Here is a 71,894-nt window from a genome sequence, read left to right as displayed (position 1 = left end):
TATCGTCATGTTGGACTAAGTCCACCTGCAGGGTTTAACATGACAATCTTTATGAGCTCATCTTGGGGACATTATCAACCTAGATTACTAGGACACAGTTTCCTTCTATAATCAACAACACATACTATAAGTGATATCATTTCCCAACTTATCTGGCTTATTGATTTATAGAACTAAATCTCACCCATTGATAAATTAAAGAAATAAATATCAAATATATGTGTTTGTTATTATATTAGGATTAAGAGCACACACTTCCATAATAACTGAGGTCTTTGTTCCTTTATAAAGTCAGTATAAAAGAAACGACCTCGAATAATCCTACTCAATACACTCTAAGTGTACTAGTGTAATTATATAGTTAAGATAAACTAATTCCTAATTACACTACGACCTTCCAATGGTTTGTTCCTTTCCATTTTGGTCGTGAGCTACTGTTTATAATTTATAAGGTATTGATAACATCATCTTCTGTATGTGACACCACATACTATGTTATTTACAATATAAATTAATTGAACAACTACAACAAATGTAGACGATTTGACCAAATGTGATTCTTTATTCAAAATGAATGTTTACAAAAGCTTAGGCTTTCAGTATACACTCTAACAGGATGAGTACAATAAAAGTATAACTCAAATGCTTTACAATAATTATACGGACAACTCTTAGAATTCAGAGAGTCTTGCTTTCAATTATCAAAGTCACATCTCGGAGTCACAGGGTCGTCCTTGAAGCAGCGCGCAAGAGAAGCATCGTAAGAATGAGTTGTTCTCAAGCTCTTGCCCAAAGCCTTCTTTTATGGTTGTTGAAGGCGCCTTCAACCCCATTGAAGGCACCTCCAGCTCTGATCCTTATCCCCACAGCTTCGGAGATGATAACTTCTGCAATCTACGAAAGTTATCCCTTCGAAGGCACCTTCAAGCGCATGGAAGGTGTCTTCCATCCCTGCTCTAAGGTGCCTTCATGCGCCTAGAAGGCGCCTTGGATCCTCTTCATACGAAGCTTCAGTCAAAGCAGTTGAGGCGCCTCCAACAGCCCTGGAGGTACCTCAGACACTGTTCATTCAAAATTTTCTTTGTGCATCTAATTTTCTGCAAGACATATAAGTCCAAATACAATGTATACCCTACAAGACAAAGTTAGCACAATAAAATATAAATTATAAATTATTTGATAGTATCCGGACTGTCCGATTTTGACTTTCAAATATCTCAGAAATTCTAGGTTGAACTGACGCCTACTGTTCCTTCAATAGGGAATGCATCCTCACATACTCTTCTCAAGAGAAATTACCTTTTGCTAGATCGATCATCTAGACTGACTGAACTTTTGCTCAACGTCCGAGACGTCAAGATTTCATGCTAAACGTTTGATCCCCGACCCATCCAGTCTATTGGTGCAGGGAGCACCAGGCGATCAAACCTATGTTTTGATAATGACAAAGAATTCAAAAGTTAAGATGTCTTGTTGTTTAACAAATGTGATTGAGCTTGCAGGAAAGTCCTAGTGGATTCTAGACAGATGAAAAATCCTAGGGAGAGGTAACCCTAGGTCCTAGGGAGTGGTAACCCTAGGTTATAAAAAACCTTAGGAGAAGATAATCCTAGGTCCTAAGGGTGGTAACCCTAGGTGGAAAGTCTTGACGGGTCGAGCGCTTTAGGAGAAATCCTAGAGTCAGAAACTCTAGGTGAAAATCCTGGTAGTCACGGACTAGGTGAAAGACTGGACGGGTAATGGAGCAGACGTCCAACATGAAGATATGAAGTCTCGGGTGCTGAGCAAAAGTTCAGTCAATTTGGAGGACCAGACTGCAAAAGGTAATTTCTCCTAAGAGGAGTAGGTGAGGACGCGTTCCCCGAAGAGGGAACAGTAGGCGTCGATTCGACCCAGAGTTTCAACGAAACTCGAAGTCAAAATTGGACAGTCTAGAGTCTATCAAAATAATTTATTATTTTATATTTATTGTGATAACTCTATTTTTAGGATATGTGTGGTATTTTGGACTAACATATTTTGCAGGGAGAGAAAATGACTTAAAAGGCTCGGATGAACAGTGTTCGAGGTGCCTCCGGGGCTGTTGGAAGCGCCTCGGGTGCCTTAGTCGAAGTCTCCGTGCAGCAAGGCACGAAGACACCTTCAAGGAGCTTGAAGGCGCCTTGGATGCTGGATGGAAGGCGTTATCCATGGAGCTTGAAGGCGCCTTCGGATGGATAAACAGCGTAGGCCACGGAAGTTATCGTCTTCGACGCGGAAGGGATAAGAATCCCTGCTGGAGGCGCCTTCCATGGAGGCTGAAGGTGCCTTCAACAGGATATTTAAGGTGATCTCAAGAAGGTGCTGAATAACACTTGATATTTGCAATCTTTCTACTGTGCGCTGCTCAAAAGACGATCCGACGAAACCGTAACGTGACTCCAACAATCGGAAGCCCAAAATTCCTTGTTCTTAGTTGTCGGTATATTTTCAATTGTATTTTAATTATTGTATTTGTAATTTCCGAATTGATTAGTGGATTGTCCATCCAAAGCACTCTCACGTACGGGCCTTGGAGTAGGATCGCCACATGCTCCGAACTAAGTAAAAGAAAAGTGTTAGCACTTGTGTTGTTTTGCTTCCGCTCTATTTCTATCTTCGGCTTCATTACTCTGTGCTTTCTGAAAAATGTGAAAAAGCCACGAGTGCTATTCACCCCCTCTAGCGCATCTCGATCCTACAATTGGTATCAGAGTGGGGCTGCTGTGAATCCGTACAACTACCGTTCGAGCTTTTTTTCGTAGCTTTTTCATTTTTTCCCTCTAAATTTTTTTGAAAAAACCATTCTCAAAGTTTCACCATTAGTTAGAATTGGTAAAATATCGCATTTAACAAAATTTGTCACAATATTTTTTTTATTATTTTATTATTTATTATTATTATTTTATTATTTTTTTCTCAAAATTCGTGAAACATCCTTATTTTATCTTCTCCAGCACTACTAATCCAAGACTAAATCTTGGAACAAGTTTTATCATTTTTGTCTTTTCAAGAGACTTTTCCTAAATGACCCACCAAGAAGGTATAGCACTACACGCCCTCCCCTCTTCTCCGGTAAAGATGTCGGCTACTGGAAGGGTCGAATGGAGTACTATCTGAAGACCGAGGTAGAAATGTGGATAATCGTCCAAATCAGCCTCGCGCTTCCACTCGACGGCACTAGCAAACTAGTATCATGTGTAAACTGGGACACAAGTCTAATGAGGAAAATCGAGGTTGATGCCAAGGCGACTCGAGCCTTATAATGCGGCCTCACAAAAGAAGAGCTGAACTGAGTCAACCCATTTTCAAGCGCAAAGGAGTTGTGGGAGAAGCTAATTGAACTGCATGAAGGGACTTCCGATACCAAGGTAAGTAAGCATGATTTAATATTAAATAAATTATATAATATAAAAATATAGGAAGGTGAATTGGCAAGCCAACTTCACGCTCGCATCCAAGACCTCCTCAACGGTCTTCACACAATATGACAAAAGGTGAAAAATTGCGATGTCATCAGGTATGCACTTAATGTATTTCCAAGGAACACTTTGTGGGCATCCATGGTAGATGCTTACAAAGTATCCAAGGATCTTTCAATTATTAGATTAGATGAATTATTCTCAGAATTTGAATTACATGAATAGACTAATATACCTTCGGTCGAGAAAATATTGCCTTTGTCACAGGTATAAATAGAAGGAAGGAACCAAAAGTCAAGTGTTGGACAGAACCCGAGTCCGAAAATGAATTAGACTCAAAAGAAGATGATGATGAAATCACCACCGAACTAGTCAAACTAGTTTGGAAAGCACTTAAGAAGAAGAAAGTGACTCAATCAAACACAAAAGCCAAATCTGGAGTTGCTTGTTACGACTGCAATAAGAAGGGACACTACAAATCGGAGTGTCCAAACTAGACGCAAAGAGGAAGGAAGGCCTTGAAAGTAATGTCTGAATCCTCAGAAGATTCTGATGAAGAAGACGAGCAAACAAACTTTCTTGCCCTACCGGTACAAGCTTACGTTGCTGAAACCAAGTCCGAGTCTGGAACTAGAGCGGAATCAGAAATAGAGTCCGAAAGAAGTCATGGATCCTTATCCATTTCTGAAGAGCCTAATAACATTGTAAATTCCCTAATCTCTGGTACTCAGATAGATGACTTACAAAATTTAGTTTCATATTTATTAAGAAAGCTGGCCAAATCCAATGTCTGGGTCAAGTCACTCCAAAAGGAGGTGACAACCCTTAAGGAAACAACTAACTCAAGTTCTTTGACTGAGCAAGTTCAGGAAGAGAATTACAAATTAAAAACTCAAGTCAAAGAACTCAAGAACTCATTGGAATAGTTCACTTTGGGTTCCAAGAAGCTTGACCTAATTCTTGGAAAACAAAGGGTCGTATACAACCGATCTGGACTTGAATATAAGGCTAAACATAAATTCAGATCTTATTTGTCTCTGGTAAAACACTCAAATAGAAACTTACTCCAAGAATGGGTCCCCAAATCTAATTTAACTAATCAATTGTTGGGCTTAGTCAATATTGAGTCCCCAAGAATCAAATCTATTACCTTGATAGATCCTATCGAAGCTATGATCCATAGGGAGCTAATAGAAAGACCATATCTATTATTAAATAAATTTGTTTGATGCTTGCTTTACCGTTTTGTATTATCCATGCTTAGATTAGGATAGATAAGGACCTATGCTTGATTCACACTTGACTAGTTAAACCTACGATTTTCAGAAAGGAAATTAAATATTCAATTTCTTTAAAAGGCTTTGTCTAGAAGTGGTTGATGATCCAATACCAAAAAGGCCTAGTGCCCTCGCCATAGCCGGGAAGCCGATTATTGAAATAAATATTTAATTGATTAACTGTTAAACCTTAGTCTAACTCAAATGTAAATCAATCATTAGATTTAAATTTAAATTAAAAATTAAAATTAACCATCTCACAAAACCATTAAGGTTCTCTAATTGAAAATCTAGAAAAGGACCTTAAATATTTTTTTGATAAATATATTTTTTGAAAAGCAAGTTCAAATATTTTTATCTGAAAAATAAGTTTTTATATACTTAACTAAGTTTTCTTTTTTACTTAACTAGCTTTTGATAAAGTTAAGTGTTTGATAAAGTTTTGATAAAAATAAAAAGGCTAAAGTCTAGATTAAAAGAAAAAAAGGCTAAGGTAAAAGCTATAAATTTTTGAAAAACTAAGTTTCAAAAACTATGTTTTTATCCTTCTAAACTTAAGTATTTTTCAAAAGGTTTTCCACATCTTTTAGCTTTGTCAAACCCCTACTTGGAATTTGTTCTTTTTAGGGCAAAAGTATATTTTAAAGTACTTAAAAAAAACTAAACGTACCCTTCCTCCCTAAATTATTTTTGATATATGATAAAAGGGGAGAGAATGGTCAAAAGTTAAGAGGAGTGATACTTAGTTTTATTTAAATGTTTTTTCTATAAACTACTATATATCTACTTAACTTTTGAACATAGTTGCTATAATAAAATAGGGAAAGATTGTTGGTGCAGGAAATACCAGATGATCAAACTTGTGCTTTGATAATGACAAAGGATTCAAAAGTTAAGATGTTCTGTTGACTAACAAGTGTGATTGAGCTTATAGAAAAATCCTAGTGGATTCTAGGCAGGTGGAAAACCCTAGGGGGAGATAACCCTAGGTCCTAGGGGGTGGTAATCCTAAGTTATGGAAAACCCTAGGGAGAGGTAATCCTAAGTCCTAAGGGGTGGTAACCGTATGTGGAAAGTCTTGGCGGGTCGAGCGCTTTGGGTGAAATCCTAGAGTTAGAGACTCTAGATGAAAATCCTGATGGTCGCGGACCAGGTGAAAAACTGGGCGGGTCATGAAGTAGACGTCCAGCATGAAGACCTGAAGTCTCGAGCGCTGAGCAAAAGTCTAGTCGGTCTGAAGGACCAGATTGGTAAAAGGTAGTTGCTCCTGAAAGGAGTAGGTGAGGACGCGCTCCTCGAAGAGGGAACAGTAGGCGTTGGTTCGACCTAGAGTTTCAGCGAAACGTGAAGTTTGAACCGGACAGTCCGGATACTGTCAAAATAATTTATTGTTTCATATTTTATTGTGCTAACTCTATTTTACAGGGGATGTGTGGTATTTTGGACTAAAGTATCTTGTAGGGAGCGAAAAAGACTTAAAAAGCTCAGATGAACAGTGCCCGAGGTGCCTTTAGGGCTGTTGGAGGCGCCTAGTCAAAGTCTCCACACAGCAAGGCACGAAGGCACCTTCTAGGAGCTTGAAGACGCCTTGGATGATAGATGGAAGGTGCCTTCCATAGAGCTTAAAGGCGCCTTCGGATGGATAAACAGTGTAGGCCATGGAAGCTATCGTCTCTGACGCGAAAGGGATAAGAATCCCTGCTGGAGGCGCCTTCCATCGAGGCTGAAGGCGCCTTTAGCAAGCTATTTAAGGCGATTTCGACTAGGTGCTGAATAACACTTGATTTTTGCAATCTTTCTACTGCACGCTGCTCAAAAGACGATCCGACGAAGTCGTAACGTGACTCCGACAACTGGAAGCCCGAAATTCCTTGTTCTTAGTTGTCGGTATACTTTCAATTGTACTTTAATTATTATACTTGTAATTTTTGAATTGATTAGTGAATTGCCCATCGAAAGTACTCTCAAGTGTGGGCCTTAGAGTAGGAGTCACTACAAGCTCCGAACCAAGTAAAAGAAAAGTGTTAGCGCTTGTGTTGTTTTGCTTATGCTTTATTTCTATCTTTCACTTCGTTACTCTATGCTCCCCGAAAAGCATGAAAAAGTCACGAACACTATTCACCCCCTCTAGCGCATCTCGATCCTACACAGTCTTCCATCTGGTGTCTGTGACCCCTGAGATTTTCACCTAGAGTCTTTGACTCTAGGATTTCACCCAACGTACCAAGACTTCGCCCAGTCCCCCGGACCATGATTTTGTTGCCTAATCGCAGCTAGGACTTTCCTTAACCTAGGGTTACCACCCCTTAGGACCTATGGTTACCTCCCCCTAAGATTTTCCACCTGCCTAAAATTACTAAGACTTTTACCTAAGAACATATAGGACTTTCTTGTAAGTTTAGTCACACTTGTTAGATCACAAGACATCTTAACTTTTAAACACCTAGGTAGTTGTTAAAAGGCAAATGAAAGGACTAAAAAAGTCTCATTCGTTAAAGGCGGAGAAACCTCTTTTATTTTTAGTTGTTCAATTTCTTTTGTTATAATTATGATACTAATCTAAATTGGAAGATCAAGAAAAGTTAATTTTTGTTATATAGGCAATTCATCCCACTCTTGCTAGCGCCGCTGTGCTAGTTAGTGGTATCAGAGGAAAAATTTTTACAGAAAGATATTATGTAATTTAAGAGAAATGATTAATTTCTGTAATGCAACTAATTTTTGATAATAATTCTTTAAGAAATATTTTTCTACTATGAAAATTTTAATAATTTTCTAAGATGTGGAAAACACAGTTGAATGGCAGAAAAATAAAAATTTTCAAATTTCTATTTACTTTGAATTTTTAATTTAAAAATATAATTTTCACAAAGTAATTTGTAATAATTTAGATAATATTTAAAAAAAATTTAAAAAAAATTATAAGGATAGAGAATATCATGTTTCATCACATAAGAATAAATTTTTTTAAATTTTAAATCTAGAAAATAATTTTAATTTCAAAGTATGCTTGTCGTTAATAAAAAAAATTACTCAACAGTCAAAAAAAATTTGAAAAAAAAATTCTGTTTATAGATTAATCATCAGATAGTATAGAAAAAAAATTTAATTCAAAATATGAACAGAAAAAAATATTTTTCTAATTGAGATAGTTTCTATTAAAAAATTAAAATTTATTCTAAAAAAAAATTTGGAACCCAATACAGGTTCCTATCTACTGGATTTATTAAAAATTTTAGAGATACACAATTTCTAGGGGTTTTCTTGATTTATCCCTGATGATTTTTAATGTACTAATTGATTCTACCATAATTTTTAAATTTTGATTTTCGACATCTATTTGAATTCAAACATACATAGTCATTTTCTAGTTTTTCTATTTGTATTTATCATTTTCTATTCTTAAATTATCATACATTATTATGGGGCATGAATTAACTAAGGTTAGTTTTATTTTGACATTTTTTCTTTCTAGTTTTACTAAATCTTTGGAGAGTACCTTAATAAATTGAAATGACTTCTCAGGAAGTAAGGTACATACCTTACTTACCTTATGTTCTGATGCTCCCCTTCATCGCAGCTTTCTTATGATGATCCTCCCACTTCATCAATGCTCATTTATGAACTGCTTTCATCTGTTGGTGCAGGGGAGCATCAGACAATCGAACCTGAGTTTTGATTATGTTAAAAGATCCAAAGTTAAGCTGTCTTGTGATCTAACAAGGTTGATTGAGTTTGCAAGAAAAGTCTTAAGTGTTTTTAGATAAAAGTCCTAGTGGATTTTAGGCAAGTGGAAAACTCTAGAGGATGGTAACCCTAGGTCCTAGGGAGTGGTAACCTTAGGTGATGAAAAATCTTAGCTGCGGTTAGGTAGGTGGAAAACCCTAGGGAGCAGTAACCCTAGGTCCTAGGGGGAGGTAACCTTAAGTGGAAAGTCTTGGCGAGTAGAGCACTTTGGGCAAAATCCTAGAGTCGAGGATTTTAGGTTGAAATCCTGGTGGTCGCAGACCGGGTGGAAGTCTGGACGGGTCGTGGAGCGAACATCCAGTATGAAGACCGGAAGCCTCGGGGGCTGAGCAAAAGTCCAGTTGGTTTGGAAGACCGATCTGACTACAGGTAACTTCTCCTGAGAGGAGTAGGTGAGGACGCGTTCCACGTAGAGGGAACAGTAGGCGTCGGTTCGACCTAGAGTTTCTACGAAACTCAAAGTTAGAACCGGATAGTTAGAGGCTATCAAATCTCATACTATATATATTGGTTTATGTCTGAACTAACTTTATTTTACATAAAATAAGGGGTAGGAAAAAGTTGGTCTGGACACCTGGAATCGGTTTGGGCGCCTGGAGTCGGTCCAGGCGTCTGGAACCAAAAAACTATCTACAAACTGATGTGGAGGCGTCGATTGGCCGAGCCACGTGGTCCAGCGTCCGGAGGGGTTCCATGCAACCGGAACAACCTATAAAAGCTGACGTAAGCAGTCTTCTACCGTTATATTTCTCTTCTATTGAATAAACTGTATGTTTATTCTGGAATTGCTTGAAAATTATTTTGTTACATCAGGTTAATGAAGAGCTGAGTATTGGACAAGATGGATTTGTGTGGTTTTCCTCCCTAATCCCTCTGGCTGCTGATGTTGTTAATGCACAATTCACTTTTGAAACTCTTACTGCACCTACTGCTAATGATAGATTCCTCAAGGAAATGAACAAGTATGCCATTCATCTTATCTCAGCATTTGCTTACTTCTTTGTGAGTAAATACTGTGGAGCAACTTTGCTTGAGTGACTTGAGATTCGTTTCTGTTAAGAGTAGATTCACCTCCTTTGCTGATTTGTATTTCTGGAAAAAGACTGACATGTATAGTGAATTAAACCATATTTCATTTGAGTATTCATATGTAAAATCAATCATGACTTTGATGGTTCTTCATGTTCCTCCTTGTGTTGCTACTAATCTGCTGAGACTTGTTCAGAGATTCGGTGTTAAGCAAGCATCAGAAAGTAATTTCTGTCACTAGCATGCTGATACTCTTTAGATTCCTCCAGAGTTTTGACACAAAATATCGAGAACAATGGCTTGCATCTGATATCTTGTAGTTCATAAACTAAGCTATTCAGCAGCACATGATACTTCTGAGTTAGTGAAGACTAGTATTCTTTTCCTCTCCTCATAATTTCCTGCTACTTCCTGTCAAAAGAAACAATAAAATACTATTGTTTTTTAAGCTAGAATGACTTGCTGATGGGTACGACAAGGACTGAAATTTTGCTCACCAATGCTCTATCATGTTTGCTCACATATACCTCCTTTCCTTGTGTGAACAAACTGATGAGATGTATTGATGATTATGTTTTTCTTTAATTTTTAGTTCTATCGAGTACTTGGAGAAGCAGGAAACACCAACAGGAGTTGAGTTTTCTAAGAATGAATATATTCTTCATGTTGAGGGCACTTCATGGACACACAGAGTGGTGAGGCACATCAGAACAACTAGTTGGCCAGGTAATTTTTTATGGTTTCTCATTAATCTTCTGATCTATTGGCACTATTTAAGGTGTTATCTCTTAATCGTGATTATAAAATTTGTCATTTCTATTAATTTGATATTGTGTGCTAGGAAGACTTACCCTTACCAATCAGGCTCTCTACTTTGAGGCATCCGGAGTAATGTCATATGAAACTGCTGTAAAAATCGATCTTTCAAGAGCAGATGCTGATCAAGTTAAACCAACCTCAACTGGGCCATGGGGTGCTCCCTTGTTTGACAAAGCAATAGCATACGAAACGTCTGAATTGTAATTCATTTACTAATCTTCATTATGAACATCATCAGCTTGAATGCTATGACATATCTCTAGGACAATCGATGTAATCTTTCTATAACTTTTCAGATCAGAACCCTTGGTGATAGAGTTCCCTGAGATGACTAGTTCCACTAGACGTGACCACTGGCTTACTCTAATAAAAGAAGTCATCTTGCTCCACCGCTTCATATTGAAATTTGATATTCAAAACCCTATACAGGCATGGGAGATCCATGCTAGAAGCATTTTGGGGATCTTCAGGCTTCATGCAGCTCGGGAATTGCTGAGAATATCATCACCGTCTCCTGCAAACTTTTTGATTTTTTTGCTCTACGAGGAACTACCAAAGGGGGACTACGTTTTGACAGAATTAGCCAATACTATAAAGCAGAAAACTAGCCTAAGGCCATGTGGTGCAAATTCCATATTAAAGGGCTTAAACATCTACCATGTCGATTCCTTTTCCATGGAAAGAAGTCCTGAAGAAAACATGAACAATCAAACAGATTCTCTAATGTCTCTTGGGCCAACCATCAATCAAGTAAGGGAGGAAGCGAAGGAGGTTAGCGTAGCAAAAGCTACTGTCGAACAGATGAAAGGAGGAGGAATTGCGGATAGTCTTCTTGTTCTAGTTGTAAGATGTTTGAGCTCTCATTTACTTGAAATTTTTTCTTTCAAATTTATTTCTTGTAGCAAAACTCATGCATGACTTGCTCCAAATGCTGGTGTTATCTTGAACTGGATTGCAATGGATGTTTTTTTCCTGTTCTTTTTTCAGGTGCTTATGAGTTCAGTCAAAAATATGCTTCCTCAGTTACAGGCGGTTCTGTCATTGGAAAGACCGATGGTCCAACTATTCATACCCATCGTGATTTTGATTGTCATATACAAGTAAGTTGTGCCCTGAAATGATACATTTTATGCTTAAACTATTTAGTACTCGGGTCAAAATTTAAAACAAAATCACACTATTTTATTTGGGAACAGCTACATTGAACTTATTTCAAATTACAATCACACTGTATTCCTCCATTACTATCATGCTAGGCAATAATCACTTTTTCATTCAACAGGGAAATGGTTGGATTTGCAATTGCACTGATTGCACTATTAATAGTTGCAGCGATACTTTGGGCCAGAGTGAATAGAATGGGAGAAAGATGCCGAGAGATTGTTGTGAACACCACCTCTGATCAAACAATGATGGAAAGCATCGTTGCAGCAGAACAGTCTGAATAACTTGCATGAGCTCGTTAAGAAAACTAATATCATGATTTTAAGAATATTCTCGATAATAATCGGAAAGGCTCCAAAGGTACTGTTTCAAAACATCCAATTCTTCCAGGACCCTCTCCCAACACTTAACATAGCCATTGTCATATCATATCTGCAGCAAGCCAATGATGTGATGTGGGCGATGATTGCAGTAGCAGTTCTGTTGGTGGTAATCCAGTTCAAGTATATTGTTATGGGGCTAACTTTGTACTCGTTCATAGCTGATTCAAGGATCGCAAAGCACATGCTGAACGAACAGGGAAATCGTAGGTTGAAAGAGTGGTGGGAGTCGATCCCTGTCATTCCGGTTCGAACAGTGAGCAGTCGTCCTTGATAGAAGTGGTAAGACTGATTTAGGAAAAGATGAAACCGTAGTCTGTTTATGAAACTTACTGCCTCTCATCAGCTTTTGTTTTCACAGTGAAGTTTGCTTCATCATGCTTTTCTGTTCCTTCAATTCTAAGTTCTCTGTAGTGTTTTTTTTTCTGTGTGCTCATGTAATCGTCTCATACGTGCAAGGTACAAGTATCCTTGCATTTTTGGTCACCCTTCCAAGTAAAACTTATCTAAATCATTATGTAACTTGTTGTACTTTTAGAGTGGACTTTTTTTGTTTTTTTTCATAATTTTAAGTAAGACAGTGTTCAATTCGAATCAAATGATGTACTGTAATCATACTTCACCCAACAAGCTCAAATCCACCCGATAACTCGGGGTGTTTTTGTAATTTTGTGGTTGTGGTGGTCCAATTGGACCTCATCGGGTACGATTATGACTTATGAAGGACAAGGCTCCAAAGTAGTGATCATGTATATTTATTGCAAAATGAAGGAAGAAGATTCAAGGTCGGACTTCAATTGCTGGCAAAATGGTAATTTCTCTTTACTTCTTTACTTCTCTTTCTGCATGCTCACTCAATCACTGATTTTGATGTGAAACTGCAGTCATGACCCTGATTTTGATGAATGTTTAGGTATCGAGTCAGTGGTTTAACAGTTGTCTCCTCTTCATTGATTTTACTCATGGGTGGAAGGTGTGAAATGTTTCCTTTTTTTATAATGATTTTAATGTGTATTGGGGGCTGGGAATAAACTGTGATCATTTGTTCCATGTATGCTGCAGATGTCTCATGCAAATAGTGCTTGTTGTGCTATCTATACAAAATCCTACCTGTAGGATTTGATGACAATGTGAGCTCTTATTTGGATTGGATGAGTACAAGAGGTTTGAGTTCATTCGGGACAGAGTAATTTTGACATGTTTAGTTTGCCTAAATCGAGTCGAGGTGCCTTATGTGTCTGCTGAGTTTGGTTGAGGGGCGTTGCAGTTTGGCCGAGTTAGGATTGGGTTAGTGCGAGATGGATGATGTTGAAGCTGACATGACATTCAATCGATGCTGACTCATCTAAACTTACAAAAACTGACAAAAGTCCCTGACAATAGTAGTACTATTAACACCGACCCTTCTAGTATCATCGTGTACTAGCGACTGCCCTTGCCTCTTGTTGGTTCGATCATTTTACTATGAATGAACTACTGTGAGGACAAAGTTTGATATGTACATGTGTCGACCATCCACAGCAGCAAGTATTATTATTTTTCCTACAAAGGAGATGTTAAGTTCTTGATAAAACAATATTTGTTGAAGAAGCTTGTTGTTGTTAATTATCATAGTTATTTGTTGTTATGTCGTATTTATGGAGGCTTGGTTTACTTCTTGTAATAAATAAAAGCAATTCCAATCTTCTTGTCGTTTACTTCTGGTTTATTATTAACCTGATTTATGTTTGCTTGTAACATGTAGAAGAAAATACCAGAGACAACTAGTGATTATGCTGCTAAACATGTTGATTTCCTTTTCTTCTATGCATATTTGCTATTTTTGCTAATCGAACGATTGGAAAGAGCCATTTCAGATCCAATGCATATTTGATATCATTAAACCTTGGTATTTAAATTACTTTAAGTCATTTCACTGTATAATATATGAGAAGCAGTCAATCGCAATCTAAAAGCACTTTTATCTTAGCTTGTCAGGAAACTTGACTTATCAGGAGGATTGCCACAATCACCGATCGGACCAATTCCTAATATACAATATCCTCACATTGCAAGGTAGCATTCCGAGCAGTCCAAATGGCGAGGGAGATATTTGACCCCAATGTTTTCGACGCTATCCTCACTTGAAGTTATTGCCAGTCATACTTGAAGGTTATTTCCCTAGAAATCTTCAAGAGTTACTGGACTAGACAAACTCAATAATTATAGACAACACGGAATAACTTAAGAAACATATCTAATTTTTTAAGCTCATTTTTTTATTTTATTTTTCATATATCAATCATCATGGAATAAATTTGATTAAACACCTCAAAGTTTGCCTTTTTAAATTGTTTGTTAGAGTTTTAAAATTGCCAAACATACCTTTAGGGTATGATTCATTGAGGGTTATCTTTGATAATCTTGATTATCCATCAAAGGTTATCAACGAAAATCCTATTTGATTTGATAATCGATGATTTCTAAGTAATATTCCATGTCCGACACGTCAGTAAAGGGACATGCAATCTGGAATCGGAAAATCTTGAAAAATTAAAATTTTTCTTAATTTCGGGGTTTACGAATTTTTTTTATGCAAAATATATTCGGATAAGAGAAAAATGTTATAAAAAGAAAAACGTAAAAAAAACAAAAAAATATATAAAAATTTTAAAAACTTAAAAAAAGAAAAAGACGTAAAAAAAATAAAAAAACATAAAAAATAAAAAAATAGAGAAAACGTAAAAACTAATAAAAAATAATAAAAAATGTAAAAAAAATTTAAAAATAGAGAAAACATTAAAAAAAAAAAAAATTTGATCCTGTCCAAGCGCTGAGTCGGCGGACGCTGGGGACGTGGCACACTCCGTTGTCTCCGACTGGTGGTGTAGCCTTCCGACGAACCTGCAAGGAAGCCGAGCCGGGAGGGGTTTCCCGGCGACGACCCTCCGATGCTCAAGTCAGGTAACGAGAAAGGCAGAGTAACGAGGATACAGTAGAAATGTGTGCATACCTTCGTCGACGTTTGGGGTCTTTATATAGGACCCCGGGTGAGCGCAAACACATTTCTCGATGCGTGCACGCTTCTCCAAACATACCTTAACAAGTCTGTGTCAGAAAAGTACCTCTGGCGTCATTCCGCAATCGTCTGAGCATATCCCGGATGTGACGGTGGAAGCTTCCACCGTATGATTCTGTGTACGGTTCGACCGCCACCTCTGTTGTTTGTCGGCGGCAGGTGTCTCGAGGATGATGTTATCCCCTGTCTCCTTTGTCCTCTTGCATTCCTTGTCTGTTCCGTGGCCGAGCGGATCGGCCGCTCGGCAGGCATATTACTTCTGCATCGGTCATATGCTCGGATGAGACTGCTCCTGCCTGTGTTGCCTTGTACACCGACCGAACGGACAACCCGCTCGACCCTTGAAACCTTTTTACCTTAGAGCATTGGAAACCCGACTCCTAGTCGGGTTTGTTAGGACCTTCGGATAGCGGCTAGAGAGGGGGGGTGTGAATAACCAACCCCAAATTCGCGTTTCTTCCTACAATTTTAGTTAGCGCAGCGGAAATACAATGTAGAAATGAAACAAGGAATAACAAACCTTAAACTCGACGATGTAATGAGGTTCGAAGATGAAACTCCTACTCCTCGGCGTGTCCGTAAGGTGGACGAAGCCTATCAATCCGTCGGTGGATGAGACCCCGGAAAATCGGCTAATAGAAACTCCTTCTGGGTGGAGAAACCTCGCCACAAACTTCTTGCAACAGCAAGATAGGAGTACAAAGATACAGCACAATAAAAAGGCAGTAAGAATGTAAAAACACAGCTTGCTTTCTCGTCGACTGGATGAAGCAACAACTTCACGAAACACCTACAACAGCAGGAACCAGCCGAAGGAAGCTTCCATAAGCTTCAGGAAAATGAGAGCTCAGCAAAGCTCTGATTGCAGTAAGATCAGAAAGAAAAGAGAGGCAGCAACAAATCCTGTAGCCCTCGACCTGTTATATAACCTGCGAAGAAGAGGACACATAAACTAGCCGTTGTGTCGCAACGGCTAGGGCATGGACCGATCAGGCACACTCCTGATCGGTCCAGGAGTGTTCTGATCGGTCTTGGGGACCGATCAGGACCTAGGCTGATCGGTCCCCAGACCGATCAGCCATCTCACAGAGCCGCACTGATCGGACTCTGATCGGTCTGTGGACCGATCAGACCTTAGGCTGATCGGTCCCCAGACCGATCAGCCAACTCTCACAGAGAGTTGGCCTCGTCTCTGATCGTTTCCTGATCGGTCTGATGACCGATCAGATACCTTACAGTGAGCCACTGTTTGGTTACTGATCGTTCACCAGACCGATCAGATAACCCATAGTATCACTGGATCGGTCTGCAGACCGATCCAATTTCCCAGCCTTAAACCTAAAGCCTTCCCGGTCTAGAGAACGAGCTACCGAGCCCTCTCCGACTTCCTCATCCGGTCCAAAGAACGAGCTACCGAGCCCTCTCTGACCTAGTCCGGAGAACGAGCTACCGAGCCCTCTCCAACTCTGTCTGGTCCAGAGAACGAGCTCCCGAGCCCTCTCTGACCTAGTCCGGAGAACGAGCTACCGAGCCCTCTCCGACTTCGTCCGGTCCAGAGAACGAGCTCCCGAGCCCTCTCTGACCTAGTCCGGAGAACGAGCTACCGAGCCCTCTCCGACTTCCACGTCCGGTCCAGAGAACGAGCTCCCGAGCCCTCTCTGACCTAGTCCGGAGAACGAGCTACCGAGCCCTCTCCGACTTCCACGTCCGGTCCAGAGAACGAGCTCCCGAGCCCTCTCTGACCTAGTCCGGAGAACGAGCTACCGAGCCCTCTCCGACTCCATCTAGTTCAGAGAACGAGCTACCGAGCCCTTTCTGACTTCCCATGCCAAGCTTCCATACTTGGACTTTTCCCCGTGCCAAGCTCTTTGCTTGGTCTTTTCCCGTGCCAAGCTCCCTGCTTGGACTTTTCCGTGCCAAGTCTCCATACTTGGGCTTTTCCCGTGCCAAGCTCCCTGCTTGGACTTTTCCGTGCCAAGTCTCCATACTTGGACTTTACCGAATCAAGTCAACTCAAGTCGGGTCAACCTGGTCAACCTTGACCAAAGGTTGCACCCACAATCTCCCAAGTTTGTATTCTTGTCAAACATCAAGATACAACTTTTCTATTCTCGTCAAACATCAAAATACAACTCGAGTCAGGTCAACTCGAGTAGTGTCAACTAGGTCAACCTTGACCTAAGGTTGCACCAACAATCTCCCCCTTTTTGATGTTTGACAAAAACCATAATCAAGTTAGGTTAACCCGATAACCTAACTTAGGTTTTCCAATAGTTCTCCAATGCTCTTCCTTGAGCATTCTCCCCAAATTCCAATGTTCTTCCTTGAACATTCTCTAGACATTCTCCCCCTTTTTGACACACATCAAAAAGAGTGAATCAAGGTTAAGAATTTCTTCCTAATGAAAGTCCCATACCTTCCATTGAAACCCTTAATTTCCCCCTTGATACTAAAGACAACAATTAACTTAGTGATAATCCCATATCACTCATCCTCAGAAATCGAGTAAAAACTCCCCCTAAAAGTCAACTCCTGCTTGACCAATAGGTAAAACTCCCCCTAAAGGTCAACTCCCCCTTGACCATTGCACCAACAATGTCTTGGAGAGTTTCAATCCTTTAGAAATCTAAAATACCAACTTCCAGCTGAAATTTCAGACAATCAGTCGAAAATCAGCATGTTCAGCCCTTTACTGGATCGGTCACCAGACCGATCAGACTTCCCTGGATCGGTCCAGTGACCGATCCACACTACTCTGGACTGATCAGGCTCTTCTCTGATCGGTCCACAACTCTCTGATAAGAGTTCTGAATTTTTTTTCTTCCTGAAATTCAGAAACCCCTAAAAAATTACAGAAAATTCCAAAAATTGTAAAATTTTGAGGATACATTCTTCATAACATATATTATCATGGAAAAATAGTTTTCTATGAAAATAACTTCCATTTTTAAATCTTGATACAAAGTTTGAAAAACTTTGAAATAGCTCAAGGTTAATCCATCTTTGTATCAACTTGCTCAATGATGAATGCTATCACTAGAAAAGCTTCATCAAGGTTTTTCAAATCAATTTTGAAATGATTTTAAACCATTCAATTTAGGATCACAATCTTAGGGCTAAATGTACATGACTTGTACACAAGCTTTCCCTATGATCCTCAATTACGAATTAGGCTCATCTAGGTACAAGAACTATGCACCTTGATCCTAACTCATAATCCTAATATCTCACACACATCTAAGGTGTATCAAATACATCCAAGTCAATTTTGATGTGAGATATGGGTTTAGGTCATCTTAAGCTAAGTTCTCATGTATTTTCTAAACAACAATTTGATCTCCATATCAAATTGAGTTTTTATTCTTAAATCAATTTAATTGATCATAAATGCAAGAGATGATGACATGGCATAAAGTATGTAACTTAAATAAGGCATGACATATAATTAACCTATGCATTATCATGACATTTCAAATGACAATAAACTAAATATGATGTCATGACATGACATATGACAAACAATATATGGCAAATAACATATAAAGGTATAGAAAATACCTAATTCTAGCTTTAGTTACCATTTTTTGATAATTTTGATCATTTTGCCACAAATTCTATATTCCTAAGTGTAATAGACCTAAAATCATATACTAAAGATTTTTAGATTACTATGTGCCAATTAGATTGACCCTAGAAAATTCCTCAAATGTGGTTGGCACATCCTAATCACCTTAGGAATGAGTAAAATTTTAAATTTCATTTTCAAGGCTTGATTACACCTTGAAAATTCCTAAAATGCCACCTTTTGTCATGATTAGGTTAACTACCTATCCAATTAAGGTTGACACACCCTAAACCATCTAGCGTGATGAAATCATGCTCCTAGGAACCCAAAACCTATTTGAGCTCATTGGGTTCACTAAATATTCACTAGGGATGACTTCCCTAGCAACCCTCCTAATGACCCTCCTAGGCTTTAAAGCCTTGGTCATTTGGGACTCATCAAGATCAACTCTAGGGGTGACTCCCCTTGTGACCTTGGTGATGGTCTTCCTAGCCCTAGGTCTTGTTCCATAATCGAATGGAACATTATGATAAGTGGGCTTGACCACTTGAGACTTAGGTTTGTGACTCAAACCTCTCATGTCCTTGGGCTTTTGTTTTTGACCCTTAGACCCTAGAGTTGACTTCTCCAAATTCTTAAGGGCCTTTTCTAAGGTGTCAAGTCTTGACCTCAAGACTTGATTTTCCTTCTCTAATACCTCAAGTTTTAATTTGTCATTCTTCTTTGAGGTATTCCTAGGCATATGTCTAGTTGTTTTGGGATTCCTATCTAGGTTTTCCTTAACCTTAGATGAGTTAATTCTAGGGTTGGCATTTCTAGTATTATCCTTACCTAGACTAACATGTTTGGCACCTAAGCACATGTATTGGTTTCTATAGATATCATGCTTATCATCATTGGCAATTGCAATAAAGCTACTAGCATGTTTCTTATTAGAATTGCAATAATGTGCCTTAAAGGGTACCTTAGGGTTTGCCTTAGCTCCCCCTATAGATGTGCTTGGTCTCTTGTCCTTGTGAGGTTGCCTCCCCCTCGGACATTGGCTCATATAATGTCCCCTTTGCTTGCATTGGAAGCACACCACGTGCTCCTTGCCCTTGCGTATCGGGACTCCGGCTTCCTTGACTTTTGGTGCCGGTGGAGTCTTCCTAATCCTCTTTGGACATTTACTCTTGTAATGCCCATATTCCCTACACTCAAAGCACATTATATGTAATTTACTTGAAATTAAGTTGCTTGAATTACCTAGGGTTGAGGATGAACATAAACTCTCCTCTTCATCCCTTCCGGAGGTAGAGGCTTCTTCTTGCACCAATCTTGATGAAGAACTCTCCTCCTCTTCTTCCTTAGATGTTGAGTAGCCCTCAACTTCTAATTCCATACCTCCATGATGTGAACTACTTGGCTCACTTGACTCCTCTTCATGACTTGAATTGGAGCTCTCCTCATGGAACTTAGCCAAGTTGTTCCACAACTCCTTGGCATCGTTGTATCCACCTATCTTACACAATATATCATTAGGTAATGAAAATTCAAAGATTTTCGTTACCTCGTCGTTGACTATGGATTGGTGGATTTGTTCCTTCGTCCACTTCTTCTTCTCGAGAGGTTCTCCTCCTTTATCCATCGGAGGAATAAAACCTACTTGTACACAATTCCAATTTTCTAGGTTAGTCATAAGAAAATACTTCATTCTTACCTTCCAATACGCGAAGTCGTCGCGATCGTAGAAGGGTGGAATCGTGATGTCTTCTCCAAGTAGATCCATTCTCTATCTCGTGCTCCCCCGGGTGTTAATCCGACGAAGAGCAACCTGGCTCTGATACCACTTGTTAGGACCTTCGGATAGCGGCTAGAGAGGGGGGGTGTGAATAACTGACCCCAAATTCGCGTTTCTTCCTACAATTTTAGTTAGCGCAGCGGAAATACAATGTAGAAATGAAACAAGGAATAGCAAACCTTAAACTCGACGATGTAACGAGGTTCGAAGATGAAACTCCTACTCCTCGGCGTGTCCGTAAGGTGGACGAAGCCTATCAATCCGTCGGTGGATGAGACCCCGGAAAATCGGCTAATAGAAACTCCTTCTGGGTGGAGAAACCTCGCCACAAACTTCTTGCAACAGCAAGATAGGAGTACAAAGATACAGCACAATAAAAAGGCAGTAAGAATGTAAAAACACAGCTTGCCTTCTCGTCGACTGGATGAAGCAGCAACTTCACGAAACACCTACAACAGCAGGAACCAGCCGAAGGAAGCTTCCATAAGCTTCAGGAAAATGAGAGCTCAGCAAAGCTCTGATTGCAGTAAGATCAGAAAGAAAAGAGAGGCAGCAACAAATCCTGTAGCCCTCGACCTGTTATATAACCTGCGAAGAAGAGGACACATAAACTAGCCGTTGTGTCGCAACGGCTAGGGCCTGGACCGATCAGGCACACTCCTGATCGGTCCAGGAGTGTTCTGATCGGTCTTGGGGACCGATCAGGACCTAGGCTGATCGGTCCCCAAACCGATCAGCCATCTCACAGAGCCGCACTGATCGGACTCTGATCGGTCTGTGGACCGATCAGGCCTTAGGCTGATCGGTCCCCAGACCGATCAACCAACTCTCACAGAGAGTTGGCCTCGTCTCTGATCGTTTCCTGATCGGTCTGATGACCGATCAGATACCTTACAGTGAGCCACTGTTTGGTTATTGATCGTTCACCAGACCGATCAGATAACCCATAGTATCACTGGATCGGTCTGCAGACCGATCCAATTTCCCAGCCTTAAACCTAAAGCCTTCCCGGTCTAGAGAACGAGTAACCGAGCCCTCTCCGACTTCCTCATCCGGTCCAGAGAACGAGCTACCGAGCCCTCTCTGACCTAGTCCGGAGAACGAGCTATCGAGCCCTCTCCAACTCTGTCTGGTCCAGAGAACGAGCTCCCGAGCCCTCTCTGACCTAGTCCGGAGAACGAGCTACCGAGCCCTCTCCGACTTCGTCCGGTCCAGAGAACGAGCTCCCGAGCCCTCTCTGACCTAGTCCGGAGAACGAGCTACCGAGCCCTCTCCGACTTCCACGTCCGGTCCAGAGAACGAGCTCCCGAGCCCTCTCTGACCTAGTCCGGAGAACGAGCTACCGAGCCCTCTCCGACTCCATCTAGTTCAGAGAACGAGCTACCGAGCCCTCTCTGACTTCCTATGCCAAGCTTCCATACTTGGACTTTTCCCCGTGCCAAGCACCTTGCTTGGTCTTTTCCCGTGCCAAGCTCCCTGCTTGGACTTTTCTGTGCCAAGTCTCCATACTTGGACTTTTCCGTGCCAAGTCTCCATACTTGGGCTTTTCCCGTGCCAAGCTCCCTGCTTGGACTTTTCCGTGCCAAGTCTCCATACTTGGACTTTACCGAATCAAGTTAAATCAAGTCAGGTCAACCAGGTCAACCTTGACCAAAGGTTGCACCCACAATCTCCCAAGTTTGTATTCTTGTCAAACATCAAGATACAACTTTTCTATTCTCGTCAAACATCAAAATACAACTCGAGTCAGGTCAACTCGAGTCGTGTCAACCAGGTCAACCTTGACCTAAGGTTGCACCAACAGGGTTGTCTTTCATTCGGTTCAGAGGATTCACGGCCGGTCGGCCTGCGGGGCCCTGTCGGTAGGCCTGCGTCGTTCGATCGGCCGGTCTCCGGGTTGACTATCTTGACCTTTGACCTCCACGTGTCGTTGACCCCCCGCTGACGAGGGTCCCCCGTCCTTATCACCGGATCACATGCCTCCCCTTCAAGTCTAGTAGAAGGAGGCGGCAAGTCCGACTGACTGGACTATGAATTTCGGTCGGGCAACCTTCACTTCGTTGCTCCAGAAAGTGTATTTCTGATCGGCTATAGGAGGCCCCCTCGGCCGATCGGCGAGTTGATGGCTATGCCTTGTAGTTTTGATCTCCATTTGCTGCTTGTTGCGCTACTATTTCGGGGGCGTTCGGCGTCGTCGGGTCTCCTCGGAATTCGTGCCAATCCCCATTAAGCTGCCCACGCGCGGGTAATGACGCTCATTAAATGCTGTCCAATCGTTGATCGCCACTTGGCATGTCCGCCGTCATCGTACGGCTGGGGCGTAAGCTTCGATGGGACATACGTCGGTTCAAATCCGACGGTCCTGTTGGTTGCTACTCGGAAAACCTAATGGTTCCACTGTACAAAAATTTGGTACAAAGGTTTGAACCTTTTCCTAGCTACCATGTGTTCTTTTAAATTAAACTTGGATCGCCTACGGAACTTTACACGTTTGATCCAAAGTTTAATCTATTTGTTCTTTTAGGTTTAGACTTGGATCTCCTGCGGAACTTAACACTTTCGATCCAAATCACCTAGGTTATTAATTCTATTAAATATTAATTTCCAAAATTGGCTTCCAGTTCTGACGTGGCGAGGCACATGACCTTCTTGGATATGGGAGCAACTACCACCGACTAGACAAAGCCTTTTAAAGAAAGCTAATATTTAATTTCCTTAAATAACTTTAGGTCAACCGAAAAGAACAATCAAATCACAAGGAAAAAGAAAAACGAAAGAACACAACATCGAAAATAAATTCGAAATACTAGAATCGCATGCCTCTTGTATTTGGTATTATTTCCAAAAATAACTAGTATGATGCGGAAAGGAAAAATACTAGTTATACCTTTTAGAAAGACCTCTTGATCTTCTACCGTATTCCTCTTCTAACCTCGGACGTTGTGTGGGCAACAATCTTCCGAGATGAGAAACCACCAATACACCTTCTTCTCCTCCTTGCAAGGTTCGGCCAAGTCAATAGCTCCTCCAAGGATGAAGAGAAAACACCACCAATGCTCCAAGGGATAAAGCTTTCTCTCCTTCTTCTCCAAGCTTGAATCCGGCCACCACTTGGTCTCCTAGAGGAAGAGAAGGTTCGGCCACAACAAGGAGAAGAGAGAACTTGAAGGGGTCGGCCACACCAAGGAAGAAGAGAGGGAGAAGAATAATAAAAGTTGTGTGTCATGAAGGCACTCCAACCCCCTCTTTTATATTCCTTAGCTTTGGCAAATAAGGAAATTTAATTATAATAAAATTTCCTTAACTTTCCTTGACATGAATTAATTGAGAAAAATAAAATAAAATTTCCCAATTAACCTTGTAATGGTCGGCTACCTCATGGAGATCAAACAAGATAAAAATTCCTTATTTGTCTTCGGAAATTTTAAAAATAAAATTTTCCTTTAAAATCCCTTCATGGTTGATAAAAAGAAATTTTTATAATTTTAATTTTTCAACATGTGAATAATTTACAAAGAGAAAAAATAAAATATCTTTCCAATCTACAAATAAGGAAAGAGATCTAATCTCTTTCTTTAATCTTTTGTAGATCCTTTTAAAAAGAGATATTTTAATTTTTAATCTCTCCAATTAAATTATATCTTTCACATAAGAAAATTTTAAAATTTAAATTCTTTTAAATTTAATGGGGGCCGGCCACCTAAGCTTGAGTTCAAGCTAGGGCCGGCCACCCATGAACTAAGGCTTGGCCGGCCCTAGCTTGAACCACAAGCTAGCTTGGCCGGCCCCTATATCATGGGTACGAAGGTGGGTATAGGTGGGTATAATACTCTATAAATAAGAGGCTACGATAGGGACCGAGAGGAGGAATTAGTTTTGGTCTCCCGATAAAATTAAGCATCCCGTGTTCGCCCCGAACACACAACTTAATTTTATCAATAATAATTCATTCCACTAGAGAACTATTATTGAACTACCGCACCAATCCAAAATTACATTTTTGGGCTCCTTCTTATTATGAGTGTGTTAGTCTCCCTGTGTTTAAGATGTCTAATGTTCACTAATTAAGTGAGTTACTAACAACTCATTTAATTAATATCTTAATCCAAGAATAGTACCACTCAACCTTATCATCATGTCGGACTGAGTCCACCTGCAGGGTTTAACATGACAATCCTTATGAGCTCATCTTGGGGACATTATCAACCTAGATTACTAGGACACAGTTTCCTTCTATAATCAACAACACACATTATAAGTGATATCATTTCCCAACTTATCGGGCTTATTGATTTATCTAACTAAATCTCACTCATTGATAAATTAAAGAAATAAATATCAAATATATGTGCTTGTTATTATATTAGGATTAAGAGCACACACTTCCATAATAACTGAGGTCTTTGTTTCTTTATAAAGTCCATATAAAAGAAACGACCTCTAATGGTCCTACTCAATACACTCTAAGTGTACTAGTGTAATTATTTAGTTAAGATAAACTAATTCTTAATTACACTACGACCTTCCAATGGTTTGTTCCTTTCCATTTTGGTCGTGAGCTACTGTTTATAATTTATAAGGTACTGATAACATTATCTTCTGTATGTGACACCACATACTATGTTATCTACAATATAAATTAATTGAACAACTACAAGCAAATGTAGATAATTTGACCAAATGTGATTCTTTATTCATAATAAATGTTTACAAAAGCTTATGCTTTCAGTATACACTCTAACAATCTCCCACTTATACTAATGACTAAGCTGCCATATCTTCTGTCATACATCTGATTCCCATTCCCTCCACATGCCGATCAAAAGCTTTTACCGGAAGGGCCTTAGTGAAAGGATCTGCCAGGTTATCTGCTGATGCAAACTTGGCGATGACAACTTCTCCTCGCTTCACGATATCTCGTATCAGGTGGTACTTGCGCTCTATATGTTTACTTGCCTTATGGGCTCGTGGTTCATTCGAGTTTGCAACTGCACCGCTATTATCACAATAAATTGTGATGATTTTGGGCAAACCAAGAATCACATCTAAGTCCATTAGAAAGTTCCTGAGCAATACTGCTTCTTTAGTTGCCTCAGAGGCTGCTACATACTCAGCTTCCATGGTTGAGTCCGAAACACATTTCTGCTTAACACTCCTTCATGTAATGACTCCACCTCCTAAAGTAAACACATAGCCTGATGTAGACTTACTGTTATCCCTATCTGATTGGAAATCTGAATCCGTGTAACCCACAGGGAGCAAATCGTCTGCTTGGTAAACTAGCATATAATCTCTGGTCCTTCTCAGGTACTTTAATATATGCTTTACCGCAGTCCAATGCCCTTGTCCAGGGTTACTCTGATATCTGCTAACCATGCCCACGACAAAACAGATATCAGGTCTCGTACATAGCATTGCATACATTAGGCTTCCTACAGCTGAAGCATAAGGAACTGCTCTCATGTCCTCTATCTCCTTTGATGTCTTCGGAGACATCTCTTTAGATAGAGCTACTCCATTCCTAAAAGGTAAGAAACTTTTCTTGGAATCCTGCATGCTAAAACGAGCAAGGATTGTATCTATATATGAAGCTTGGGACAGACACAACATTCTTTTCTTGTGATCCCTTATAACTTTGATTCCAAGAATATGTGCACAATCTCCTAAGTCCTTCATATCAAATTGTTTGGACAACCATACTCTTACATCCGATAATACATTGACATTGTTGCCAATTAACAAAATATCATCTACGTATAGTACAAGAAATACCACCACGTTTCCGTTACACTTCTTGTATACACAAGACTCATACGGACACTGAATAAATCCATATGACTGGATTACTTCATTAAACCGGATGTTCCAAGACCTTGAAGCTTGCTTTAGTCCATAAATGGACTGATTGAGCTTGCACACTAGATGCTCTTTGCCTTTTTCAATAAACCCTTCTGGTTGCTTCATATGGATATTCTCTTCAAGACTTCCATTAAGGAAAGCTGTCTTGACATCCATTTGTCAAATCTCATAATCTATATGAGCAGCAATGGATAAGAGTATCCGGATAGACTTAAGCATGGCTACCGGCGAAAAGGTCTCCTCATAGTCGATTCCCTCTTTCTGAGTGTACCATTTCGCAACAAGCCTAGCTTTGAAGGTTTCTACCTTCCCGTCTGTCCCTCTTTTCCTTTTGTAGATCCACTTGCATCCAACGGCTTTTACACCATCAGGTGGTTCTACAAGCTCCCAGACCTTACTAGACACCTCCAGAGCGGCGTTGAAGGAATACCAGGACGGAGAGTCCGACCGCTTCGAGGTGATGAGATGGAACTACCTCCGATCGGACGCGTTTGGTAACGAGTTCAGTGATCGGCTAGTCCTGTCCTTCGAAGAGGCTATCCGAGCGACCACTGCTTACTTGAAGGCCAAGGGCCATCTCCCAGAGGATACCTCCCTTCCCCTCTCCTCCTCCTCGACATGGCCGGCTTGCTGGAATCCGTTCCGGAGCCCATTTTCGAGCCCCTGGAGTGAGGAGCGTTTATGATTTTCTTGTAGTGTTTTTTGTAATTCTTCCGACCGACTCTAAGGGACAAACTTTTAATGGATATATCCTGTCTTGTTATTAACTTTGTCAATACTTGTGTCCTCCGATCAGACCGTGAACTACAATCGTTCATGTCTCCTCCCTCTTTTTTTTCGTTAATCGTTTCTCGTCTTGCCGGGCCTTCCCAAGGAATTTTTAACGAAGTATTATTTATAACTAGGCCGCTCGGATGGACACCCCCACTTCTTATACTGGAATTCTCGTTAAATGGTCGCGAAGTACCTTTGGTAATTCGGCCGCTCGGCCGCTCGGTTCACATGCCGACCCCTTTAGTACCTTCTCGCCGATGTATTCGGACGGAAGTACATTATCACTTTTTTGTCCCTATGGACAAGGCTTGTCGATTGCTAGTGTTTATCGCTGAGCCGGGGCCCGCATGACTTGTCGCCTCTACACCAGACAGTCTTCCGGCCGGGGGGTTTATAGTCGCCGGTTAAAAAAGACTCTAGAGTTTAACATCGCCGCTCGACGATCTTCAAGCTGGGGGATTTATAGTCGCCGGTCTGACTCTAGAGTTTAACGTCGCTGCTCGACGGTCTTCAAGCCGGGGGATTTATAGTCGTCGGTTCGACTCTAGAGTTTAACGTCGCCGCTCGACGGTCTTCAAGCCGGGGGGTTTATAGTCGCCAGTCCGACTCTAGAGTTTAACGTCGCCGCTCGACGGTCTTCAAGCCGGGGGGTTTATAGTCGCCGGTCCGACTCTAGAGTTTAACGTCGCCGCTCGACGGTCTTCAATGATGAGCTTATAGCTCGGATAATATACTCCCGGCATAATGACACGGGTTCCTCTCCATCGAGCATTTAGCTCGGATAATACATTCCCGGCCGAACGGCTCGGGGTCTTCACCATCGAGCATTGGGCTTGGATAATATACTCCCGGTCGAACAGCTCGGGGTCTTCGCCATCGAGCATTGGGCTCGGATAATATATTCCCGGCCGAACAGCTCGGGGTCTTCGCCATCGAGCATTGGACTCGGATAATATACTCCCGGCCGAACGGCACGGGGTCTTTGCCACGGCATCATGCTGCTACTCGCTTGGTGCGCCAGAATCATGCCTTTGTTCTTATAGCTTTCATTCCTGCAACTAAATAATACATCCGAACAGAATATTCAAAGTATATTACATCAGCGCACCTTTCATCCAGCCCGATAGGGCTGGAGGTGGTTTGCGCTCCATGGCCTCTCTAGCCTTCGTCCATCCTCATCTTCCAAGTAATAAGCTCCTGATCGGAGCTTCTCGATGACTTTGAACGGTCCTGCCTAGGGAGCCTCCAACTTGCCCACGTCCCCGACCGGCTTGACTTTCTTCCAGACCAAGTCGCCCACCTGGAATGTTCGAGGAACCACGTGACGGTTGTAGTTCTGCTTCATTCTCTGCCTGTAGGCCATCAGCCGGACGGACGTTTTGGCTCGCTCCTCGTCGATCAAGTCCAATTCTAGCTGCCTCCGCTCGGCATTATCTTCGTCGTAGCTCTGGATCCGGGCGGACTCTACGCCAACTTCGACTGGGATGACCGCCTCGCCTCCATACACCAGATGGAAAGGTGTTATTCCCGTTCCCTCTTTAGGGGTTGTCCGGATGACCCATAAGACTCCCGGCAGCTCGTCCACCCAGCTTCCTCCCATGTGGTCGAGCCGAGCCCGAAGAATTCGGAGTATCTCCCGGTTGGCTACTTCGGCTTGGCCATTGCTTTGGGGATACGCCACCGACGTGAAGTGATGCTCAATGCCATACCCCTTGCACCATTCCTTGAGCTGATTTCCGACAAACTGTCGCCCGTTGTCCGACACGAGCCGACGCGGAATGCCGAACCGAAAGATGATATTTTGCTAGATGAATTTCTTGACCATGTGCTCGGTTATCTTGGCCAATGGCTCAGCCTCCACCCACTTGGAGAAGTAATCTACTATCACCAATAGAAACTTCCTTTGTCCAGTCGCCATAGGGAAGGGTCCTACGATGTCCATGCCCCACTGGTCGAACGGGCAAGACACTGTGGACGTTTTCCTTTCTTCCGTCGGCTTATGTGAGAAGCTGTGGTACTTCTGACAGGAAAGACATGTTGCGACGGTCCGAGCGGCGTCCTCGTGTAGCGTCGGCCAGAAGTATCCGGCCAGCAGGATCTTCCTAGCCAAAGATCGGCCGCCCGGATGACCTCCGCAAGATCCTTGGTGTACCTCCTGGAGAACGTACTCTGCGTCTTCTGAGCTAACGCATTTTAGCAGCGGTCGGGAGAAAACCTTTTTGTAAAGCTGATCTCCGATGAGAGTGAACCGGCCGGCCCTCCTCTTTAGTAGCTGAGCTTCATCTCGATCGGACGGTGAGGCCCCTGAGCGCAGAAACTCCATGATGGCTGTTCTCCAATTGCTCGGGAACGTGAGGCCTTCCATCCGATCTACATGTGCTACCAAGGATACTTGCTCGATTGGTTGCTGGATGACGACCGACGATATTGAGTTTGCTAGCTTGGCTAATTCATCTGCCGCCTGGTTCTCTGCTCGGGGTTTCTTCTGGATCACTACCTCGGTGAAGCCGGTCTTGAGTTTCTCAAAGGCCTCTGCGTACAATTTGAGTCTTGCATTGTTTATCTCAAAGGCGCCCATGAGTTGCTGAGCGGCAAGCTGGGAATCCGAGTGGATCACGACCCGACTGGCTCCAACATGCCGTGCGACTTGCAATCCGGCTATGAGGGCTTCGTATTCCGCCTCATTATTGGTTGCCCGATATTCTAGCCGGACGGATAAATGCATCCGCTCTCCCTGAGGCGACAGTAGCATGATCCCAATTCCGCTTCCGAGCCAAGTAGACGATCCGTCCACATATATTTTCCATGTAGCTTCGGGCTCAGGCTTTTGTATTTCGGTCACGAAATCTGCCAAGGACTGCGCTTTGATCGCCGAGCGGGGTTGGTATTGGATGTCGAATTCGCTAAGCTCCGTTGTCTACTTGATGAGCCGTCCGGATGCTTCAGGGTTCAGGAGTACCCTTGCGAGCGGGCTATTTGTCCTCACAATAATGGTGTGCGCCAAAAAGTAAGGGCGCAACCTCCGAGCGGCGAGTGCCAAGGTGAAAGCCAACTTCTTAAGACCGGTGTAGCGAGACTCAGCATCTTTTAAGATATGGCTTAAAAAGTACATTGGCTGTTCCTCACTGCTCGGCCTTACTAATGCTGAGCCTACAGCATGCTCAGTTGAAGATAAATAAATGCGGAGCGGCTCACCTTCGACTGGTTTTGCCAACACGGGTAAGGAATTCAGATAAGTCTTCAATTCCTCGAATGCCCGATCGCACTCCTCGTCCCATTGGAACTTGGTGGTTTTACGGAGAATCTTGAAAAATGGCAAGCTCCGGTCGACGGTCTTAGAAATGAACCTTGACAGCGCCGTTATCCGACCGGTGAGACGCTGTACCTCTCGGAGATTTCTGGGAGGCGGCATATCCTGCAATTCCTTTATCTTGCTGGGGTTCGCCTCTATACCCCGCTCGGTCACAATGTAGCCCAGGAAGCGCCCGCCTTTTGCCCCGAACAGGCACTTCTGAGGGTTAAGTTTGACGCCATACCTTCTCAACGTTTGGAAGGTCTCCTCCATGTCCGCGTAGAGATCGGCCGCCCGGAAGGACTTGATAAGTATGTCGTCCACGTACACTTCCAGGTTGCGTCCGATCTGCTCCCTGAAGACCTTGTTCATCAAACGCTGGTAGGTGGCTCCCGCGTTCTTCAGCCCGAACGACATTACATTGTAGCAGTATGTGTCGTCCGCCGTGATAAAGCTGACCTTCTCTTGGTCTTCTCGGGCGAGCGACACTTGATGATAGCCTTGGTATGCATCCAGCATGCATATCAGCTCGCATCCTACCGTGGAATCCACCAGCTGATCGATCCGGGGAAGGGGGTAGAAGTCCTTCGGGCATGCCTTGTTCAGGTCCCGGAAGTCGATGCAGACTCTCCACTTGTTGCCCGGCTTGGAAACCAGGACCACATTTGCAAGCCAACTCAGGAATTGTACTTCCCTTATGTGGCCGACCTCCAGAAGCTTCTCTACCTCCGCCCGGATGATTACATTTTGCTCCGCGCTGAAGTCCCTCTTCCTTTGCTTCACCGGACGAGCGTCCGACCGGATATGAAGTTCATGTTGCGCTACGCTCGGCGAGACTCCAGGCAGCTCATGGGTCGACCAGGCGAAGACGTCGCAATTTCGCCGCAAGCATTTAATCAACCTCTCCTTCTGCTTCTCCTCCAGATCGGATGCAATGAAGGTGGTGGCCTCCGGTCGGGAAGGGTCAATCTGCACCTCCTCCTTTTCTTCATAAACCAAAGAAGGGGGTTTGTCGGTTATAGCTTGTACCTCGACTCGTGGCACTTTCCGAGCGGACTTGGCTTCGGCTCGGACCATCTCCACGTAGCATCTTCGAGCGGCCAGCTGGTCTCCCTACACCTCCCCTACTTGGTCTTCCACCGGGAATTTGATTTTCTGGCAGAAGGTAGAGACGACTGCTCGGAACTCGTTGAGAGCCGGTCGTCCCAGGATGACGTTGTAGGCAGAGGGAGCATCCATCACGATGAAGGTGGTGGTCCTCGTCCTTCTGAGCGGCTCTTCGCCCAACGAGTTAGCCAGTCGGACTTGGCCGATTGACAAAACTTCGTTCCCCGTGAATCCGTAGAGAGGGGTCGTCATTGGCAGTAGTTCAGCTCGGTTAATTTATAGTTAGTCGAAGGCCTTCTTGAAGATTATGTTGACCGAGCTGTCTGTGTCAATGAAAATACGGTGAATAGTATAATTGGCTATTACCGCTCAAATGATCAGGGCGTCATCATGTGAGACTTCAACTCCTTGGAGGTCCCTGGGCCCGAAGCTGATCTCGGGTCCGCTCGCCCTTTCCTGGCTGCAGCCGACCGCATGGATCCGTAGCTACCTTGCATGTGCTTTTCTGGTTCTATTTGAATCTCCGTTGGTCGGGCCTCTGGCGATGATATTGATCTCTCCCCCCGACGCGTTGCCCCTATTTTCCTCCCCCCGAACGGAAGGTCGAGGTCGTTCATGTGACGCTCGGTGGTGAGCTCCGTGCTGCTGACGATGATGCCGCTCGGGGGATCGCCTTTCTATCCTTGGCGCGGGGCTCCGTTGTCGATGTTGCCGGTCTGGTGAAGGCAATCGGTGGCGATAGCTCCTTGGCGCAGGGTGAGCGATGGGGGGCAGGCTCCGACAGTCGCAGGTATTGTGAGTGGTTGACTGATATAGTGAACAAAACATCGGGGTCCATACCTTCCCCTTGTGCTTGGGCCGATCAGCCACTACTTGCTGGACAGCGTGCGGCCGAGTATGCTGATGAGGATGGACGACTTCGGCTCGCGGTCCTCTGGGTGGTTGGTGACTGATGGGCTACTTCTTCTCGGCGGGGGCTGGTTGGTCGCTCTGGGCTTCTTTTCTTCTCGCCGCCTGGGCCTCCTCCACATTGATGTATTCGTTGGCTTTATGCAGCATGTGGTCGTAGTCCCGAGGCGGCTTCCGGACGAGCGATCAGAAGAAGTCACCGTCCACGAGCCCTTGTGTGAATGCGTTCACCATTGTTTCCGAGGTGACCGTTGGAATGTCCATGGCCACTTGGTTGAAGCGCTGAATGTACGCTCGGAGCGGCTCCCTCGCGCCTTGCTTGATGGCAAACAAGCTAACGCTGGTCTTCTGGTGGCGCCTACTGCTAGCAAAATGATGGAGGAACGCCGTTCGGAATTCCTTGAAACTTGTGATGGAGCCGTCCGGCAGTCTTCGAAACCACCGATGCACCGATCCCGAAAGCGTTGTGAGGAACACTCGGCATTTCACACCATCTGTGTACTGATGCAGAGTGGCGGTACTGTCGAATTTACTAAGGTGGTCGTTTGGGTCGGTTGTCTCGTTGTACTCCCCGATCGTAGGGGGCACATAATGCCGCGGCAGTGGATCGCGAAGAATGGCATCTGAGAACTGCCGGTTGGTCCGCTCGGGCGATGCATCCGATCGGGGCGCCTTTCCTTTTCTGACGTCCCGGATGGGTGCCTCGTCTGATGAGGATCCCTTGTCTTGATTGGCTTGCGCCACCTCCAAGGGCGTCTAGAACAGAGCCCGATGAAAAGGTATTGGGGAGGCCGGCGCCCCCATCTGAGTGTCGGCTGGCCCCTTGTTTTGCCCCCATATTGAGAGCTGCTCCTGCCGGTCTTCGGGTGGCGCTCGCCCCCCCCCCCCCGAAGCTGATGTTGCTTGCTACACTGCCCGCTCGGCCTGAGCTTTCTGCTGTTGCTCCACAATTTTCGCTGCTCGCGCTTGGACGAGTGCTTCGAGCTCTTCAGGAGAGAGCGTTACCAAAAGTTGACGTCCAGCTTCTTCCATCTCCTCAACTCGGATTCAGGTGCGTTCCCACAGACGGCGCCAATTTGATCCTGTCCGAGCGCTGAGTCGACGGACGCTGGGGACGTGGCACGCTCTCCGACGCTCAAGTCAGGCAACGAGAGAGGCAGAGTAACGAGGCTACAGTAGAAATGTGTGCATACCTTCGTCGACGTCTGGGGTCTTTATATAGGACCCCGGGGGAGCACGAGCACGTTTCTCGATGCGTGCACGCTTCTCCAAACATACCTTAACAAGTCTGTGTCAGAAAAGTACCTCTGGCGCCATTCTGTAATCGTCTGAGCATATCCCGGATGTGACGGTGGAAGCTTCTACCGTATGATTATGTGTACGGCTCGGCCGCCACCTCTGCTATTTGTCGGCGGCAAGTGTCTCGAGGATGATGTTATCCCCTGTCTCCTTTGTCCTCTTGCGTTCCTTGTCTGTTCCGTGGCCGAGCGGATCGGCCGCTCGGTAGGCATATTACTTCTGCATCGATCATATGCTCGGATGAGACTGTTCCTGCCTGTGTTGCCTTGTACACCGGCCGAACGGACAACCCGCTCGACCCTTGAAACATTTTTACCTTAGAACATCGGAAACCCGACTCCTAGTCGGGTTGTCTTTCATTCGGTTCGAAGGATTCACGGCCGGTCGGCCTGCGGGGCCCTGTCTGTAGGCCTGCCTCGTCCGGTCGGCCGGTCTCCAGGTTGACTATCTTGACTTTTAACCTCCACGTGCCGTTGATCCCCGCTGATGAGGGTCCCCCGTTCTTATTACCGGATCAATAATCATATAATCAAGATTATATATAATAACTTAAACGAAAGATATCTAAATTAATGTATTCTCTCAAAATATCATGGGCATTTTAAAAAAAATAAAATAAAATTCCCCTAAAATTTATGATCTTCATTGATTTTTATAGTGTTGCCTTACTGTTTGTTTGTTTTCAAATCTAATTTCATCTCCAGGAATCAAATGCATTAAGTACAATGGTCAATTTGTATTCCCCATTGCCTACGATGACATAAGGAAGTCAAAGCCATCAATTTGTGGTTGACCAAGTCGATTAGCACCTGGTTGGTATGTTAATTTTTTATACTTTTATTGTCCTTTTTTAAAAAAAGGTCGTGTTATTATTTTTATTAAAAAATCACTCGTCAACAGTCAGTTTGAAAATATACATATATTTTTGCATCGTTAGCTAGGTTACGTAATAAATCAATATTGCCGTGCTATGGAACATTTTTTTTTTTTTGTTGGTAAAATTTCTCTCTTTACTTAATTTACCCTCGATTTTATATTAAGAAACATCATCAAAGTTTACATTTTTAGATTCGAAGTTCTTTTATTTTTACCTTACCGTAAAGACATATATTAAATTATAAATTTTTTCGTGGTATATATAATTTTATAAAATAATATAAAAACTTATCTTGAATCTTCGATAGGCTTGAATGATATCACAGATAGATAAGAATCCCACGTATGACTCCTCTAGTGGTATCCACACGTACTAGATCATGAACTCGATACGATCCGTTAGGTGCTAGCCTCTTAGATCGATAAAATCTTGGAAACACTACCGATCTCTTTCGATGGAAGAAAACGAAAAAGTTGACGAGGGAGAAATCGAGAGAAGAAATTTGTCATTTGAATTTTTTATAGAATGATTACTTATAACCTCTAAAAAAATACAAATTTTTTATAGAATGATTACTTATAACCTCTAAAAAATACAAAGAGTTAAATTCTCAATTAATTTATTATTTATGATATTTATTATGATAACCTTTCAAATTATTTATTAATCATTATTATGATGATTTTTTGAATTCTTCAACGGAATACAAACTATATGTTTGTACTTTTGCGTCATCAATTGTTCATTTGATCTCTTAAACCGGCATTATTAATTAACTTCGACATGTTAAACAATTTATATTTTTAATGAATTTTTGTACTCGACGTGAGGCACAATTGTGCGCTGCTATATACATGCTGCACTTGTTCTTCTCCTTTCACCAAATTATTTTTGATTGCAAACAAGTTTGGAAATAGCTAATAATCAAACAATGTCTATCTACTATACCAGCACTACTGTCTCTGCTCCCATGATATCCGTCCTCCCTCGTCGCTCAATGATCGTTGCTGCTGTCGAGCATCGAGGCCTACAGATGTTCCGACGAACTCTCCAGGTCCGATCATGCAGTGGCACTAGTCATGTAGCTCCCTTGCGGCGGTCGGCGAATTATCATCCAAACATATGGACGGACGAGCATGTGCAATCCCTCTCGGGCACCTCCACGGTATGTGAGTGTGGTTGTTGGTCGACCGTCGAAATTTTTATGTGTAACCTTTGTTTTAATTTGTTTTCTGTACGTAGGCGCAACAAGAAGAGAATCGTGAGAGAATAAACGTACTGAAGGAGCAGACCAGGAATCTGATACGTGAGAAGCAGCAAGTAGCGAAGCAGCTTCAACTGATCGACCACCTGCAAAAGCTCGGCGTGGCGTATCACTTCAAAGACGAGATTGCTGACGTTTAAAGTCATCTTCATGCTTCTTTAGATCATGTGAGCTCGCAGCTCAAGGACGATCTCCATGCCACATCGCTGCTCTTCAGGCTCCTCCGAGCAAATGGCTTCTCTGTTTCACAAGGTAATTAATCAATGATCACTAAGTAATCAATTACTTCACAATTCTGACTGTTACTGTTTGCAAAATTACACTTAGGTTTGTTCGAGACATTTAGAGACGAGGAGGGAAACTTCGAAGCTCGCTGTGAGAACCAGATCAGAGGGCTTCTGAGTCTGTACGAAGCTTCCTACCTCGAGAAGGAAGGAGAGACTGTGCTGAAGGAAGCCATGGATTTTGCAACAGAGCAGCTGAAAGGATTCATGGAGGAGGGATCTGTTCCTGAGACTGGAGGTCTCAGAGAGCAGGTGGCCCATGCGCTGCAGCTTCCACTGAATTGGCGGCTGGAGAGAGTGCAGCACAGGTGGTTCATTGAAGCATGCCGTGGCGACGACACTATCAACCCCCCTTTCCTGCTGGAGTTTGCTAAGCTCGACTACAATCTGGTTCAGGACATGTACAAGAGTGAACTCAGAGAGCTCTCCAGGTATATCAATTGCAACCAAGCATATATACTTTCGAAGTTTTTATAAATAACAATTTCAAATGCAGATGGTGGTCGGGGCTCGGGCTTGCAGAGAAGCTGCCATTTTTCAGAGACCGATTACTTGAAAACTATCTGTGGGCACTTGGTTTCACTTATGAACCAGAAAGTTGGAGATGCAGAATGATCCAAGCAAAGTCCATCTGCTTTCTTACATTGATTGATGATATTTACGACGTCTATGGAACCTTGGATGAACTCCAACTCTTCACTGATGCCGTCGACAGGTGACAAGCATTCACCATCATCGACCTCAAGTCATGTTTATCTCAACTATCTAAGATCGAGTGAGTTTTGTTGCAGATGGGACTTAACTGCCATGGACAAGCTTCCAGAATACATGAAATTATGTTTCTTTGCAATCTTCAACCTGGTGCACGAAGAAGGCTATCGGGTGATGAAGGAGAAGGGCTTGGACATTGTGCCTGATTTAAAGAAAGCAGTAAATTATAAACACTAATTCAATTTTCTTCATTTTCTTCTTCTTCTTTGTTATTGAATGAGTTGCTGTGGGTATTAAATTTTCAGTGGGGAGATCAATGCAAATCATACTTTGAGGAAGCAAAATGGTTCCACCATGGCCGAACCCCCATGCTCGAGGAGTACATGGAGAATGGACTGGTATCAATAGCTGGTCCAATCATTCTATCTCACGCTTACTGTGTGGCCAAAGACTTAACTGGAGAGGCCTCGAAAATTTTTCCCAATTACCATGAGATCACACGCTCCTCTAGCATACTTTTTCGTCTTTACGATGATATGGGCACTTCCACGGTAATTTTATATACGCACACACGTTAATTGTATCTAGTTGAAGTATCTGACTCATTGGAATCAAACAACATTTACTTTACTTACTACAGGATGAGCTAGAAAGAGGCGATGTGCCAAAATATGTTCAATGCTACATGCACGAGAAATGTGTCTCAGAGGAAGTGGCGAGGAGGGAGATAAGAGAATTGATGAGAAAATATTGGAGAGAATTGAATGCATCTCTTAGTTGGGATTCTCCATTAGAGGAGTACTTCATGAATATACAAGTTAACATCCCTCGGACGGCGCAGTTCTTTTATGATCACGAAGGAGATGGATATGGCAAGGCATATGGAGAAACTAAGTCTCAGATCATATTGCTATTATTCGAACCTATCCAAATTTAAAATGAATTCATATAAATTGTACCCTCTAGCCAGAGGGATCTATAAAGTATTATCGAATTAAATAAATGGAAAGTTTATTCTATTGTTATATATCAACTTTAACAAATTTGGTAAACACTTATTAAAGCTGCATTCTGAAAACTCCATTGAGAACGACATTACTTTCATTACAAGCTATTCAAGTGACGGATTCGAACATAAACCTCGAGTATTAACAGCGCATTGTGAGGTTTTACAGGTTCCTCCTCAACTTTCAGATGCTGTGAAAAAATAAAAGTTAATCTTAGTTAGTCTTATTAATTATCTCTGGAATGATCAGTTCGACTCACGGAAGTTTTCTATCGGTCACTAAGATAAATTGGAAAGCTCACGCGATGGCCAGCCCAGAAGTCTAGCATATTTTGATTACGCCTTCTATTTGAAGAAAAAATTTCTATAAATACACTATAACTGGGATTCGAATCACGGATATCTAGATGATAATTTAAATATTCTATCACAACATCATAATCTCAGAACAAAGTAAGTAAAGACAAGAACAAATTGATGAGGTCCAAGTACATTCTTCCCAAGTGGAATATCACCTACAGAAAAAAGAATTCTCATCGAAGAATGTCAAAACTGATTTGGGAAACCATCAAATTGTACGTACAAACCACCATCGCACCTCGACTAGCCCGTGGGGCAGACTGATTTGGGAAAAGATGATATAGTAAGCTGTTTATGAAACATTTTGCCTCTCATGAGTTTTTCTTTTCACAGTTGAATTTTGCTATATCATGCTTTTCTTTTCCTTCAATTCTATGTTATATGTAGTTTTTTTTTTCTTTCTGTGTGTGCTCATGTACAATCATCTCATACGTGCAAGTTACAGGTATCCTAGCGTTTATGGCCACTGATACAGTGCGTGATCGTGGGATCGGATAGATGATGTGGTTGGAAGTCAAGCTCACAGGCGGTCAGAGGTCAAACCCCTATGGCGGTCCGAAGTCAAGTCCACGTGTCGGTCAACAGTCAGGCCTACGTAATAGTCAAAAGTCCACCTATGCGGCGATCAAAAGTATGGGTTATGTGGTGGTCAAAGGTTCGGATTACAGGATGTACAGGGGGAGATAGGAGGCTTCAGACTCGCCGGACAGGAGACACAGGTCAGGACATACAGGTCGGATATACAGACCAGGATGTACAGATTAAGATAGGCGGCTTCAGGCTCGATGGACAAAAGACACAGGTCAGGACGTACATGTCGAGATATACGAAACAAGACGTACAGATCGAGATATATGAATCAGGACGTACAAGTCGGGATATATGAATTGAAACATACAAAGTAAGAAGTACAGGTCAGTACGAACAGGTCAGGATATACGAATTGGAACGTACAAAAAAGTACAGGTCAAGACGTACAGGTCGGGATAGATGGACCGGGATGTACAGGGGGAGAGGTAGCTTCAAGCTCACGAGACAGGACGCGCGGATCAGTACATATAGGTCAGGATATACGAATCGAAGCGTACAAAGAAATACAGGTCAGGTCGTACAGATCAGGAAATACGGAGCGGGACGCACATGTCAGAAAATACGGATCGGGATGCACAGGGTGGGGCAGATAGAATTGGACTAAGGTGAACAGGTCAGGATAGGTAGAAGTGGACTAAAGCTCACAGGTCAGGAATTATAGGACAGGATAGGCAGATTAGGGAAAATAGGTCGGGAGTCACAGATCGAGATATGCAAGACAAAATATGTGAACCAGAACGTATGAGGCAGGCTAAGGCGTACATGTTAGGATATACGGAATCAGGCTAAGATGTACAAGTCAGGAATTACAGGACAGGATTGGCAGATTAGGGAAAATAGGTCGAGAATCACAGGTCGAGATATGTAAGACAAAATACGTGGACCAGAACGTATGAGGCAAGCTAAGGCGTACAAGTCGGGATATACTGAATCAGGCTAAGACGTATAGGTCAAAATAAGTGGGCACGAACTAAGGCACACAGGTTAGGATATGTGAACCAGGACGTATAGTACAGGATAGGCGGACTAAGGCAAGACATACAGAGCAGGATTTGCAGAGTAAGCGAAGGCCAACTAAGACAGGACAAGATTGGATGTACATATATGGATTTACGAAGCAGCAAATACAGGTTAGGAACTACAGGTCTGTATCCCCAGATCGGGGTCGGCAGGTAGGAAGACCTAGCTTAGGGTTAAGGAACTTAAGAGGGCGCACACTACACGATAAGCAAGCAAGGGAATCGTAACCACCCATCAGAGAATAATCAGGGCGTGTCAGGGAATATGCTAATGGTCCAAGGCTCGTTGCCCCTCGATCCCTCCTCCGACCTATAGGAGGATGCCACGTGTCACTCACCACCAGATAAAGTCTGACACCCGACATTCCCTGACACTCGTCAGACTCCAGAAACATCCAGAGCTGTATAAAAAGGGAGGCTTCGTCCTTACGCAGGTACGCTCACTCGTCTTCACACACTCATCCTTTACTTTTCGTCATTTTTACTGTATTTCTGGAGAAAAAAATATCTGACTTGAGCGTCGAAGAGCCTGACCCAGGGACTTTTTCTCTAGTTTATGGTCTCTAACGACCTGGGTGCTTGTCTAAGTGTGTGCAGAGCCTTCGCTTGATCGTCCCCGTCATCACCCCTCGTCATCCCCCCGTGGGAACCTTTCCCGCAAGTACCAGATCGACCAGGCATCTCCGCGACTTTCCGTCAACCTCGAGGACAGCGCAGCCCGCCTCTGTCCGACTCAGCTTTCGGACGAGATCAGCCACCCTTCAAATAAAACTTATATAAATCATTATGTAGCTTGTTGTAGTTCATAGAGTGGCCTTTTTTCCATAATTTAAAAGAAGACTCTGTTCAATTCGAATCAAATGTTGTACTGTAATCATACTAACACCCAACAAGCCCATTTCCACCTGATAACTCCAAGTTTTATTGTAAGTTTTTTGGTTGTGGTGGTTCGGTTGGACCTCATTGGGAATGATTGTGAACTATGAAGGATGATGCGACATCTTCCTTTAGTCCCCACATGTCCCATATAGGTTAAAAGTCACATTAATTTATCAATCAAAGTCAATATGAAGTGGAGATATGCAAAGAGTCAGACTCATCCCAGGAGAAGCTTGCGACTAACCCACTTAGCCGCATATGTTTATCTCCAAAGACTCAAGTTTGATTAAGTAGAAGTCCAATGCACTCATCCTCAGTTCGGTTCCCGACTCCGACATACTATATGGCTCGATCTCAGTCGCCGACACCCTTCGTGGTTCTGTCTCAATCTAAGATTCTATTATCCTATCTTGGCCTCAATAACCAGTATCCTTCCAACTCAACCTCAGGACTCGTCCTCGATATCTACACTGACTCAATCTCAGTTCCCGACCTCAATGTCTACTTGCCTCAGCTCTAGGTCCATGCACCATCTCTTAAGGCTTAGCTCCTCTTCTGACACCCCTTTTGAATCAGCTCCAGGTCCTAGCACCATCTCTCAACTTCAGATTCAATCACCAACATCATTTCTCTCTTGACCATAGTCACCAGCACACCCTCTCTCAATATCAAATCCTGACATCTTCTCGGTCTTGGTCTCAGATTGACTTTATATATTCTCAAGGTCACTCCACATCTACGTCATCTCTTTCACCCACAAGACAGGTCTATGCTCTACACAAGCTTGCTGACAATGGCCGTGGATATTCTAAGACGCATGTCATCCAAAGAATAGGGGAGCAGTTACAAGATTGGTAGATATATATGGTCACCTAGATACCCCCTACTAAATTGTGGTGTTGGCTGAATGAGAAGACAACTAACGACTATCGGATCTTATCCCCTCACTGGTTCCCACAATGATGATATTCTGACCAATGTGGAGATTCTCTCTAGATGACTACATAGACACTTACAGAGGTAACAATAAGGAGATTCCACACTTTCTTGAACTCCACCATGTTCTACTCTCCTTCTCCACCTTCTTCGTTTTGTATTTTCCCTTAAGTAAATCCTAACTTGAGCATCGGAGTGGCCTCGGGATCCATCCCTTGACCAGTCTAACCCTCTTATGGAGTGCATTTCAAGTCCTTTCACTAAAACAAAAATGTTAAATGACAACACCACAAAGACAACGATTTTAGAAGAAACTATTGTGAATTTGATAAAAGATAACGATTTTTGATAAAATCATCGTCTTTAAGCTCCCGTAAAATACAAAAGACAACAGTTTTGTGAAAACAATTATCGCTGAGTAATTTTTTTAAAAAAATTAACAACACATTTTATAACGATTTTATAAAATTGTTGTCTTTAAGCTCCTTTTTAGATGGTACAACAACAGTTTTATAAGCTATTGTGTTTTTATATTATTTTATATAGTCAAAGACATTAGTTTTAATAAACTATTGTCTTTCTTTGATTTTATTTTTTCACCATTTTTCCCCTTCGTAGTTTTTGTTGCAGCCGTGTTTTGCTTTCCCTCTCTTAGAAAAATTTTTGGTGCTGTGTTTCCCCCCTTAGCCTCCCAAACCCTAAGCCATTTTTCTTTCCCTCTCCTCATACGATTTGTTCACGCTATCGCTGTCGCTGTCGAACCCTAAGCATCTTCATCCAACCCCTTTTCGACAAACCCCTCTCCATGAACCTCTCCTCCGAACTTCTCTCAGCTTAACCCTCTTCCGCTGAACATCTCCGCCGAACCACCCATCTCTGCTGAACCCCTCTCTAAATGAATCCACAGTTACACTGATATACCTCAGGTATGGTTGGCAAAAGTGCTTCTAGCTAGTTCCATGTGAACATTATAAAATTTTAAAATCTCTTTATATTTGATCTAGTTGACACTTATGAATGTAGCAATGTTTGTGTGTTAAAAGCTCATTTCAAATTTGTTTTAGAATGGAGACATACATTCTTTTTGTTTCATCATCTTAGAACGGTTTATAGGCTTTAGATAAATGAATTATGAAACAATAGTTTAATTGTGACAACATAATCAACCAGAATAATTGGGCTATAATATTTTATAATTACTTGTTGAGAGTTAATTAATGTTTGTTTTTGTGTGCTAAGAAATGATTACATATTTATACAGGCATGAACAACAAATGTACTTTACCAAAAGTTTGCTTGTCATTGTGTTTTTCATCAACTTGACAATCTATACAAGCATGCTCTGCAAATGGAAGTTTTTTTTCCTGATTAATGTTATCCTAGTCTTTTATTTTAAGATGCTTCCATCTTGTCGCTATTCAAAGTATAATCCTCTTATCTCTACGTCTATGCTAAATGTTTAAAACTATTGCAGTCATCACAATTAATATTAATTTAGCTACTTTTACCATAATAATTTAATAAAATTTAAAAAATGTATTCCAACATAATTCACCAGAATAATTTTGTGTTGTTGGTAGCACTGCTAATTTAATGTGTCCTATTTATATAATTGTTTTGAAGGATTTAAGTCATTGTTGATTGCTTAGTTGTACGAGTAACGGACAAAGATTGGATGTCAAAGAATAGATTATTACATGAATATGAGATTGGAATAGAGTCTTTCTTGTATTTTGCAATGTGAAATGCTAAAGATTCGAATGCAATACCTTGCCCATGTGCAAGATGTGGTAATCTAAAGAAGAAAGATGTTCACACTATTGTTACTGCAAGGAGTACCAGACGATCAAACCTGAGTTTTGATAATGCAAAGGGTTCTAAGTTAAGGATTATTGTTGTTCTAATAAGTTGAACTGAGTGTGCTGAAAAGTCCTATGTGATCTCAGGTAAAGGGAAAGTCCTAGCTACAGTTAGGCAATGAAGTCATCGTCTAGGGGACTGGGTAAAGTCTTGGGGGATCGAGAACATTGGGTGAAACTCTAGAGTCGAGGACTCTAGGTGAAAACCCTGGGGGTCGCGGACACCAGGTAGAAGATTGGACAGGTTAGGATCGGACGTCAGCATGAAGTCTTGATGTCTCAGACATTGAGCAAAAGTTCAAACGGTCTGGAGGACCGGTCAGGAAAATGGTAATTTCTCCTGAAAGGAGTAGGTGAGGACGTGTTCCCTAAAGAGAGAATAGTAGGCATCGGTTTGACGTAGGGGTTCTGGGAAATTCAAAAGCCAAAATTAGACACTTCGAAGACTATTAAGTAGTTTTATTAACCATATTTTATTGCACTAATTTTGTCTTGCAGGATATGTTTGGTATTTTGGATTAACATGTCTTACAGGAAGTGAAATGTACAAAATAAGCTCGGATGAACAGTGTTCAACGCGCCTCTAGGGCAGTTGGAGGCGCTTCGAGTGTCTTGGCGGAGGGCTCACACGGAGAGGCACAGAGGTTCCTTCCATGCGTCTGAAGGCATCCAAGAGACTAGATGGAAGGCACCTTCCATGAGCTTGAAGGTGCCTTCAAAGAGATAAACTTCACAGAAAGTGGACATTATGGAGACTAAAACTGTGGGGACAAGATACACTGTTGGAAGCGCCTTCCATGGTGTTGAAGACGCCTTCAACATCCCATAAAAGGAGTGCTCGAGTAGATGCTTGAATGAGTTCATTTTTTGCAATCTTTATCCTGTGCACTACTCCATAGACGATCTGATGAACTCGTAACGCTGCTCCGATGAAGCCATAACACTGCTCTGACGACTGAAAGCGCGACTCTCTGAATTCTAAAGTTGTTGGTATAATTTTGATTAGAGTACTTTAATTGTATTTTTTTTGTACTTCATCTTTGTACTTGAATTTCTGAATTGATAGTGAATTACCCAAAGTAAACACTCAATGAGTGTGGACCTTTAATTAGAAGTCATCATAGATTTTAAACCAAGTAAATGTATGATCGAGACGTACTAGAGGGGGGGGGGGGTTGGGTGAATAGCACTTGTGGCTTTTTTACACTTTTTGGAAAATAGTCGATCAGAATCACGCAGTGGAAATAGCCTGTGACGACTCCTATTTCAAGGCCCGCGATCGTTATCACTTTCGTTGGGAAATTCACTATCAATTTAGAAATTCTAATTACAAGGATGAGTACAATAATAGTATAACTCAAATGCTTTACAATAATTATACGGACGACTCTTAGAATTCAGAGAGTCTTGCTTTCGATTATCAAAGTCACAGGGTCGTCCTTGAAGCAGCGCGCAAGAGAAGCATCGTAAGAATGAGTTGTTCTCAAGATCTTGCCCAAAGCCTTCTTTTATGGTTGTTGAAGGCACCTTAAACCCCATTGAAGGCACCTCCAGCTCTGATCCTTATCCCCACAGCTTCGGAGATGATAACTTCTGCAATCTACGAAAGTTATCCCTTCGAAGGCGCCTTCAAGCGCATGGAAGGTGTCTTCCATCCCTGCTCTAAGGTGCCTTCATGCGCCTAGAAGGCGCCTTGGCTCCTCTTCATATGAAGCTTCAGTCAAAGCAGCCGAGGCGCCTCCAACAGCCCTGGAGGCACCTCAGACACTGTTCATTCAAATTTTACTTTGTGCATCTAATTTTCTGCAAGACATATAAGTCCAAATACAAAGTATACCTTACAAGACAAAGTTAGCACAATAAAATATAAATTATAAATTATTTGATAGTATCCGGACTGTCCGATTTTGACTTTCAAATATCTCAGAAATTTTAGGTTGAACTGACGCCTACTGTTCCTTCAACAGGGAATGCATCCTCACATACTCTTCTCAAGAGAAATTACCTTTTGCTAAATCGGTCATCTAGACTGACTGAACTTTTGCTCAACGTCCGAGACGTCAGGATTTCATGCTAAACGGTTGATCCCCGACCCATCCAGTCTATTGGTGCAGGGAGTACCAGACGATTAAACCTATGTTTTGATAATGACAAAGAATTCAAAAGTTAAGATGTCTTGTTGTTTAACAAATGTGATTGAGCTTGCAGGAAAGTTTTAGTGGATTCTAGACAGATGAAAAATCCTAGGGAGAGGTAACCCTAGGTCCTAGGGAGTGGTAACCCTAGGTTATACAAAACCTTAGGAGAAGATAATCCTAGGTCCTAAGGGTGGTAACCCTAGGTGGAAAGTCTTGACGGGTCGAGTGCTTTAGGAGAAATCTTAGAGTCGGAAACTCTAGGTGAAAATCCTGGTGGTTGCGGACTAGGTGAAAGACTGGACGGGTCATGGAGCAGACGTCCAACATGAAGATATGAAGTCTTGGGTGCTAAGCAAAAGTTCAGTCAATTTGGAGGACCAGACTGGCAAAAGATAATTTCTCTTGAGAGGAGTAGGTGAGGATGCGTTCCCTGAAGAGGGAAGAGTAGGCGTCGATTCGACCCAGAGTTTCAGCGAAACTCGAAGTCAGAATCGAACAGTCTAGAGTCTGTCAAAATAATTTATTATTTTATATTTTATTGTGATAACTCTATTTTGTAAGATATGTGCGGTATTTTGGACTAACATATCTTGCAGGGAGAGAAAATGACTTAAAAGGCTCGGATGAATAGTGTTCGAGGTGCCTCCGGGGCTATTGGAGGCGCCTCGAGTACCTTAGTCGAAGTCTCCGTGCAGCAAGGCACGAAGACACCTTCAAGGAGCTCGAAGGCGTCTTGGATGCTGGATGGAAGGCGCCATCCATGGAGCTTGAAGGCGCCTTCGGATGGATAAATATCGTAGGCCACGGAAGTTATCGTCTTCGACGCGGAAGGGATAAGAATCCCTGCTGGAGGCGCCTTCCATGGAGGCTGAAGGTGCCTTCAATAGGATATTTAAGGTGATCTCAAGAAGGTGTTGAATAACACTTGATATTTGCAATCTTTCTACTGTGCGCTGCTCAAAAGACGATCCGACGAAACCGTAACGTGACTCCAACAACCGGAAGCCCGAAATTCCTTGTTCTTAGTTGTCGGTATATTTTCAATTGTACTTTAATTATTGTATTTGTAATTTCCGAATTGATTAGTGGATTGTCCATCCAAAGCACTCTCACGTACGAGCCTTGGAGTAGGATCGCCACATGCTCCGAACTAAGTAAAAGAAAAGTGTTAGTACTTATGTTGTTTTGCTTCCGCTATATTTCTATCTTCAGCTTCGTTACTCTGTGCTTTCTGAAAAATGTGAAAAAGTCACGAGTGCTATTCACCCCCTCTAGCACATCTCGATCTTACAATTGGTATCAGAGTGGGGTTGTTGTGAATCCGTACAACTACCGTTCGAGCTTTTTTTCGTATCTTTTTCATTTTTTTCCCTCCAAATTTTTTGAAAAATCCATTCTCAAAGTTTCACCATTAGTTAGAATTGGTAAAATATCGCATTTAACAAAATTTGTCACAATATTTTTTTTATTATTTTATTATTTATTATTTTATTATTTTTTTCTCAAAATTCGTGAAATATCCTTATTTTATCTTCTCCAGCACTACTAATCCAAGACTAAATCTTGGAACAAGTTTTATCGTTTTTGTCTTTTCAAGAGACTTTTCCTAAATGGCCCACCAAGAAGGTATAGCACTACACGCCCTCCCCTCTTCTCCGGTAAAGACGTCGGCTACTGGAAGGGTCGAATGGAGTACTATCTGAAGACCGAGGTAGAAATGTGGATAATCGTCCAAATCAGCCTCGTGCTTCCACTCGACGGCGCTGGCAAACTAGTATCATGTGTAAACTGGGACACAAGTCTAATGAGGAAAATTGAGGTTGATGCCAAGGCGACTCGAGCCTTATAATGCGGCCTCACAAAAGAAGAGCTGAACTGAGTCAACCCATTTTCAAGTGCAAAGGAGTTGTGGGAGAAGCTAATTGAACTGCATGAAGGGACTTCCGATACCAAGGTAAGTAAGCATGATTTAATATTAAATAAATTATATAATATAAAAATATAGGAAGGTGAATTGGCAAGCCAACTTCACGCTCGCATCCAAGACCTCCTCAACGGTCTTCACACAATAGGACAAAAGGTGAAAAATTGCGATGTCATCAGGTATGCACTCAATGTATTTCCAAGAAACACTTTGTGGGCATCCATGGTAGATGCTTACAAAGTATCCAAGGATCTTTCAATTATTAGATTAGATGAATTATTCTCAGAATTTGAATTACATGAATAGACTAATATACCTTCGGTCGAGAAAATATTGCCTTTGTCACAGGTATAAATAGAAGGAAGGAACCAAAAGTCAAGCGTTGGACAGAACCCGAGTCCGAAAATGAATCAGACTCAAAAGAAGATGATAATGAAATCACCACCGAACTAGTCAAACTAGTTTGGAAAGCACTTAAGAAGAAGAAAGTGACTCACTCAAACACAAAAGCCAAATCTGGAGTTGCCTGTTACGACTGCAATAAGAAGGGACACTACAAATCAGAGTGTCCAAACTAGACGCAAAGAGGAAGGAAGGCCTTGAAAGTAATGTGGTCTGAATCCTCAGAAGATTCTGATGAAGAAGACGAGCAAACAAACTTTCTTGCCCTACCGGTACAAGCTTACGTTGCTGAAACCAAGTCCGAGTCTGGAACTAGAGCCGAATCAGAAATAGAGTCCGAAAGAAGTCATGGATCCTTATCCATTTCTGAAGGGCCTAATAACATTGTAAATTCCCTAATCTCTGGTACTCAGATAGATGACTTACAAAATTTAGTTTCATATTTATTAAGAAAGTTGGCCAAATCCAATGTCTGGGTCAAGTCACTCCAAAAGGAGGTGACAACCCTTAAGGAAACAACTAACTCGAGTTCTTTGACTGAGCAAGTTCAGGAAGAGAATTACAAATTAAAAACTCAAGTCGAAGAACTCAAGAACTCATTGGAATAGTTCACTTTGGGTTCCAAGAACCTTGACCTAATTCTTGGAAAACAAAGGGTTGTATACAATCCCTCTGGACTTGAATATAAGGCTAAGCATAAATTCAGATCTTATTTGTCTCTGGTAAAACACTCAAATAGAAACTTACTCCAAGCATGAGTCCCCAAATCTAATTTAACTAATCAATTGTTGGGCTTAGTCAATATTGAGTCCCCAAGAATCAAATCCATTACCTTGATAGATCCTATCGAAGCTATGATCCAGAGGGAGCTAATAGAAAGACCATATCTATTATTAAATAAATTTGTTTGATGCTTGCTTTACCGTTTTGTATTATCCATGCTTAGATTAGGATAGATAAGGACCTATGCTTGATTCACACTTGACTGTTTTGTATTATCCATGCTTAGATTAGGATAGATAAGGACCTATGCTTGATTCACACTTGACTAGTTAAACTTACGATTTTCAGAAAGGAAATTAAATATTCAATTTCTTTAAAAGGCTTTGTCTAGAAGTGGTTGATGATCCAATACCAAAAAGGCCTAGTGCCCTCGCCACAGTCGGGAAGCCGATTATTGAAATAAATATTTAATTGATTAACTGTTAAACCTTAGTCTAACTCAAATGTAAATCAATCATTAGATTTAAATTTAAATTAAAAATTAAAATTAACCATCTCACAAAACCATTAAGGTTCTCTAATTGAAAATCTAGAAAAGGACCTTAAATATTTTTTTGATAAATATTTTTTTTGAAAAGCAAGTTCAAATATTTTTATCTGAAAAATAAGTTTTTATATACTTAACTAAGTTTTCTTTTTTACTTAACTAGCTTTTGATAAAGTTAAGTGTTTGATAAAGTTTTGATAAAAATAAAAAGGCTAAAGTCTAGATTAAAAGAAAAAAAGGATAAGGTAAAAGCTATAAATTTTTGAAAAACTAAGTTTCAAAAACTATGTTTTTATCCTTATAAACTTAAGTATTTTTCAAAAGGTTTTCCACATCTTTTAGCTTTGTTAAACCCCTACTTGGAATTTGTTTTTTTTAGGGCAAAAGTATATTTTAAAGTATTTTAAAAAAACTAAACGTACCCTTCCTCCCTAAATTATTTTTGATATATGATAAAAGGGGAGAGAATGGTCAAAAGTTAAGATGAGTGATACTTAGTTTTATTTAAATGTTTTTTCTATAAACTACTATATATCTACTTAACTTTTGAACATGGTTGCTATAGTAAAAAAGGGAAAGATTGTTGGTACAGGAAATACCAGATGATCAAACTTGTGTTTTGATAATGACAAAGGATTCAAAAGTTAAGATGTTCTGTTGACTAACAAGTGTGATTGAGCTTGTAGAAAAATCCTAGTGGATTCTAGGCAGGTGGAAAACCCTAGGGAGAGATAACCCTAGGTCCTAGGGGGTGGTAATCCTAAGTTATGGAAAACCCTAGGGAGAGGTAATCCTAAGTCCTAAGGGGTGGTAACCCTATGTGGAAAGTCTTGGCGGGTCGAGCGCTTTGGGTGAAATCCTAGAGTTAGAGACTCTAGATGAAAATCTTGATGGTCGCGGACTAGGTGAAAGACTGGGCGGGTCATGAAGTAGACGTCCAGCATGAAGACCTGAAGTTTCGAGCGCTGAGCAAAAGTCTAGTCGGTCTGAAGGACCAGACTGGTAAAAGGTAATTTCTCCTGAAAGGAGTAGGTGAGGACGCGTTCATCGAAGAGGGAACAGTAAGCGTCGGTTCGACCTAGAGTTTCAGTGAAACACGAAGTTTGAACCGGACAGTCCGGAGACTGTCAAAATAATTTATTGTTTCATGTTTTATTGTGCTAACTCTATTTTACAGGGGATGTGTGGTATTTTGGACTAAAGTATCTTGTAGGGAGCGAAAAAGACTTAAAAAGCTCGGATGAACAGTGCCCGAGGTGCCTTTAGGGCTGTTGGAGGTGCCTAGTCGAAGTCTCCACACAGCATGGCACGAAGGCACCTTCTAGGAGCTTGAAGACGCCTTGGATGATGGATGGAAGGTGCCTTCCATAGAGCTTAAAGGCGCCTCCGGATGGATAAACATGTAGGCCATGGAAGCTATCGTCTCTGACGTGAAAGGGATAAGAATCCCTGCTAGAGGTGCCTTCCATCGAGGCTGAAGGCGCCTTCACCAAGCTATTTAAGGCGATCTCGACTAGGTGCTGAATAACACTTGATTTTTGCAATCTTTCTACTGCGCGCTGCTCAAAAGACGATCCGACGAAGTCGTAACGTGACTCTGACAACTGGAAGCCCGAAATTCCTTGTTCTTAGTTGTCGGTATACTTTCAATTGTACTTTAATTATTATACTTGTAATTTTTAGATTGATTAGTGGATTGCCCATTGAAAGTACTCTCATGTGTGAGCCTTAGAGTAGGAGTCACAACAGGCTCCGAACCAAGTAAAAGAAAAGTGTTAGCGCTTGTGTTGTTTTGCTTCTGCTTTATTTCTATCTTTCACTTCGTTACTCTATGCTCCCCGAAAAGCATGAAAAAGCCACGAGCGCTATTCACCCCCCTCTAACGCATCTCGATCCTACACAGTCTTCCATCTGGTGTCTGTGACCCCCGAGATTTTCACCTAGAGTCTTCGACTCTAGGATTTCACCCAACGTACCAAGACTTCGCCAGTCCCCCGGACCATGACTTTGTTGCCTAATTACAGCTAGGACTTTCCTTAACCTAGGGTTACCACCCCTTAGGACTTTGGGTTACCTCCCCCTAAGATTTTCCACCTGCCTAAAATTCACTAAGACTTTTACCTAGGAACACATAGGACTTTCCAGTAAGCTTAGTCATACTTGTTAGATCACAAGACATCTTAACTTTTAAACACCTAGGTAGTTGTTAAAAGGCAAATGAAAGGAATAAAAAAGTCTCATTCGTTAAAGGCAGAGAAACCTCTTTTTTTTTTAGTTGTTCAATTTCTTTTGTTATAATTCTGATACTAATCTAAATTGGAAGATCAAGAAAAGTTAATTTTTGTTATATAGGCAATTCATCCTACTCTTGCTAGCGCCGCTATGCTAGTTAGTGGTATCAGAGGAAAAATTTTTACAGAAAGATATTATATAATTTAAGAGAAATGATTAGTTTATGTAATGCAACTAATTTTTGATAATAATTCTTTAAGAAATATTTTTCTACTATGAAAATTTTAATAATTTTCTAAGAAGTGGAAAACACGTTTAATGGCAGAAAAATAAAAGTTTTCAAATTTCTATTTACTTTGAATTTTTAATTTAAAAATATAATTTTCACAAAGTAATTCGTAATAATTTAGATAATATTTAAAAAAAAATTTAAAAAATTATAAGGATAGAGAATATCATGTTTCATCACATAAGAATAAAATTTTTTATATTTTAAATTTAGAAAATAATTTTAATTTCAAAGTATGCTTGTCGTTAATAAAAAAATTACTCAACAGTCAAAAAAATTTTGAAAAAAAAATTCTGTTTATAGATTAATCATCAGATAGTATAGAAAAAAAATTTAATTCAAAATATGAACAGAAAAAAATATTTTTCTAATTGAGATTGTTTCTATTAAAAAATTAAAATTTATTCTAAAAAAAATTTGGAACCCAATACAGGTTTCTATCTACAGAATTTATTAAAAATTTTAGAGATACACAATTTCTAGGGATTTTCTTGATCTATCCCTGATGATTTTTAATGTACTAATTGATTCTACCATAATTTTTAAATTTTGATTTTCGACATCTATTTGAATTCAAACATACATAGTCATTTTCTAGTTTTTCTATTTGTGCTTTCAATTTATCATTTTCTATTCTTAAATTATCATACATTATTATGGGACATGAATTAACTAAGGTTAGTTTTATTTTGGCATTTTTTCTTTTTAGTTTTACTAAATCTTTGGAGAGTACCTTAATAAATTGAAATGACTTTTCAGGAAGTAAGGTACATATCTTACTTACCTTATGTTCTGATGCTCCCCCTTTATCGCAGCTTTCTTATGATGATCCTCCCACTTCATCAATGCTCATTTATGAATTGCTTTCATCTGTTGGTGCAGGGGAGCACCAGACGATCGAACCTGAGTTTTGATTATGTCAAAGGATCCAAAGTTAAGCTGTCTTGTGATATAACAAGGTTGATTGAGTTTGCAAGAAAAGTCCTAAGTGTTTTTAGATAAAAGTCCTAGTGGATTTTAGGCAAGTGGAAAACGCTAGAGGATGGTAACTCTAGGTCCTAGGGAGTGGTAACCTTAGGTGATGAAAAATCTTAGCTGCGGTTAGGTAGGTGGAAAACCCTAGGGAGCAGTAACCCTAGGTCCTAGGGGGAGGTAACCTTAAGTGGAAAGTCTTAGCGAGTAGAGCACTTTGGGAAAAATCCTAGAGTCGGGGACTCTAGGTTGAAATCCTGCTGGTCGCAGACGGGGTGGAAGTCTGGACGGGTCGTGGAGCGAACGTCCAGCATGAAGACCGGAAGCCTCGGGGGCTGAGCAAAAGTCCAGTCGGTTTGGAAGAACAATCTGGCTATAGGTAACTTCTCCTGAGAGGAGTAGGTGAGGACGCGTTTCACGTAGAGGGAACAGTAGGCGTCGGTTCCACCTAGAGTTTCGATGAAACTCAAAGTCAGAATCGGATAGTTAGAGACTATCAAATCTCATACTATATATATTGGTTTATGTCTGGACTAATTTTATTTTACATAAAATAAGGGGTAGGAAAAAGTTGGTCCGGGCACCTGGAATCGGTCCGGGCGCCTGGAGTTGGTCCAGGCGTCCGGAACCCAAAAACTATCTACAAATTCATGTGGAGCGCGTCGATTGACCGAGCCACGTGGTCCAGCGTCCGGAGGGGTTCCATGCACCTGGAACAACCTATAAAAGCTGATGTAAGCAGTCTTCTACCGTTATATTTCTCTTCTATTGAATAAACTGTATGTTTATTCTGGAATTGCTTGAAAATTATTTTGTTACATCAGGTTAATGAAGAGCTGAGTATTGGACAAGATGCATTTGTGTGGTTTTCCTCCCTAATCCCTCTGGCTGCTGATGTTGTTAATGCACAATTCACTTTTGAAACTCTTACTGCACCTACTGCTAATGATAGATTCCTCAAGGAAATGAACAAGTATGCCATTCATCTTATCTCAGCATTTGCTTACTTCTTTGTGAGTAAATACTGTGGAGCAACTTTGATTGAGTGACTTGAGATTCGTTTCTGTTAAGAGTAGATTCACCTCCTTTGCTGATTTGTATTTCTGGAAAAAGACTGACATGTATAGTGAATTAAACCAGATTTCATTTGAGTATTCATATGTAAAATCAATCATGACTTTGATGGTTCTTCATGTTCCTCCTTGTGTTGCTACTAATCTGCTGAGACTTGTTCAGAGATTCGGTGTTAAGCAAGCATCAGAAAGTAATTTCTGTCACTAGCATGCTGATACTCTTTAGATTCCTCCAGAGTTTTGACAGAGAGAATATCGAGAACGATGGCTTGCATCTGATATCTTGTAGTTCATAAACTAAGCTATTCAGCAGCACATGATACTTCTGAGTTAGTGAAGACTAGTATTCTTTTCCTCTCCTCATAATTTCCTGCTACTTCCTGTCAAAAGAAACAATAAAATACTATTGTTTTTTAAGCTAGAATGACTTGCTGATGGGTACGACAAGGACTGAAATTTTGCTCACCAATGCTCTATCATGTTTGCTCACATATACCTCCTTTCCTTGTGTGAACAAACTGATGAGATGTATTGATGATTATGTTTTTCTTTAATTTTTAGTTCTATCGAGTACTTGGAGAAGCAGGAAACACCAACAGGAGTTGAGTTTTCTAAGAATGAAGTCATTCTTCATGTTGAGGGCACTTCATGGACACACAGAGTGGTGAGGCACATCAGAACAACTAGTTGGCCAGGTAATTTTTTATGGTTTCTCATTAATCTTCTGATCTATTGACACTATTTAAGGTATTATCTCTAGTCGTGATTATAAAATTTGTCATTTCTATTAATTTGATATTGTGTGCTAGGAAGACTTACCCTTACCAATCAGGCTCTCTACTTTGAGGCATCCGGAGTAATGTCATATGAAACTGCTGTAAAAATCGATCTTTCAAGAGCAGATGCTGATCAAGTTAAACCAACCTCAACTGGGCCATGGGGTGTAAAAATCGTCTGAATTGTAATTCATTTACTAATCTTCATTATGAACATCATCAGCTTGAATGCTATGACATATCTCTACGACAATCGATGTAATTTTTCTATAACTTTGCAGATCAGAACCATTGGTGATAGAGTTCCCTGAGATGACTAGTTCCACTAGACGTGACCACTGGCTTACTCTAATAAAAGAAGTCATCTTGCTCCACCGCTTCATATTGAAATTTGATATTCAAAACCCTATACAGGCATGGGAGATCCATGCTAGAAGCATTTTGGGGATCTTCAGGCTTCATGCAGCTCGGGAATTGCTGAGAATATCATCACTGTCTCCTGCAAACTTTTTGATTTTTTTGCTCTACGAGGAACTACCAAAGGGGGACTATGTTATGACAGAATTAGCCAATACCATAAAGCAGAAAACTAGCCTAAGGTCATGTAGTGCAAATTCCATATTAAAGGGCTTAAGCATCTACCATGTTGATTCCTTTTCCATGGAAAGAAGTCCTGAAGAAAACACGAACAATCAAACAGATTCTCTAATGTCTCTTGGGCCAACCATCAATCAAGTAAGGGAGGAAGCGAAGGAGGTTAGCGTAGCAAAAGCTACTGTCGAACAGATGAAAGGAGGAGGAATCGCAGATAGTCTTCTTGTTCTAGTTGTAAGATGTTTGAGTTCCCATTTACTTGAAATTTTTTCTTTCAAATTTATTTCTTGTAGCAAAACTCATGCATGACTTGCTCCAAATGCTGGTGTTATCTTGAACTGGATTGCAATGGATGTTTTTTTCCTGTTCTTTTTTCAGGTGCTTATGAGTTCAGTCAAAAATGTGCTTCCTCGGTTACAAGCGGCTCTGTCATTGGAAAGACCGATGGTCACACTATTCATACGCACCGTGATTTTGATTGTCATATACAAGTAAGTTGTACCCTGAAATGATACATTTGTTACCTTTGGTTATATAACCTTTTATGCTCAAACTATTTAGTACTCGGGTCAAAATTTAAAACAAAATCACACTATTTTATTTGGGAACAGCTACATTGAACTTATTTCAAATTACAATCACACTGTATTCCTCCATTGCTATCATGCTAGGGCAATAATCACTTTTTCATTCAACAGGGAAATGGTTGGATTTGCAATTGCACTGATTGCACTATTAATAGTTGCAGCGATACTTTGGGCCAGAGTGAATAGAATGGGAGAAAGATGCCGAGAGATTGTTGTGAACACCACCTCTGATCAAACAATGATGGAAAGCATCGTTGCAGCAGAACACAGTCTGAATAACTTGCATGAGCTCGTTAAGAAAACTAATATCATGATTTTGAGAATATTCTCGATAATAATCGGAAAGGCTCCAAAGGTACTGTTTCAAAACATCCAATTCTTCAGGACCCTCTCCCAACACTTAACATTGCCATTGTCATATCATATCTGCAGCAAGCCAATGATGTGATGTGGGCGATGATTGCAGTAGCAGTTCTGTTGGTGGTAATCCAGTTCAAGTATATTGTTATGGGGCTAACTTTGTACTCGTTCATAGCTGATTCAAGGATCGCAAAGCACATGCTGAACGAACAGGGAAATCGTAGGTTGAAAGAGTGGTGGGAGTCGATCCCTGTCATTCCGGTTCGAACAGTGAGCAGTCGTCCTTGATAGAAGTGGTAAGACTGATTTAGGAAAAGATGAAACCGTAGTCTGTTTATGAAACTTACTGCCTCTCATCAGCTTTTGTTTTCACAGTGAAGTTTGCTTCATCATGCTTTTCTGTTCCTTCAATTCTAAGTTCTCTGTAGTGTTTTTTTTTTGTGTGTGCTCATGTAATCACCTCATACGTGCAAGTTACAAGTATCCTTGCATTTTTGGTCACCCTTCAAGTAAAACTAATCTAAATCATTATGTAACTTGTACTTTTAGAGTGGCCTTTTTTTTAAGTAAGAGAGTGTTCAATTCGAATCAAATGATGTACTGTAATCATACTTCACCCAACAAGCCAATCGCAATCTAAAATCTAAAAGCACTTTTATCTTAGCTTCTTAGGAAACTTGACTTATCAGGAGGTTTGCTACAATCACCGATCGGACCAATTCCTAATATACAATATCCTCACATTGCAAGATTACATTCCGAACAGTCCAAATGGCGAGGGAGATATTTGATCCCAATGTTTTCGACGCTATCCTCACTTGAAGTTATTGCCAGTCATACATGAAGATTATTTCCCTAGAAATCTCTTTATCTATGCTACTTACTATTCAAGAGTTACTGGACTAGACAAACTCAATAATTATGGACAATACGGAATAACTTAAGAATCATATCTAATTTTTTAAGCTCATTTTTTTTTTTTATTTTTCATATATCGATCATTATGGAATAAATTTGAATAAACACCTCAAAGTTTGCCTTTTTAAATTGTTTGCTAGAGTTTTATAATGGCCAACATACCTTGAATGTATTCTCTCAAAGTATCATGGGCATTTTTTAAAAAAAAATAAAATTCCCCTAAAATTTATGATCTTCGTTGTTTTTTATAGTGTTGCCTTACTGTTTGTTTGTTTTCATATCTAATTTCATCTCCAGGAATCAAATGCATTAAGTACAATGGTCAATTTCTATTCCCCATTCCCTACGATGACATAAGGAAGTCAAAGCCATCAATTTGTGGTTGACCAAGTCGATTCGCACCTGGTTGGTATGTTAATTTTTTATACTTTTATTGTCCTTTTTTAAAAAAAGGTCGTGTTATTATTTTTATTAAAAAATCACTCGTCAACAGTGAGTTTGAAAATATACATATATTTTTGCATCAGTAGCTAGGTTATGTAATAAATCAATATTGCCGTGCTATGGAACATTTTTTTTTTGTTGGTAAAATCTCTCTCTTTACTTAATTTACCCTCGATTTTATATTAAGAAACATCATCAAAGTTTACATTTTTAGATTTGAAGTTCTTTTATTTTTACCTTACCGTAAATCCGTAATGAAACTATTTAAAAATTACAAAGAACTAAAATTGATGAATTATCCTCAAGTGCCTAGCTTAACTTTAGAGAAAGAATCTGTTAGGTTCGGAGCGAAGCGGAAGACATATACTAAATTATAAATTTTTTCATGGTATATATAGTTTTACAAAATAATATAAAAACTTACCTCAAATTTTCGATAGGCTTGAATGATATCATAGACAGATGAGATAAGAACCCCACGTGTGACTCTTCTAGCGATATTCACGCGTACTAGATCATGAACTCGATACGATCCGTTTGGTGCTAACCTTTTAGATCGACAAAATCTTGGAAGCACTACCGATCTCTTTCGATGGAAGAAAACGAAGAAAAAATTGACGAGGGAGAAATCGAGAGAAGAAATTCGTCATTTGAATATTTCCGAGAATGAACTTATAACCTCTAAGAAATACAAAAAGTTAAATTCTCAATTAATTCATCATTTATAATATTTATTATGATAATTTTTTAAATTCTTTATTAATTATTATTATGATGATTTTTTGAATTCTTCAACGGAATACCACTATATGTTTGTACTTTTGCGTCATCAATTGTTCATTTGATCTCTTAAACCGGCATTATTAATTAACTTCGACATGTTAAACAATTTATATTTTTAATGAATTTTTGTATTCGACGTGAGGCACAATTGTGCGCTGCTATATATATGCTGCACTTGTTCTTCTCCTTTCACCAAATTATTTTTGATTGCAAACAAGTTTGGAAATAGCTAATAATCAAACAATGTCTATCTACTATACCAGCACTACTGTCTCTGCTCCCATGATATCCGTCCTCCCTCGTCGCCCAATGATCGTTGCTGCTGTCGAGCATCGAGGCCTACAGATGTTCCGGCGAACTCTGCAGGTCCGATCATGCAGTAGCACTAGTCATGTAGCTCCCTTGCGGCGGTCGGCGAATTATCATCCAAACATATGGACGGACGAGCATGTGCAATCCTTCACGAGCACCTCCACGGTATGTGAGTGTGGTTGTTGGTCGATCGTCGAAATTTTTGTGTGTAACCTTTGTTTTAATTGTTTTCTGTACGTAGGCGCAACAAGAAGAGAATCGTGAGAGAATAAACGTACTGAAGGAGCAGACCAGGAATCTGATACGCGAGAAGCAGCAAGTAGCAGAGCAGCTTCAACTGATCGACCAACTGCAACAGCTCGGCGTGGCGTATCACTTCAAAGACGAGATTGCTGACGTTTTAAGTCATCTTCATGCTTCTTTAGACCATGTGAGCTCGCAACTGAAGGACGATCTCCATGCCACATCGCTGCTCTTCAGGCTCCTCCGAGCAAATGGCTTCTCTGTTTCACAAGGTAATTAATCAATGATCACTAAGTAATCAATTGCTTCACAATTCTGACTGCTGCTGTTTGCAAAATTACTTAGGTTTGTTCGAGACATTTAGAGACGAGAAGGGAAACTTCGAAGCTCGCTGTGAGAACCAAATCAGAGAGCTTCTGAGTCTGTACGAAGCTTCCTACCTCGAGAAGGAAGGAGAGACTGTGCTGAAGGAAGCCATGGATTTTGCAACAGAGCAGCTGAAAGGATTCATGGAGGAGGGATCTGTTCCTGAGGCTGGCGGTCTCAGAGAACAGGTGGCCCATGCGCTGCAGCTTCCACTGAATTGGCGGTTGGAGAGAGCGCAGCACAGATGGTTCATTGAAGCATGCCGTGGCGACGACACCATCAACCCTCTCCTTCTGGAGTTTGCTAGGCTCGACTACAATCTGGTTCAGGACATGTACAAGAGTGAACTCAGAGAGCTTTCCAGGTATATCAATTGCAACCAAGCATATATACTTTCGAAGTTTTTTATAAATAACAATTTCAAATGCAGATGGTGGTCGGGGCTCGGGCTTGCAGAGAAGCTGCCATTTTTCAGAGACCGATTACTTGAAAACTATCTGTGGGCACTTGGTTTCACTTATGAACCAGAAAGTTGGAGATGCAGAATGATCCAAGCAAAGTCCATCTGCTTGATTACATTGATTGATGATATTTACGATGTCTATGGAACCTTGGATGAACTCCAACTCTTCACTGATGCCATCGACAGGTGACAGGCATTCACCATCATCGACATCAAGTCATGTTTATCTCAACTATCTAAAATCGAGTGAGTTTTGTTACAGATGGGACTTAACTGCCATGGACAAGCTTCCAGAATACATGAAATTATGTTTCTTTGCAATCTTCAACCTGGTGCACGAAGAAGGCTATCGGGTGATGAAGGAGAAGGGCTTGGACATTGTGCCTGACTTAAAGAAAGCAGTAAATTATAAACACTAATTCAATTGTCTTCATTTTCTTCTTCTTCTTCTTTGTTCTTGAATGAGTTGCTGTGGGTATTAAATTTTCAGTGGGGAGATCAAAGCAAATCATACTTTGAGGAAGCAAAATGGTTCCACCATGGCCAAACCCCCAAGCTCAAGGAGTACATGGAGAATGGATTGGTATCAATAGCTGGTCCAATCATTCTGTCTCATGCTTACTGCGTGGCCAAAGATTTAACTGGAGAGGCCTTGAAAATTTTTCCCAGTTACTATGAGATCACACGCTCTTCCAGCATACTTTTTCGTCTTTACGATGATATGGGCACTTCCACGGTAATTATATATACACACACTCGTTAATTGTATCTAGTTGAAGTAATCTAACTCATTGGAATCAAACAACATTTACTTTACTTACTACAGGACGAGCTAGAAAGAGGCGACGTGCCAAAATATGTTCAATGCTACATGCACGAGAAAGGTGTCTCAGAGGAAGTGGCGAGAAGGGAGATAAGAGAATTGATGAGGAAATATTGGAGAGAATTGAATGCATCTCTTAGTTGGGATTCTCCATTAGAGGAGTACTTCATGAATATACAAGTTAACATCCCTCGGACGGCTCAGTTCTTTTATCAGGATGGGGATGGATATGGCAAGGCGTATGGAGAAACTAAGTCTCAAATCATTTTGTTGCTCCTCGAACCTATCCAAATCTAGAATGAATTCATATAAAATTGTACCCTCTAGAGGGATCTATAACGTATCATCGAATTAAATAAATGAAAAGTTTTCTATTGTTCTATTGTTTCTTATATCAACTTCAACAAATTTGGCAAATACTTAAAGTTCCATTTTGAAAACTCCATCGAGAACAACATTTTCATTACAAGCTTTTCATGTTATAGATTTGAACATTAACCTCGAGTATTAACAGCACATTTGATGCAAAGGATTTGAATTTAAATACTTGTTTGGTTAATGTTGGGAGAAGTTTTTGTATTAATAATATTTAAGTTTTTGTATTAATAATATTTTTTTGCAGTGTCGTCCTCTATTTCCATGTTTTTTGGTATTCTTCTAAAACAACAGGTTTTAGAGAATAATCACTATCCTCCTTGAGGTCAATTGATATTAGTGTCAAAAAAAAAGAATAGAAAGAGAGCAAGAAATAATATAAGAATAATAAAATCTATTATTGATTGATATTTACCATAAGGACAATACAATATATAATGTTCAAAAAATACTTGGTCATTTGACCAATTAATAAATAACAGAATTATAATTATTCTAATGATTATAACAAAATTATTAGAATAATCCAAATAATAATTTCATTTGATTTGGTGATTTAACCCAGTCAATTCTGGTGATTCTATTTTATCTCTTTTACTCCCGACAAACTTAACGGGATATCTTTGACGTTGAGTTTGCTTGCTAACTTGTTGAAACATTGTCTGGATAATGACTTAGTAAAGATATCAGTGATTTGATCTTCAGCAGAAATATAAGAGATAGATAACTGCTAAGTTGTCACACGTTCATGAACAAAATGAAAATTAATTTCCACATGTTTTGTACGAGCATGAAAGATTGGATTTGCTGTGAGATATATTGCTCCAATATTGTCGCATCAAATTTTTGGTGCAATATTTGATGCAAGATGAAGTTCAAAGAGAAGTGATTGAAGCCAAATAATTTCTGACGTTGTATTTGCTATAACTTTATATTATGCTTGAATGCTTGAACAAGATACTGTAGGTTGCTTTTTTGAATTCCATGAGATAAGATTTCGTCCAAGAAATATTGCATATCCACTAGTAGAGCGTCTATCTTCAGGAGAACTTGTCCAATCTGCATCACTATATGCATGCAAATCTCGAGACGATTAACGATATAAAAGAAGACAATGTAGAATAGTACCGTTGAGATATCGAAGTATTATTTTTTACATTATCCCAATTTTGTTCAATTGGAGCATGCATGAATTAACAAGCACGATTTACCGCAAAAGTAATATTAGGACGTGTGATAGTGACATATTACAAGACTCTAACAATACTTCGATAAATCTGTGGATCAGACAGAGCAGGAGAGGATGAAGTTGGAGAGTTGTTTATAGCAATTGGTGTAGAGACCGGATATGCTCCATCCATTTTGGCTCTTTGAAGAAATCCAGTAATGTATTTGCTCTGAGAAAGAAGATAGCCATCCTCTTGTGGAATAAGCTCAATACCAAGAAAAAAATGAGCAATACCCAAATCTCGAGTAGGAAATTCTTGATTGAGAAGATTTAATAAAATTGTGATACCCTTGTGAATGTCATCCACATAAATAAGAAAAAATATCATAGATCCATCATTATATTTGTGAAATAGAGATGAGTCAGCCTTTGATCTACAAAATCCTTGAGCTTGTAACCAATTAGATAGTCGATGAAACCATTCACGAGGAGCTTATCGAAGACCATATAAGGATTTCTTAGGTTGACAAACATGAGATGGAAATTATGGATGAATGAACCCAGGTGGTTGCTCCATAAATACAGTTTCCTCAAGATGACCATGGCGAAATGCATTTGAAATGTCCAATTATCGTACAGGCCAATTAGAACTAATAGCTATTGATAATAATAGTCCGACAGATATCATTTTGATGATTGGACTAAAAGTGTCATTAAAGTCAATACCTGATTATTAACTAAATCCTTTAGCTACAAGTCGAGCTTTGTGTCGTTCAAGAAAACCATCAGCTTAATGCCTAAGACGGAATACCCATTTAGAGCCCACAACATTCATTGAGGGAGTGCACGGAACTAGACTCCATATTCCATTTCGAAGAAGTGCATCAAATTATGTAGCCATTGTACTATGCCAGTTTAGATCCTTGCTTGCTTGTGTAAAACAAGTTGGTTCAATAAATTTTGAAGAGACCACTAGAGCTCGTGGAATGGGATATCGAGTTCCATTTGGTGGGTAACGCTTATAAATACCACTAATGGGAAGCATGCGACGAGGAACATTATCATCTGAATCACTTGTTGATGGCGATGAGGAAGTAGACTGACATGGTGATGTAGATAACGTACTTGCATTATCCGAGGATCCAGAACAAGAGAGCATATTATCTTCGACCGACAAGACTTCCAAGATTAGAGCAATAACCTAAGGTGATTCTGATGGTATATGAGAGTTATTAGAGAGTTTCGGAGTAGGACCTAGGATGCCATCACTTCTGACAATATTAGGTGGCATCAAGAAAGTGTCACTTGTATCTAGAGGAGAGATCGAAGAAGCTACCTGTTAATGATCCGCAAGTGTACGGATTCGTCGTCAGTAATAAAGAAAGATATCGTATCCATAGGGACTGGTTATAACCACTAAAGATATCTCAATACGAATTAGCTAAACAACAAATCAATTGATTTATAACAACTAAGTGCAACTATAGAAAGTAAAGCATAGAGGTAAAAGCGTAGAAACAAGAATAAGAGCTATGATAAAAGGATGTTCTAGGAATTTTGGTTTCTTTGTAATATTATTCAATGTAAATGATCTACCAAATCTTATTCCTCAATTGTTTATCATTTGTAGAAGATTGTCGATTCTCTCTTGCAATAGACAACCGGCCTAGGACTAAAGTCTATATCTAATGTCATCAATTAGGAATGATTCCTATGATGTCCTTACACGGGCTTGCCTGTCACGTGCGTCCCTCAAATAATCAACATAGAAATTAATTACTTCTCAACTATATCAAGATATAAAAGATTAATGCATATAATCTATCCTATCCCCTTGAATGACCTTATTTCACCTTCAAGATTATCCCTCAATAGTCCTTACACGGGCTTGTCTGTCACGTACGTCCCTCGGATAATCTAATGAGGAATTACCTCTAAACGATTCACAAGATACTCAAATATTCAATCAAGTATGGCAATTAAGTCCAATCGCAACAATCCACACAAGATCAAATAGATACAAACAAGACAAAATTATAGAAATAGGAAATTGGTAAATCCACAAGAGTTTACATCAAATCATATTACAAATACTCCCTCCATCCTAGAACAAGGAGATCTAATCCATAGAACAAGAAAAGAAATCCAAAGACAAGAAGATCACAAGCATTTTGATCCCAAAATCCAAGAAGAGAAAGGGAAGAAAAGCTTATCTACGATGAAGAATGGTCTTCAGATCCAATCCTCGATCTCGGAGTCGATTCGTTGAAGATCTGCCCTTAGATCGCCGGAAAATCCCTCCAAGAAGGTGGGGAATTACCCAAATCTTCTTTTCTCCCAAAAGGGAGAACTTCCCCTTCAAATGGTGAAAGAAACCCTTATATAGAGCAGAGATTTTGGGCGCCACACGACCCCGAGACTCAGCCGTGTGTGAGACACGACCTAGGTCATTCTCTTCACTGTCCATCTCACACGGCCGTGTGACGCACACGGCCGTGACATTTTCTGCCACTGCCATCCTTACACGGTCATGTAAATCTACATGGCCTGTGCTGCCTCTAGCTCTGGAACTCATGCACGACCGTGTCTAGGACACGGCCAGGGCCTCTTTGGCTTCTGGGAAAATTGCACGGCTGTGTAGATCACACGACCGTGTACTACTTTGGCTCTGGAAGGCTTCAAAATTGGCACGGTCGAGTGATACACACATGGCCAAAACCTTCTCCTTTTCTGCAGAACTACATGGGTGATCATCACCACACGACCTGGACATTGCCTTGCTCTGCCAATGCTGCATGGGTAAGCATCACCACACGGCCTAGGTCACTCTCCCAAACATGGCCGTGTGGCACTCCAAGACGGTGTCTTCCTCCTTTCGTTAGCTTGCAGATTTAGTCTCGATCATAAATTCTTCTCTAAATACAACTCCTGCATACAAAAAATGCACAAAAGCATATCTCTGAATAAAAAGAGTAAATATGATAAAAGCAAAGCTGGAAGTACGAAAATACATAAATAAAGCATGTGCAAAATATGTGAATGTGCGTCAAAACATGCTAAACAAGTGTATATAATTTACGCACATCACACCCCTAGACTTAGACTTTTGCTTGTCCTCGAGCAAAAATACCGCATTCTTAATTCATATGCTCTATAATGCATTAATAATCCTTAATGTACTTTCCTAACTCTATCAAAAAGTTTCATTTAACAAGCATGATCATGGAAACAAGTCAAGTATGACTCAAGCATAAGTCTCTTGTGCACAGTGCAAAAAGTGACCCAAACTTTTCAAGTTTCAATTTATGTCCTAGTTAAGTCGTCATCCAGATGAGTTTCTAATGTTTCCGGTGATAGGCACTTACCTGCCACACACTTGGTTCATATTTCTCAACCAACCCAGGGTCTCAAAGGCGTGCTCAATCTCAAGAGAAGCTAAGCAGTCATTTCCCCAGTAACCTAACTCGGTCTCAAAGGAGTGACATGCCAGATTCCACTCACGACAATTGTTTTTTTATATCCCTTATACATTTTTTTTATATAAGTATTTGCATTGTGCAAAATTTATTTACAAATGTACTTTTAGCACAAATGTTAAGATATTTTGATTTTTCCAAATGAGCTTACATGATTTGAGCATCATCTAGTAACCAAAATGAAGTTTGATAAATCACCATGGAAACCAAGTACTAAACAAACAAGATGAATCATGACTATTTCAATAATATCAACTATCCAAGCTCAAATATAGTGAAGGTAAGATCCTTAAGGTCAAGCCAAATTTCAAACTTATCTTCATATGATATTTTGCTTATTTCATACTTGTAACACCCATAGGGTTCCTAGCAATTTCATATATTTTTACCATGGTTAAAAATATAGGCCTTATGTGAATATTAGCAAAAAAATAAAATAAAATGGAATTAAAAAGGGGGCAAGACCAAGGCATGAACCTTGAACCTTTGGTTAGAAGCATGTATAGTGTAACCAATAGACCAAGAAGAGATATTATTAGAAAGGGAAGGGACAATATAATTAAGAGTAAAAAAAGGTTCTCTTCCACTTAGAAGGAGAAGTTGGAGTTGCCTTCTTCCTCTCAAATGAAGAGATGATTCTTGCTTCTCTTTTCATTAATGGATGAGTAAAAGAAAGGAGAAGGAGAAACCCATTTTCCCTTCTTCCTTTTATTAGGAATAAAAGAGGAAAGAATGAAAATTTTCATTTGGTTGCTCTCTTCCTCCTTCCTCCTTCTCTCCACCGAAACCCCTCTCCTCTCCCTCACCATTGCCGAACCAAGCAAGAAGGGTGCTCTCTAGGAAAAGCTTCACAACCAAGGATTTCTTCTTTTAGAGAATTAAGCGAGAGGATGTGAGTATCCCCTCACTGTAGTACAAGTAGTTATCGAATGTTGTATGTGAATGTTATTGAAACCGTAAAGATCTTCTTGCATGTTTCGGCCAAGATAAAGACTTGTGGTCACTTAGGGTTAGCAAGTTTACGAGTTATGCTTGATGTTGTAACCAAAAAGTCTAGAGTCTCACCTTGGAAGTTTCGGCCAAGATAGAAAATGGGGTCTAGGGAAAATCTTTGAAAGGGAAACATGTTGGTTATGCTCCATCATGATGTATGATCTCTTATATGTTAATAGCTTAGGTTTTTCATGCTCCATGTTGTATAAAAATATGAGAACCCTAACTTAATGGTTCGGCCAAGATTCATTATAGAGTCTAGGGCATAGTTTTGAAAAGAAACATGTTTGTTTATGCCCCTTCATGATGAAAGATCTCTTATATGTGATAGCTTAAGTTCATGCTCCATGTTGTATAAAAAAAAATATAGGAGAACCCTAGTTTCAAGTTTCGGCCAAGAATAGAAATGAGGTTTAGAACAAAGTTTTCAAATGATAACATGCTTGTTTATGCTTTTTCATGATATATGATCTCTCATGTGTTGATAGCCTAAGTTTCCATTCTTTATGTTGAAAAAAATATATAAGAACACTAGTCTAAAGTTTCGGCCAAGATGAGATGTGAAGCTTAGGGCAAGAAGAAAATTTAAAACCTAATCATGCTTGTTTGTGCTTATTCATGAAGTATGATATCTTGTATGTGGTTAGGTTAAGTCTTTATGCTACATGTTGTATTAGAGGGAGTGGAACCCTACTTGTAGGTTTCGGCCAAGATAGAATGTAAAGCCTAGAGTAATGTTTTTGAAACCTATTTATGCTTAGTTATGTTTTTACATGATGTATGATCTTTTGGTATGTTGTTAGATAAGTTATCATGCTACATGTTGTACAAATGAACCTTAGAACTTCACCCTAGGGTTCGGCCAAGCAAGTATATGAGGCTTAGAGCAACTAATTATGCTTAGTTATGTTTTTACATGATGTATGATCTTTTGGTATGTTGTTAGATAAGTTATCATGCTACATATTGTACAAATGAACCTTAGAACTTCACCCTAGGGTTCGGCCAAGCAAGTATATGAGGCTTAGAGCAAGATCTTGAAATCTAACCATGCTTGTTTATGCTTCTTTGTGATGTATGATTATTTATCTAGAATTAGCTTAAGTTTCATGCTTCTTATAGTAGTCAAAGTGTAAAAAGTTCTACTATAGGGATTCGGCCAAGATTGAATGAATAGGTTTAGGGAAAAGTTTTGAACCTAACTATGCATGCTTAGGTTCTCCCATGATGTATGATTCTTGATATATGGTTAGTTAAGTCTCCATGCTTCATGATATGATATATGCTATGCTTCAAGATATGATATGCTATGCTTTATGATATAATATATGTTATGTTTCATGATATGATATGCTATGCTTCATGATATAATATATGCTATGTTTCCTAATATGATATGCTATGCTTCAAGATATGATATGCTATGCTTCATGATATGATATATGCTATGCTTCATGGTATGATGTTCTAAGCTTCATGATAAGATATGCCATACTTCATGATATGATACATGCCATGCTTGATGATATGATAATAACATGTTATGCTCTACGCTATGATGAGAACCTGTTATGCTTCATGAGATATGTTTATGAAAGGCTTATACAAGAGGAAAAGCCTAAGAGATGCTTCCCTTGAGAGGGGATCAAGAGCACTCTTCATGATATGACAAGAACATGATATGTATGACGGTCGGCTCGAGCTCGGTGTTTGGCTAGCTTCTAGGCAACAATCAAACATAGTATAGTCGTAGCAGGACAACAACAGCAAGCCAGAGCAGTTAAAAAGCCAGTCGGACGCATAAAAGCTCGTATAAAAGTTGTTTCTTGAAGCTTGGTTGAGATACCCTTATAAAGGATCCTTCCATAGCCTTGAAGGCGCCTCCAACCTGCAAGTTTGATCTTGAACTTCTTGCTCCTTATCTATGATAAAGTCTAAATTTTATCTTGTGGAAGGTGCCTTCTATAAACAGTGCGAAGGTGCCTTCCATACCATGGAAGGCACCTCAGACACTGTTCACTCAAGGCTTTTTGTGCTTCTTTTGCCCTGCAAAAAATGTTAGTTTAATAACCTGCAAGACAATGATAGTACAATAATAATAAGACGTAGTAATTAGATCCTATTTCCCTGAGACCAGGATCTAGTTAAGGTCCTAATTTAGGTTTCTGAAATGGACCTAAATTAGACCGACACCTACTGTTCCTTCAAACGGGGACGTGTCTTCACTTAGTCACTCTCCTCCAGTGACTTACCTCCACTTATAAGGTGTAGAGTTACATCTGGAATCACACATTCAGACTTTGGGAATCAAACATCTCGACCTACCAAAATCGCACATCCGGTCTTCTCTAATCGGGAATCACACATCCCGATCTACTGGAATAACACATCCGATCTTCTCCAATCGGGAATCGCACATCCCGACCCTTGCCAGAATCCCACATAAGGACTTCAACCTTTCGGGAATCGAACATCCTGATTTGTCAGAATCATACATCCAGTCTTTAACCAATTAGGAATCGAATATCCTGATTGGGTTTAGTCAACCCTGCACACTCGATAACAATGTTAGAATACAACAACACCAAATTTAACTTACTTGTCATTCATCAAAACTTGAGTTAGACCGTTAGTACAAATTATACTAACAATCTCTCCTTTTTTTTATACAATGACAACCTGTGTTAGAGTTAAGAAAAGATATGCAATAATAATAACCAATTCAAGAGAAAATTAATTGAGAAAGATTAATTGCTATCTTGATCATTTTAGGGTTAAGGATTTTCAACTTTTTCTTACTTAACCTAACTCTTACCCTTCCTCTTTGACATTCATCAAAAAAACCTATGCAAGTAAGTATACCAAAGTTTTAAAGTAGATTCTAAGAAACTTTCAATCTAACTTGTCAAAATATTTTCAACATAAGTCTTTTTCAAAAAGGTTCAATATTTTTGAATGATTTTAAAGTATTTAGACAAGAACTTAGAATTGTTATCAAAATACTTGAAATAAGAGTTTTTATCTTAGAAATATTTTCAAAATACTTTAAGTTATTTTGAGTAAAAGAGAATTTCTAAGAAAAATATCAAAACAATTAAAAAAAACCTTTTCAACCATTTCACAAGAATTTCTAAGAAGTCCAAAGATCTTTAACATTTTGAATATTGAAACTAGTAAAGTAGATTTAAAAACTTATCGATGGAAAATAATAATTTTGGAAATATTTATATTGCAAAATAGTTTTCAACAAAAAAAAAGTTTTTAAAGTGAAAAAGATACCCTTTGAATATTACTTTTAAAGAAAATTTTAAAGTATTTTAAGAAAATATCCTTTAAAATATTTTGCAACTTGCATGTTACAAAATGGAAAGTAATAATTTTGAACGTTTGCAAATTTTGAAAGGAAATAAATTTAGATTTTTTTTCAATTATCCTCCCTTTGAATCTGATATATTAAAAAAAATTATTCATTTAAGAATTTGAACTTAAATATTTAATCGTTAGTTACTAACTAACTATCAGAAGATAGCATTATTAATTGGGTTAGTCAAGTTAAGTAAATATACCCAGTTAGTATTTGACTAAAATATATTTCTTAATTTGATCACTGTTGATCCGGCGGTAAAAATCCGGAACCCCATAAGGAGTCAACGCTGAGGGGAGGTCAAAGGGTCCAGTGGCTCGCCGAAAAAGGGCGAGCCGACCGGACTCAGAAGAAAGGGAAATCTGGTAGTAAAAGGCACCCTGGTAGGGACCAGGGGTCCGACGCTCAAATAAAGCAGTGCGTAATAACCGAGCGGAAGGAGGTGCCGCCCGGACGGCGCAAAGAATCAAGGCCGTCCGGACGACGTTCATCGCCCGCTCGGCGGGCCAGGCACCCCAGTCAGACGGTGGGTAAAAGACGGGGACATCTTCTGACAGCCGTCAAGTCGTATGGTTGTGCCATACTTCTAGTCTGACAACGGGTGGTCCTGCCGTCCCATCAAAGAACATGCTCGGACTGTGGCAGCATGGTGTCAGGTAAGCTCTCTGACAAGTGCATACCGTGGTATGGGTTGCTGACACGTACGCACCTCGGTGGGCGTGCATCAGTTCCTTCTCCGTCTTATATAAAGAGGCTATTACTTCGCCGAAGGTACGCAGAATACGAATTTGGCAGCCACTTTCTCCACCACTTACCTGACTTGAGCGTCGGAGGACCGTCGCCGGGACACCCCTCCCGGCTCGGTTTTGTTGCAGGTTCGCCGGAGCACTTGAGGATCCAGCAGAGAGCGCCGCGTGCCCAGCGTCCACTGACTCTTGATTCGGACAGGATCAAATTGGCGCTGTCTGTGGGAACGCTCCTGCATCCGATCGGAGACAATGGACGAGGCTGGACGAAAACACACGGTGACGCTTTCAACAGAAGAACTCGAGGCTCTGGTCGAGATGAGGGCCGCCAAACTCATGGAGCAAAAACAAAAAGCATCCGCCGAGCGGGCGGAGCAACAAGCAACATCTGCGTCTGGTGGCCGAGCGGAAGCACCTCCAACCACCGTCGCATTCCATCGGGCCTTATTTCGCACCCCTGAAGCCATACCAGCCCGAAGAGATAGAGGATCTTCCTCAGATGAAATGCCAAGGCGGGATGACAGGAAGGGGAAAGCTCCCCGAGCGGATCAATCGCCAATTTTCGGAGGTTATCCTACGAGACCCTCTGCCCAAGCACTACGTGCCTCCGACGATCGGCGAATACAATGGAACAACGGACCCGGATGATCATCTGGGTAAGTTCGATAATACAGCCACGACATAGATGGAGTAAAGTGTAGAGTTTTCCTTACCACCCTCTCGGGATCGGCTCAACGGTGGTTTCGAAGGTTGCCGGACGGATCCATCACGAGCTTCAAGGAATTCCGAACGGCCTTCCTCCACCACTTCGCCAGTAGTCGGCGTTATCAAAAGACAAGTGTCAGCTTATTCGCCATCAAGCAAGAGCCGAGAGAATCGCTTCGAGGCTATATTCAGCGATTCAACCAAGTGGCGATGGATATCCCAACGGCCACATCGGAGACGATGATGAATGCCTTCACGCAAGGCCTTGTGGATGGGGACTTCTTCCGGTCGCTCATCCGAAAGCCGCCCCGAGATTATGATCACATGCTACATCGGGCCAACGAATATATAAATGTGGAAGAAGCGCAAGCCGCTCGGAAAAAGGAAACTCCAATCGAGCGCGCACTGTTCATGCCGAGCGGAAACAGAACACCGCTCAGCAGCCACCCGAGGACCGAGGCAAGCAATTCGATCCCCCACGCCGATCGCATGTACAAGGCCTGGCCCAAGCCAAAGAAGAGGTGGACCCTATGTTCGCAAATTCCACCAGACGGATACGCACAACACGAGGGATTGCCAAAGCCTTCCCTCTGTTCCCAGGAAAGCCGAACGACGGTCGCCTCCCATCGGCGGGAGACGTAGGACTCATGAAGTGACCGGACCCGCACCGAGGGGCAACATCAGCAGACACCCAATCGGCACCGATCCCCAAGGCGGGAGAATCGGGCGTCCAGAGAACGGTCACGACCGTCCGCTCGGGAGGAGGAAAATAGGAGCAATACTTCCGGGCGAGATCAACGTTATTGTTGGTGG

General features: G+C 40.8%; 4 protein-coding genes across 4 annotated transcripts; all 4 read left to right on the top strand.

Annotated features, from left to right (window-relative positions):
* Nucleotides 1-35,277: 35,277 nt before the first annotated feature.
* Nucleotides 35,278-35,780, top strand: LOC121972627 (tricyclene synthase, chloroplastic-like). Its single transcript, XM_042524279.1, has 2 exons — nucleotides 35,278-35,541; nucleotides 35,619-35,780. Exons 1-2 carry the CDS (start codon nucleotides 35,308-35,310, stop codon nucleotides 35,778-35,780), a joined length of 396 nt encoding a protein of 131 aa, XP_042380213.1. The 5' UTR covers nucleotides 35,278-35,307.
* On the top strand, nucleotides 35,766-37,660 carry LOC121973561 ((-)-alpha-terpineol synthase-like). Its single transcript, XM_042524966.1, has 6 exons — nucleotides 35,766-35,892; nucleotides 35,968-36,355; nucleotides 36,421-36,639; nucleotides 36,716-36,854; nucleotides 36,941-37,186; nucleotides 37,276-37,660. Exons 2-6 carry the CDS (start codon nucleotides 36,099-36,101, stop codon nucleotides 37,570-37,572), a joined length of 1,158 nt encoding a protein of 385 aa, XP_042380900.1. The 5' UTR covers nucleotides 35,766-35,892; nucleotides 35,968-36,098; the 3' UTR covers nucleotides 37,573-37,660.
* Nucleotides 37,661-58,260: 20,600 nt separating this feature from the next.
* LOC121972626 (alpha-terpineol synthase, chloroplastic-like) lies at nucleotides 58,261-59,850 on the top strand. The gene is made up of 5 exons (XM_042524278.1): nucleotides 58,261-58,524; nucleotides 58,601-58,874; nucleotides 58,948-59,332; nucleotides 59,399-59,617; nucleotides 59,694-59,850. Exons 1-5 carry the CDS (start codon nucleotides 58,291-58,293, stop codon nucleotides 59,848-59,850), a joined length of 1,269 nt encoding a protein of 422 aa, XP_042380212.1. The 5' UTR covers nucleotides 58,261-58,290.
* Nucleotides 59,851-59,927: 77 nt separating this feature from the next.
* On the top strand, nucleotides 59,928-60,609 carry LOC121973560 ((-)-alpha-terpineol synthase-like). The gene is made up of 2 exons (XM_042524965.1): nucleotides 59,928-60,167; nucleotides 60,258-60,609. The coding sequence occupies exons 1-2, from the start codon at nucleotides 60,000-60,002 to the stop codon at nucleotides 60,549-60,551; spliced, it is 462 nt and encodes a 153-aa protein (XP_042380899.1). The 5' UTR covers nucleotides 59,928-59,999; the 3' UTR covers nucleotides 60,552-60,609.
* The last annotated feature ends 11,285 nt before the right edge of the window (nucleotides 60,610-71,894 follow it).

Source organism: Zingiber officinale, chromosome 4A (assembly GCF_018446385.1).
Source record: "Zingiber officinale cultivar Zhangliang chromosome 4A, Zo_v1.1, whole genome shotgun sequence".
Classification (NCBI taxonomy): Eukaryota; Viridiplantae; Streptophyta; class Magnoliopsida; order Zingiberales; family Zingiberaceae; genus Zingiber; species Zingiber officinale.
Note: the sequence above shows the minus strand (reverse complement) of the source record. Positions and strands in the feature narration are given on the sequence as shown.

What these genes read in the sequence shown, in the direction of transcription:
- LOC121972627 (XM_042524279.1), top strand. Translation starts at nt 35,308, where the DNA reads ATGTCTATCTACTATACCAGCACTACTGTCTCTGCTCCCATGATATCC. An exon ending in CCCTCTCGGGCACCTCCACG is followed by an intron (nt 35,542 to 35,618) that starts GTATGTGAGTGT and finishes TTCTGTACGTAG; the next exon opens with GCGCAACAAGAAGAGAATCG.
- LOC121973561 (XM_042524966.1), top strand. Translation starts at nt 36,099, where the DNA reads ATGGATTTTGCAACAGAGCAGCTGAAAGGATTCATGGAGGAGGGATCT. An exon ending in GAACTCAGAGAGCTCTCCAG is followed by an intron (nt 36,356 to 36,420) that starts GTATATCAATTG and finishes TTTCAAATGCAG; the next exon opens with ATGGTGGTCGGGGCTCGGGC. An exon ending in ATGATATGGGCACTTCCACG is followed by an intron (nt 37,187 to 37,275) that starts GTAATTTTATAT and finishes TACTTACTACAG; the next exon opens with GATGAGCTAGAAAGAGGCGA.
- LOC121972626 (XM_042524278.1), top strand. Translation starts at nt 58,291, where the DNA reads ATGTCTATCTACTATACCAGCACTACTGTCTCTGCTCCCATGATATCC. An exon ending in CCTTCACGAGCACCTCCACG is followed by an intron (nt 58,525 to 58,600) that starts GTATGTGAGTGT and finishes TTCTGTACGTAG; the next exon opens with GCGCAACAAGAAGAGAATCG. An exon ending in TGGCTTCTCTGTTTCACAAG is followed by an intron (nt 58,875 to 58,947) that starts GTAATTAATCAA and finishes AAAATTACTTAG; the next exon opens with GTTTGTTCGAGACATTTAGA.
- LOC121973560 (XM_042524965.1), top strand. Translation starts at nt 60,000, where the DNA reads ATGGAGAATGGATTGGTATCAATAGCTGGTCCAATCATTCTGTCTCAT. An exon ending in ATGATATGGGCACTTCCACG is followed by an intron (nt 60,168 to 60,257) that starts GTAATTATATAT and finishes TACTTACTACAG; the next exon opens with GACGAGCTAGAAAGAGGCGA.